A 72089-nucleotide genomic window follows, 5' to 3' on the forward strand; every position below is an offset into this window, starting at 1 on the left:
GTCTAGATAAAGAGATAGAAGCAAAGGAGTGGGGGCATACAGCTTACATCAGGTAAAATCACTTAGCCAGGGGACAATAAATGAACAATCAACTGTCTCACCCCCCCCAGTTGGTGGGAGAAACCTCCCTTCTCCTCCCCATCCCATATACTTTCTATCCAGCCCTCAGCCATCCAGCTGTACTTGCCCTTCATTCCCAGTCATGCAGGAACTCTCACTTTACTGGGTTTTCTAAGCCAACTGGCTGACTCAACCTTGCAATGATATTTTCTCACAGTGCTCCTATAGTAGGCTGAGCTCTCTGCTGAATAGGTTGGCCTCCCAAAGATCTGGGAAGTATTAGCAGGCACTGAGGATACCATCTGTTGAACTATCCCTGGAGTCTTTAATGTGCTGTGGATGGAGCCTTTTTGGGTGCCTTATAAACAAGAAGTAAAAATAACCAACTTTCTTCTCTTTAAAAATGATCGACTTTATTATCTAGACCAGAATCTCAGTGAAAGTGCTAGTGGGGATGCGTATCCAGTGCTTTTTAAAGAGAATCCTTAATCCTGCCTCAGTGCAGGGGACTGAACTAGATGACCTATCAAGGTCCCTTCCAGTCCTACATTTCTATGTTTCAGTGATTCTTCACTTAGAAAAAAGGACAGAGATGTGCATATATGCACCCTTAGCATTCACAATCACAGTATGTGGATTAATATAAAAGAGATAAATATATACATAGCCCTCCCCTGCCTTTACAATCTCAGCACTTTCAGTGTTGTCACCGGTGGTGGTTTCTCCCAGACCATAGTGTCATAAAAGGCAGCTAAGACCTTTCAACCACTCCCTGAAAGCCACCATATACGCATGCTCACACTGAAGAGTGTGCTCACCATTCAAAAAGCTCTAGAGTCATTGGTTTCATGCACCAGTTCACGTTCATGCAAGGAGTCACCTAGACACTTCCGCATTAAGGAGCAAATTCTGTGCATTCAGCTCCCATTGACTTCAACTTAACTCAACAGGAGCTCCCCACATCTAAAGACAGAGCACAGCCCTAAATGAGGGTGCCACAGTTTGTGTCCTAGGGAGAAGAGTTCACCTCAATTCCTCAGTAGCTCTCTCTTGGTGTCTGCCTCCAACTGCACAGAAAACATATTCAGAATGTTCCATGAACCCTCTGGAGTGATGCAAGAAAATTTTTCCCAGCGTCTCCAGTGATCTCTCCCCTCCCCTTGCACTTTTTATCTTACATCTACAGCACAATGGGGATCTATATGTGGTTTCATTCTGTTTAGTAGGACAAAAATATAGCCCAAGAATGATCAAAGAATAATTTCATCAGTCTTTGATTCCTTCTAGTGCATTGCACGAGGTTCCTGAGATAGTTATCTCCGCAATCTCATTTGCTAGGTTGACAAAATGTATAGGTTAAGGGAATTCATGATAGATTCTAGAGGTACTTTTAAAGAAAATAAATAGAGGGGTTGCACTATAGGGTCTGCATTTGGGTGCAGATGTAACCCACACACCTCCTGGGTGTGGTGTTCTGTCCCATCTAGTGGCACCCAGACCACTTAAAGAGAGAGATAAAATGAGTTTGCTCTACAGCCTTAGCTAACAGCCAGTTGGTAGAGGCTCATGCACTAAGCTCCAGAGGCCCTAGCTTCGATCCCATCCGCTGACGACCGGGGTCTGTCAGCATTACACAGACTCAGTTCCACACACCTTGCAAACCTGTATTCCAGTCCCTGCCACTTATTTTACAATCCAGTTGCGAAGGACATCTGTAAACAATGGTTCTCAGAGCATAGGGCTCAATGCCCTTTCTGATAGTCCCTCTAATAGAATGAAAATTGACCCATGAGAGGGTCTCTCTCTTACAAAGTGGTCTGCAGAATGAAAAGTAGAGAATCAGTTTTAGAATAACAGTGCTGTCAGATACTGTAAGGTAATCTTCCCTTAGAAAATACATTTTGTCTATACAGCATATAGCCTCTGGTGCCTGAGAACTCTGACCAGCTACACATGTCTCTGAAATGAGACAACCATGCCCCCCACCCGCACTGTGATCCCGAACTACAAATACCCAGTCACCTGGAGCCCAGTGTCACCACCATGCAAAACTTTGCCTATTGGTCAACACAATGGCAGATGAGTGAACCCCTGTTCAGCAAAGCTAAGCCACGCTGCACCTAACCATGCATCAGCGCTCTCTCTCCTCTCCCCTTCCCCTTCAGCCCAAGTGTCAATTCCATCCCGTGTTCACATTAGAGAGATAGGACTGGGAAGAAATTTATTTAAAAAAAAACAGTGATGCCCTAACAAAACCCTCCCTCCTAATGAGAGAAACCTCATAATGACTACAGAACAGAGGCTATACATCCAGCAGCTCCCCCGGCACAGCATCCCTCAAAACAGAGCTTGAAAGCTGTGTCCTACCTAATGCACGGATGTGCAATACCTTTTGAGATCCAGGCAGCTTTTTCCTATTTGCTGTGTGTAGCTTTAGACTCCAGTCCATCCTGTTTACTCAATGTTGAATCAAATTTTTAATCCAAACTTTTGGGGATAGCAAACCCAGGGACCACCCTAAACATAGAGATTGGAGCCTATTGTACATTTATTTATGCATAACTTGATGGTTGTGTGACACAGTTGAGGTCTGTGCATAATCTTTTCTTAAGCTATGCAACAAAAATATGGAAAATACAACAGCAAATAAGTGTCTTATATACTGCTTCAAGACTGGACTCTCATCCTGTGCACAACATGTTTCCACTGTCTTATCTGTTTTCACAGTAGGGTCCACGTCTCCATATTTGTTTGTACAGCACTGAACACACAATTACCAATCAATAAATAAAAGCAGTCCATGGACAATAAATAAAAATAACTTCAGTATCAGCTGCTGCATGAGGCCAGAACAGAGGCTATTTTTAAGTGTTGTATGCGGTGTGCTACACTGCACACAAATCCCTTTACTTTTACCTCTCCCTGTCATGCACAGTCATGCAATGCATGAAACATGTGGTCTCACATAACAGACAGGTCTTGCGTTCCCCTCCCTTGTTAGCAATTGGCATGATGGAGCATCACATGTTGCCTCCCAACACTACAAAGCTCTTCTGGGGCAAGAAGCATCTTTTTGTTATGGTTTTGGTACAGAGCCTAGCACAATGGGGCCCTGCTCCATGCCTGAGGCTCCTATCAAATAATAATTGTAATTTGTACTAGAATCATTTCTAGTAAGGACTTTTGGTTTGGCCTCCTGGAGAGGAAACTTTGGCTCCTTGACAATGCATGTGAAAATAACATTCTGTTTCCCTCCCCTAAAGAAAAGGGCTTTAGGATTGGGGGGCATCATCAGATAGGAAGGGGGTGCAGCAAGGTCATGGCTGACATCACAATGTGAGCAACAAAAATGGAAGAAAGAGCTGACTCAGTTGATCAGTTCTACCTTGGGAGACAGCTCAAGGCCCGTAGCTTTAGGAACCCCATGGTCTCTAGCTTGGAGTCCCAGCCACCCACAGCCCCACATGAGTGACAGCAGTGCTTTGGATTGTGCTCAGTTACACTAGTTTCATGACTGCCCTTAGTGTCCCCTCCAACTATGTGGGATAGGTGAGGGTGGGGAAGAGGAAGTTCATATTGGCATTATTTACCAACTAACCAGTATAGTAAGTTTTGGGAAACCTGCCTTCTTGATAGATGACCCAGTGCACCACATAGAACATATTTCTGATCCTGAATAGGCCAGAAACTGATAGGTGCTACCACTAACCAAACACACACAGAGACTCTCCAAAGAGTCTTAGTACTGCGTTTGGGTCACACTCTGAAATGGGCTCCCCCTTTCTCTCTCCTGTTCCTCTTTTACCCCTGCTTTTTTAACACCAATGAAGTTTCACATTTGGAAATGGTTTTGGCTGCCATGGGAAGCTTATGGTTTCTGAGGGTCCCATCTCTGCTCTAGCTGAGCCTCCTCTGGGTTTGGGTCAGCAGGTCTGTGTAAATTTTGGATCTCAGGAACCTGGGGTAAGAGTCTTTCTCCATGAGGCTGTGCACTTTCCCCTGGGCCTGGTCAAAGCAAGATAGTGAGGGCTCCTGCACATTATTTCTTGTCACCTCCCGTGTCTGGAAGTCTATGTTCACCTAGGGAAAGAGACAACAAGGAGGATTATATAGAGTAACTCTGGTTTATATAGCTAACAACACAACAACATAACCTTTTGGGGTGGGAGAGGGAGGGATTCATAATAAGTCATTGCCCATATTTTCTAACTTAGATAGCTTAAGTTAAGCACTTCAATCCATATTAATTTCAATATTAGCTGTGTGTGCTTAGCACCTCTGAAAACCAGACCATTTTTATTTAGGTGCCTAGGTATGAATTTAGGCGCTTAACTTTAGGTATCTACTGCAAGTCTGAAAATGTTGACTCAGAGTCTTTGTCACCCCAGCTATCCCAGCCCTCATCAAGACGCCTATGAATTTTTACAAATTTGGCTCTCTATACATTTAGTGTGTTGGCTAATGAATTGTTAGTAATTTTAAACTATTACTAAAATCTTATCAAATAGCTTTAAGTTATTTTTGTTTTACAATAAACTGTTTGACTTTTCTCATGATTTCCCATGACGACTACTTACTAAAATATATTGTGCTTGGACTTTTCCATTTTAAGCCCCCCTAAACTTATGTCTTTAGCATTTTTGCTGTGAAAAATTCCTGAATTCTCCCAGATTTTTGCCCTGACAATCAACCAGTCTTAACTGTGGTTGTCATGAGAAAGATGGCACAAAGCCATTCCTGTGTGAAAGAGTTTGCTATTATTAATCTTTTGAATAGGGAGGCTTCCGTGGTACCCAAATATAATGCAGTCAAAAAGGGGAACCTTTATCTGTGCCTCCCCTAAAATGGTTACAGCATTAGTTGGCTGTGCATTGTGCTGGTGGGTCATTTCAAATTTTGATACACCAAAGGTCATGACTGTGGGATCAGATTTTAGATATCACCCTTTAGATATCATAGGGATCAACACCTCCTAAACTAACCTAAACCCAAGTGTCTAATCCCAGCTGGAATGCATTCAGTGCCACAAGATGCTGGATCTCCTCCCACTCCAGCTGACATAATCAGAAAGACTACCATTTATTTCAGTGGGAGTTCAATTTGGCCCTGTAATCGGCCAACCCTCAGCTTGGGCTTGAGCCAAAGTACCTTTGAGTCTCTTGCCTCTGGGTCCCTGTCAGGATCCTCCACTCCTGGGCAATCTTACTGTTCCCAGCAGGAGTTCAGCTCACTCCCAGGGTCTTTTCAGCACCCAATTTATAGTCTACTTGTCTCCAGCCCCTGGGAGCACTTCCCAGGACCTACCACAGGTCACTGGCTGGAATCAGCTCTACAGGGCTTTTGCTTATACCAAGATTGTAGTGTCTATCTCCCTCAAATGGGGTGGGGTTTGAAGAAAATATTAGCAGCTGCCTCAGGCTCAATTTCCCTTGTTGCTGGAGCTTACTAGCATGCCCTAGAAGCTTCCTTGTTCCTGGAAAAACTCCCCTCATGGCTAGGATCACCCTTTTAAGACCCACTTCTCCAGGTGTAGCATGTTCTGCAGGTGCACCTAATTGACACTGCCTGATTGCAGGAATACTCTTTAGCCTTTCCACCAGAGGGATGGGGGTGTGCCACATCAGAGGCCCTAAATTACCAATATTATTAGTTCACAAGTTGTGGTTAAAGTCTGAGTTTTCCCCACTGGAAGCCCTGTTGGAAATTGGGTACACATTCACTAGAGGAATCTGTGAGCAGACTCTCGCTGAATAAGCAATATGACATCACAACGTGGCATCACAATGCAGGATATAACATCATAAACTGTGATTATGTTAAAGGAGAATTCACAAGTCCAGGCTCTAAATTGTGGCTACACTTTCTATTCAGCACAGTGTGCTATTGCTTGTAACTTTCAGAAATTCTAACAATGCTGAATTCTACAGATTCAGAGGGCTGTGGGGCCTAGATTGACACATACACTCTAACTCTTGGAGATTCAACAGGTTAGAGCAGTTGCTGGGAGTGTTGTTGAAGGCCGTTTTGGGGACCTGTAAATAATCAGTTTTGATACTTGTGAAAGAATGAAGGAGTGATGTCTCTATCAAGCCACTGATTCGCAGAAGTTCCCCACTGGAGGCTTTGGGATGCAGGCTGCAGTAACTCAGGTATCCAGACACACTGGCCAACAGTAGCTAGTGAAATCACTGATCAGCTCATTACCTCTTCAGTGATCCTCTGAAGAGTACAAAATCCCAGCATTGGGGATGTGAGTCACTGGTAGTGGAGAGAGATGTGGCAAACAACCCTCCTTTCCTTTCCCTTGCCAAGTGAGTTTCCTTGCAATACCTGTTGCTCAGATTAATCCCACCAGAGTGTGTATGCCTACCAACCTCTCGAGGAGCTTGTACATCAATGAATTCTTCAAAGATCCTGTGGGCCTTGGATGCCAGTTTGGTTGTTGACCGGGTCTTTTTGAACTCCTCACAGGCCAGCCAGAACTCCAGATTCTCCTCGCTGAACTCTGTCTTCAGGAAGGCGCGGAATGCAGCCACCCCATCTACAAGGGGGAAACATTGGACTTATGGAAGAAAGGAAGCAACTTCAGACCAGATAAGGCATTTTTACAGTATATGCCACTGTTCACTCATCCCCAACAAATACGACCCCTATCCGTTTCAAAATCTCTGCCATTGGCACAAAAAGACTTAACTGCTGATCATGTGGTTTTTCTACAGCAGGCTCAAGTACTGTTCTCCACAGTTACAGTTACATGAGGCTCCCCGTCCCAGGTAGTTAAAGGAACCCTCTCCTGGGTTGTATTTTAATCAGTGTTTTGCTAGGAGTGTAGGCAGAATTTCAAAGGGATTTCAGAGCCTGACTCCTATAGGGTCCTTTGAAATTCCCAGGCTCAAGTTATACATTCTGTTTGCTATATAGTGGTTAATGCCTCACTATGTAAAATACAGTTGTCACTAGGTAAAACTGTTTATAAAATACATCATTTGTGAACTTGTCTCCTTTTACATCTGGGCTTTTCATTACTTTGGTTTATTATCTTAACACATTTTTAACTCTTATTTGTAGATAGGAAGTAGCTTAGAATTTCTAACCATAACATCTACACTAAAAAGGAAAAGGAAGGAACACAGAGTGGTCAAAGTGCTCTTCTCTTTTAGTGCTTAGCAATTGTGAGACTGCAATAATGTTTCTGGCTAACTCAGGTTACAAGTTATGATTATGGTAGATTTGGAAATTGGAGCGTTCTGATTTCTGTGTGTAGGCATATTTATAAAAAGAGGCACATGTGGACACAGCCACTGTATTTACTTTCTCTGCATGTATGGGAGCCAACTAATTCAGCTCTGGAATAAGCAGATTTGAAATCAATGAGGGCTCCACCCACTTATGGCAGAGCTGAATTTTGCCCTTTCAGACCTTTCCTATAAGGTAGGGCCATTTAAGAGTTTATGACAGGAAGCCTACTTGGCCAGCATTACCCCATTCCAAGTTTGTCTCTAAAAACATTTATGGGCCAGGGAATGCAGTCAGTGAGGGGAAAGAAGTGATCTTGGGGAAATTCACTGAAGGTCCCTCCTACTCCTACTCTGTCTGCCCTGAGTTTGGGAGCTAAGCTCCCCTGCCTCTTCCTGGGCTGGTGAAATAAGGACTTCCCAAGCACAATAATCTAAAGTGGGAGCAGCAGGAGGGGCTGGTGCCTGGCTGGGAGTTGATGGGGCTCTAATCTTTCCTTCACTAGTACCAGACGGGAGCTCCCTCTCTGACTCTTTTCTTTCCCAGAAAGATCCACCCCTTGCCACTTCCTCCCCACTTCCAGTGGGCAGAGATGGAAAGTGACAGAGTCTGCTGCCTCCAGCTCTCCCCTCCGCCCCGCAGGGAAAAGAGAAACCCTGCTCCCAGCCTTCCCTCCCCTAGCCAGAATCCAGGAGATACTAGGGTTGCCATCTCTGAGATGCAGAACCTCACTCAGCCCTTAAGGGAGCCCTCCTGCTGTCCCCTACCAAGAGCCCCTACCTCAACCACTCCACTCCTGGCGAGACTCGGGTGTTTTTGTGACAACTTGCATTTGGCACTGGCAGAAGACAGCATACTGGGCTAGATGGACCAATAGTTTGACCAGTATGGCTGTTCTTATGTTCTGTCCCCCTTCCCAGTCCCCGATGCTGGGAGGAGCCACTGCGGTTTCAGCAGGTTGAGGGCCTGGCACACACTCAGATGTCAGCTGCTCTCCCAGCCACTTGGCATGTGTGGTAGTTAAAAAATCACTGTGTGGACACATGTGTGCACAGCTTACAGGGAAGGTTGGTCTCAAGTGAAATAAACAAACCCCACACATTAAAACTTTTCACCGGCAAGGCAGTACAAAAACTGGCCAGGCCGGTTAAAAACCAGCCAGCTGGCAACCATAGCCACCTCCGGGACACAGAATGGTTCTGTCAGCTCCCTCTTCCCTCTTGAATGTCTCATCTAAGTGCCTTACGTCTTCCTGTAACCTCACATCTGCTCCCCGCAAGCAACTGGGAATGGTTTTATGAGAGCTGGGGTGAAAGCGCCTCTTCCTGATTGCTTTTAAATAGCTAATGTGAGATTATGGACAGAAAGGGGACACAGAGATGAGATGCTCAGCCACGGCTGTATCACATCAACTCTTTGGAGTGTCGTTTTTTAGTCTCCTTACTGGCCAAAGAGAGGGAGAAACGTGGTCTCAGCAAGGTTCTGTGCCAGCAGCAAAACGAGGGCTTTTGTTGTGCGTACAGCAATGTTGCTGAAAATGAATATTGTGATTTGGATACAATGGAGTGTACAGCTACAGCCCCAGGTGCCTGAAGGAGACATTAGCCCCTCTCCAAGCCAGTGGTGCAGGGACATGCCAGAAATACGGCTGGGGCCGGAGGTGTAGCAGGAACGCACTGCACTCGGGCTATTATGAGCTGCTCTGTGACTTCATAACGTGATGTTGTAGCCACCTTGAGATAGAGATGCTGCTGAGGCTGCTCTAGCTTACACCAGGGCCTGCTCCGCTCCCCAGCTGACCCCAAAAGGCAGGAGGCAAGAAGATAACACACAGCTTGTGCCCTCTCCAGAATCTAGTACCCAGTGTCTTTCCTGGGGACGTGGAGTCTCAGTGGGAAGGTGAAAACTCAGGAGCAGACTGGGGAGTCTATGCTGCAGGGATCTGTCAGTATGGGATAGCAGAGAGTTTGGAGGGAACAGAAGTTTGAAGGGAAAAGAACAGCAGATCCTGGTGCCATAAGGCTCTTTGTATATAGCTGGTTCCTGTAGTGTTTGCCCTTAAACATTCCATACCTGTAGGGCTACCATATTTGAACTTTCAAAAAAGAGGACACACCGGGAGGGGGTAGCCCCGCCCCCTAGCCACTCCCTCCCACTTCCTGCCCCCTGACTGCCCCCCCGAACCCTCAATCCATCTAACCCTCCCTGTCTCTTGACTGCACCAATCCCTCTCCACCCCCCTGCCCCCTGACAGGTGGCCCCCCCCCCCCATCCCTGCCCCGTTCAACCCCCCTGCTCCCTGTTCCTTGACTCGCCGCGCTCCCTGCCCCACCCCATCCCACCCTACCCCACCCCAGCTCACCTCTGCTCCAGCTCTGCCTGTGCCTACTCCCCTGAGCGCGCAGTTGCCCCGCTTCTCCGCTCCCCTCACAGGCTTGCCTCGAATCAGCTGTTCGCACGGCAAGCCTGGGACGGAGGGGGTGAGAAGTGGAGCGGTGTGGCTGCGCGCTCAAGGCAGCAGGCAGAGGTGGAGCGGAAGTGAGCTGGGGCGGGGAGCGGGTCCTCTGCGCCCCCCCGCCCCCGGTTAACTGCTGCAGACAGTCCTCCCTGCCCCAGCTCACCTGAGCGCTCTGCTTCTCCCTCCGCCTCCCAGGCTTGCCGCACAAAAGTCTGGGAGGGAGGGGAGTAGACGGGAAAAGCGGCGTGCCCGGGGGAGGAGGCGGGGCCTGGGATTTGGGGAAGGGGTTGGAATGGGGTGGGGAAGCGGCAGAGCAGGGGGAGTGCGAACACCCACCGGCGCTGGCTAAAAAAGTCGGTGCCTATGCCCCACACAGTGCTGCCGGCGTGCAGAAGCTGCAGGGGAGGGGCTTTTGTTACCAGAGAGGCCGCAAGTGAGCGGCTCAATCCGGTGCGGCTGCCCTGTCAGCCGCTTTTGGGTCTTTAAATAGCCATCCAGGGGGAAATCCCGGACATTTTTAGCTTTTTACAAATTCCCCCCGGACGGCTATTTAAAGACTCAAAAGCCGGACATGTCCGGGGAAACCCAGACGGATGGTAACCCTACATACCTGGTTAGGGGATACCCTGCTGAAGCTTTTTACAAGGACAATAAAGAGCTTTGCGATATGCTTCTAGACACCCTGCCTCTCTTTCTCGGTTTTGATTCTCCCTCTGCTTTTTGAAAAAAGAACAGGAGTACTTGTGGCACCTTAAAGACTAACAAAGTTATCTCACAGATTGTCTGGCTATGTAGACTCCCTCCTCAGGCCCTACGCTACCAGCACTCCTAGCTATCTTCGAGACACCACTGACTTCCTGAGGAAACTACAATCCATTAGTGATCTTCCTGAAAACACCATCCTAGCCTCTATGGATGTAGAAGCCCTCTACACCAACATTCCACACAAAGATGGACTACAAGCCGTCAGGAACAGTATCCCCGATACTGTCACGGCAAACCTGGTGGCTGAACTTTGTAACTTTGTCCTCACCCATAACTACTTCACATTTGGGGACAATGTGTACCTTCAAATCAGCGGCACTGCTATGGGTACCTGCATGGCCCCACAGTATGCCAACATTTTTATGGCTGAGTTAGAACAACGCTTCCTCAGCTCTCGTCCCCTAACGCCACTATTCTGCTTGCGTTACATTGATGACATCTTCATCATCTGGACCCATAGAAAAGAAGCCCTTGAGGAATTCCATCATGATTTCAACAATTTCCACCCCACCATCAACCTCAGCCTGGACCAGTCCAGACAAGAGATCCAGTTCCTGGACACTACAGTACTAATAAACGATGGCCACATAAACACCACCCTATACCGGAAACCTACTGACCACTATACTTATCTACATGCCTCCAGCTTTCATCCAGACCACATCACAGGATCCATTGTCTACAGCCAAGCTCTACGATACAATCGCATTTGCTCCAACCCCTCAGACAGAGACAAACACCTACAAGATCTCTATCAAGTGTTCTTACAAATACAATACCCACCTGCTGAAGTGAAAAAACAGATTGACAGAGCCAGATGAGTACCCAGAAGTCACCTACTACAGGACAGGCCCAACAAAGAAAGTAACAATGCCACTAGCCATCACCTTCAGCCCCCAACTAAAACCTCTCCAGTGCATCATCAAGGATCTACAACCTATCCTGAAGGACGATCCATCACTCTCACAGATCTTGGGAGACAGGCCAGTCCTTGCTTACAGACAGCCTCCAAACCTGAAGCAAATACTCACCAGCAACTACACACCACACAACAAAAACACTAACCCAGGAACCTATCCTTGCAACAAAGCCCGTTGCCAACTCTGTCCACATATCTATTCAGGAGACACCATCATAGGACCTAATCACATTAGCCACACTATCAGAGGCTCGTTCACCTGTACATCTACCAAAGTGATATATGCCATCATGTGCCAGCAATGCCCCTCTGCCATGTACATTTGCCAAACCGGACAGTCTCTACGTAAAAGAATAAATGGACACAAATCAGACATCAAGAATTATGACATTCAAAAATCAGTTGGAGAACGCTTCAATCTCTCTGGCCACTCGATTACAGACCTAAAAGTCGCAATATTACAACAAAAAAACTTCAAAAACAGTCTCCAACGAGAGACTGCTGAATTGGAATTAATTTGCAAATTGGACACCATTAAATTAGGCTTGAACAAAGACTGGGAGTGGATGGGTCATTACACAAAGTAAAACTATTTCCCCATGCTTATCCCCACTCCCCCCTCCCATATCTCCTTGTCAACTGCTGGAAATGGGCCATTTTCATTACCACTACAAACAGTTTTTTTTTCTCTCCTGCTGATAATAGCTCACCTTAACTGATCACTCTCCTTATAGCGTGTATAGTAACACCCATTGTTTCATGTTCTCTGTATGTATATATATCTTCTTACTGTATGTTCCATTCTGTGTATCTGATGAAGTGGGCTGTAGCCCACGAAAGCTTATGCTCAAATACATTTGTTAGTCTCTAAGGTGCCACAAGTACTCCTGTTCTTTTTGCGGATACAGACTAACACGGCTGCTACTCTGAAACCTCTGCTTTTTGTCATCCTTAGCACTGACACAGGGGTCACTCTCCAAAAACAGAAGCCTTGCCAGGGGACGTGATGAACAGAGCATAATGTCTGATAAAAGGAAAGGCTTTCTCATGATTGATGTAGCAAGAAAGACCTTTGCTTCAACTCTGCCCCAGAGAGCAGCCTGGAGCAGCCAGGGAGCTGGGGCAGCAGCTGGAACCAGAAAGTCTCTGCACAGTTCTCTCTCCTTGCTCCTGCTCTGACTTTAGTCAGTGGCTTTTAATTTCTAAATAAATACAGAAAGGGGTTGGATACTAGTCATGGACATTTTTCTCTTCCTGTTTGTACTCTGTCTCCTTCCCTTCTACTTACTCTTTCCCCTTTTCTCTCCTCTCCATAAACTTTCTCACTTCCCTTCCTTTTTCTCACCCTCCCACTCCTTCAAGGCTCTTGCTTAACCCCTTTTCTTCATTCTGTCCCACACTCTTCACTTTCCTTCTTTTCACCTCACTCCAGTGGCGTAGCCAGGATCTAAGAGCAGGGGGAACAAACATAAAAAAGGCGCCCCCCCCTTGGCTCCTTTTCTGGCCACGCCCCCCTTGGCTCCTCCTCCAGGCGCTCTGCGCCCCCCCCCCCCCGGCTGGCTCCTCCGGCTGTGCCACCCCTCCCCCCGCACTGGCTGCCAGTCGCCATGCTGCGCCCCCCCTTGCTCCTCCGGCCATGGCTGCCGGCCGCACTGCGCCCCGCCTTGCTGCGTCCCCACCCCGCTCTGCCTCCTCCGGCCGCGCCCGCTACCCCGGGCCATTGGCTGCGGGCCACCCTGCTGCGCCCCCCCCTCGCTCCTCCAGCTGCGGTGGCCGGCCACAGCTGCGGGCCGCCCTGCTGCGCCCCCGCTCGCTCCCCCAGCCATGGCTGCCGGCCGCGCTGTGCGGGCCGCCATGCTGCACCCCCACCCTCGCTCTGCCTCCTCCGGCCGCGCCCACCCCCCCCCATTGGCTGCTGGCCGTGCTGCGGGCCACCCTGCTGCGCCCCCCCTCGCTCCTCCGATCGTGCCGCCCCCTCCCCATGGCTCCTCTGGCCGTGTTGCCCCCCCTTGCCTGCAGGAGGTCAGCGCTGGCCAGCAGGCGCACCGCTTTTTGAAAACATGCTGAGGGGAAGCGGCTGCTTCCCCTGCAACCCACTAGCCATGCTACTGCCCCTCTCCCCTCCTTTCCTTCTCCTCTCCTCCCCACACTCTCTCTCTCTCTCTTCTATCTATTCCTTCTTCTCTCTTTGTTGCCACGCCCCTCCCCTCTTTCTCTCATGGCCTTATGCAGGAGAGACTTCAAACCAAGGGGCCCCCTGGCTGTATGGAGTGCCACTGCTAACTTGCACTCACTCATAAGAGGCCGATCCCCTCCTGATTTCCCACATGCTTCTGTCTCCTCCATGCATGAGCTCTCTGTATGTGGAGAAAGCCCTTCTTTAGACCATTCTGAGTTGTTTGGGAGGCTGGAGGTGATGGAGGAGGGAGCATCAGAGGACTTTCTTGGGAGGGACTTCAAAACCCAGGGCTGCCCTGCTCCATCTCCCTTTTTCCTTCACCCTCTGGCTGATTTCCACCACTTATGTTCTCTCAGTGTGTGGCCGATATAAGGTGTGCCTCTGTCATTCTCCCCACGGGTACTCACAGTTGTGAGGCACCTCACCACCACCTGCCCTTAGCGTGAAGCCATTTTGCCTGATGCCTGCTGTAGCTCAGCTCCTTGAAACCAACAGCCTCTGGCCATAGAGGAGCACCAATTTCTAGGTCTCCACAGATCTGGCCCTCTCTATGCAGGCTAGCGATAGACACACACCAGCTCCTAAGTCCTTCGGCCAGCATCCCCCTCTGCTTCTAGCTCCTGTCACTGGACACTCTCAGAAATTGCCAGGTGAGCTGTCCCTGGAGGGACAGCTCACACACAGCTTGACTAGAACCACTCAGGATCAAATTCTTTAGGACAGCTCAGCCCCGTAGTCTATTGATAGCGAAAACACATACCTTTATTTACAAAGATTAAGATTGAAGAGAGAGTGAGCAAGGATAATAAAAACAGGTTACTGTGATAGACCCAGGCCAGTTGGGTACAGCAGAATAGCAGAAGGCAGATATGCTGGCCACTGGATTAACAGTTTTCTGTTCCCTGACTGACCAGAGCAGGGGCTGCTCCAGGCTGATGAGAACATCTGACTCCAATTAACCTGCAAAGAGTCAGATGAGGCCATTAAGCTAATGTGACCACCTGACTCTAATTAAGGCCCCACTGATACTATAAAAAGGGTTCACTCCAGTCAGGCAGAGGAGAGCCAGGGAGCCAGAGGAGAGGAAGTGAGGCTGCAGGGCTGGTTAATGAAGACACCCTCAAGTTATTGATAAGGGAGCCCTAAGGTAAGGGTGAAGAAGGGAGAAGCAGGAGAGCTGTGGGGAAGTGGCCCAGGGAAATGTAGCAACTCTGGCAGTGAAAGGTTGGCTGCCAACAGCTGCTACCATTAGGATCCCTGGGCCGGAACCCAGAGTAGAGGGCGGGCCTGGATTCCCCCCAACCCACCACTACAGGAACACCTCCTGGGAGGGGAAGTCAGGCCCCTGTCAGGACAGGAGGCTAAACTGTTCTAAAACAAGCCCTAGGGACAACAGAGACTGTGGGAGTTCTCTCACCAACCTCCTTGCTGGCTTATGATGAAAAGGGCTAAATAGACTGTAATCCTGGCCCTAGAGAGAGAAGGGCTACGTGCAGGGTCACAGAGAGCCACTGAGGCTACCATATACCGCCTAGAAGCGCAGGACCCAGGGGACAAGGTCAGAGCTCTGCCACATTACATATAAAACATGCTTCTTAGAGTCTAAACTTAACTCTAACAGGCTAAAATCCTTGTCTAAGCAATTTCTCACCTAAGGCCTCCCAGCATCATTAGCCCAACATGGCCAGGATCCAAATTTTATGAATACAAAAAGTGCTGTCCTTTTTGCTTCCTCAGTGAAGGATAAGAAAGGCATCCTTTCCCCCTCCTCTTTTAGTCCAGTCAACCTTTGAAGTGCACTCCCATATAAGACTCTTCTCCCCTGTTGCTGGTGTGCTCCGCCTGTTTGTTTCATATCTCTTCCATCAACCTTTCTTTCCTGTTGATTTCACGTGCAAATAGGATTTCCATTGCGTTGGCTTAATTTACATGTGACAGAGAGATACACATCTTCTCTCCTCTCTGGAAAATAACTATTTGTCAGCTCTTCCTGGTTACGTAGCTTAAAACATATTTTAGAAGGTACACAAACTCCTTGCACAGCCACCGTACATACATCTCTCAGTGCTTATGATGACCACTATGATATAAGTTTTAATTGGATACCTCACACAACAGTCTTCATCGATAAATACTGTGGCAGCAATTTTGTTACATGTAGTGAGTGTGTCAGGTCTGATAGGAGTTGCTGTTACAGACATTGAACCCTTTGCCAGTTGGCATTGAGGGCACAGCCTGTGAGAGTGAACAACAGATTACTGTGCACTGTAAGATAGCTTCCACACTGTAATGCTGCCCTGCAGCTTAGGATAGGAAGGGAAGAAGGGAATTGGAGAAGAGTACCGGATCGAACTGAAGTGCAAGGGTGGATTTAGGTCTATAGAATGTTGTTCCCTGAGTTGTAATTTGGCCTGGATGCTGAGTTTAAGACCTGCACACTCATGAAGAGAATCAGGGAAGCGTTACTTACCACGGGAGGTCAATATCTTTGTTTCAAAGCACTTCTCACCCAAATGAAGGGACTCTGGCAGCACAATACCCCCAGGACTATGTCAAGTTCAGTATTGACTTGAACAGAAAACCATCATCTACTGAGTTTCAAATAAAGAAGCACAGAATAGCTAGGAAGTGTGATCTATAAACTAAATATCATAGATAAAGTGCAGAAAAAAGAGCAGCACTGGGAGTCTTCAGATGGCACAGCACGGTGCATCCTTAGAATATACAGACCACAGTCTCCAAGGTTATGGCACTTTAAGAAGGTATAGGTGTACTTATTTAGGGGCGTGATCCTTTAAAATAGTTCTAGTATATTTATTCAGGCATCTGTCCTCAAAAGAGGAGCTTTGGGTGTAGGGATCACCTGAAACCAAACGGGGAAGCAATTACTGTTGGAGCAGACCTAATGAAGACACTACAAAGAATTCCTCTCATGGGGGAGAGTATCAAAGCCCATAAGAGGAGCAGATCTGGAAGGAATTTGCAAATCTGTGAGAGCAGAACAGGGCCGTCCTTAGGCATACGCATCTGCGGCTGCGTAGGGCACCCAAAAATTTGGGGCACCACCGGGACCATAGGCACCGACTTCTCATCCTGTGGGGGGGTGCTCGACACCACCCTTCTGTTCCAGGCCCCGCCACCACTTCACCCCTTCCCCCCCAAGCCTCCACCCTGCCCCGCCTCTTCCCGCCCCTACTCCACCCCTGCCCCACCTCCTCCCCCAAGTGCGCCCTGTCCCCGCTCTGCCCCCCTCCCTCCCGGAGCTTGAACGCCGCGAATCAGCTATTCGCGGCACTCTGGAAGCACTAAGAGGGCGGGAGGAGTTGGTAAGCATGGGGCTGCTGGCACGTGAGAGGCACACAGGGAGAGGGGAAGGGTGGGAGCTTGGCACAGGTGGGTGTTCTGCACCCACTAAATTTTCCCCATGGGTGCTCCAGCCCCAGAGCACCCACCCACGGAGTCCACACCTATGACCGGGACAGCAGGTAAGAGCGGGTCGGCTCCCGCACACCCAGAGTGCACTGCAGTCTCCTTACTAGGCAGAAGGCAGGGGCCATATTCACAGAGCGGAATGCGCCAGCATAGGGGCACCAGTTGTGCCGGCATAGGGGCAGTATAGGAGCACCAGTATTCACAGAGCCAAATGCCCTGGAGTAGGGGCACCAGTTTAATAATACTGTGCAGGGCCCCATAAATCCTAAGAACAGCCCTGGAGCAGAGCAACAAAAGGCTAGTCCATTCTTCTTTCACTCTTACCCCATGAACACAAGCCAGGTCCCAAAGTCATTACTTGGGTTTTACTCACTTCTAGTTCGGCCATGATTCCCATTGACTTCAGAGGGAGTTTAGCCTCAGCCTCACTAAGGACTTCAGTTTATGTCCCTGTGTACCTGCTCCACCTTCATGCTGATCCCTAGAGCAGTAAGGTGCACTGGGGATCTTGGGGAGGGATTGTGCTACATACACTTATTTCCCAGACAATTATCTTTTTCCGAGATCCTCCCGGAGTACTAAGGCTCCCCCTGTGCTCCCAACACAGGGATGTTCCTAAAAGTATAATCTAGCCCTGTATGCTTTAAGTAATTGTCATATTTGGCACTTATGTGCCACTGATTTACAGTGCTGTACAAACATTAATGCATCCCCACAATTCATCTGTGAACTAGGTAAGTATTATTACTTTCCTTGTATAGATGGGGGCCGTAAACCAGGCTGGTTCATGGATTTTCCCAAGGTCAGTAACAGAGCTGTAGTTAGAACTCAAAGAGTTCCTCACAACCAATGTTGTGTTCTTTCCCTTAGAACATGGAGAGTAGATTGACTAGAGCAATAAGGGTTGAAAAGAAGGAGCTCTGCACGCTAGTAAATGATGAGTGGCAACTAAGGAAGGCCTCAACATCTTGAGAAGATCCAAAACTAAAGGCTTAAATCATTCAGGCAGACAGTTTAATCCCCAGGAATCTAGCCAATGCTGGAATGCAAAGGTTAATGATTATTGATGTAGTGTTTGTATTTCATGCCATAGATGTGATTGGCACTTACCCTAGGAAACAAAGACATAGGCTGAGATTTTTAAAGATATATAGGTGTTACTGCACTTAGCATTGCAATGCCTATGTTTCATTTTCAAAAGGAATTTAGACACTTAGGGGTCTAAATACTGCCCAGCTGATGCTGAATGAGGCGGGGGTACAGGAACATTTCTAATCCTAGTATCATTTTGATGAATTTTAGACTCATGTCAGTAGCACAATGCTGGTACAGTGCTGTCCTGGCTCAAAAAGAGCCAGAAGGAAATGGGAATCTGTGGGAAGAAGGACAAAGAGTGATCAAGAAAAGGCAGAAGAAGGATAATATATGTCAGAAGAGCACAGAGATCACACAATACGGAGGAGGGAAAAATAACCATCACAAAACTAAAAAGGAAACATACATGAAGGTTTTTCCATGTCTCTTTGTTGAAAACAGATTGAGGGTTTAAGGACAGTTTGTCCTGCTGGATATTGGACCCGTGAGAGATGCAGAACAAGATGCGCCATTGCTTGCATCTCCGCCGGCAGACTGTCAAAAGGAATCTCCGTCTGGCTGGCCAGCCCATGTCTCCTGGGCATGAGATACAGACAGAGGCTACTCTTCTGTCACTTACTGCACACACACTCTCCAGGCCAGACCAAGCTCCCGTCTCGTGGGAGTCATCATTAACCTTAATGGCATAAACTGGGAAAAGATGTTCAAAAACAACACATTAAAGTCACTTCCTGGTAAATGTACTAAAAGCATGTCGCATAGATTACAGAATCCTCTTCTCATGCTACCACACTTCCCTGAGGTTTTTCCCTCACTACTTGCTTTTAGAAAATGAAAATTTGACATTATTGTACACTGTGCAGAGCTCTCTATCCTGTCCCTGGCAAACAAGGAGTTAATAGCAACTCAGGTGCTCCAGGGAGGGGCCTTGGAGCAGTTGCTCCTGGCTTGAGAAGGTTGAGGCTGCCTGGGAGAAGGTTGTTGCCTGGGCCAGTGCAGCCCCAAACCAAGGGAATATTTGTGCATTATGTTTTGAAGTTTTTCTGTGATGGGGAGAGAAAGCTCTTGCTGCAAAAGGGCAGCTGACGGCCTGATCCTGTGCTTCTGAACTGCACTGCGTCTCCAGCAGGTAGATACGCGGCATTAAGTTGTTTACCTGAAAGTATCAACAAAATTAAGACTTCAGCCACTCTTAACCGGTTGGCAATAGTTCCTTTAAAGCAGTGTTAGAATGACAGAGGGGGAGTCGCACACTTTATCCCCAGGTGCCTGCTGCAGAGCTGTGTGTGATTGGAAGCACATGAGTTGTGCTGCCTCCCTTATTCCTGATCACTTACCAGTGTCGATGCTGATGTATTTTTATATGATCTGCAGACTAGACAGTTGGAATCATTCCATTTCCTTTATCCAGTAGGGCATTGCCCATCCTGGGAGTCCCTAGAGACATGGGACTAATTCATTGGTGACCTATGACCCCTTTGTAACAGCATAGCTGGCCTAAAAGGGCGTCCGAGCAGCCAGAAGCTCTCTTCCCTGCCAGGAATACACCTGGTGCAACTGAACTCCCCAGCATGTGCAGAGATGACACCACTGGTTCTACAATCCCATGAGAGCCCCTGGTGCAGGAAAACAGGGCGGGAGGGGGTATGTCTCAGTGTTTCAATGCCGTGGGTTTTCCTAAGATGCTGCAAGTCCCATAGGGGCCACGGCAGCCAGGACACTAGTAAGATACCCTTTAGGGCTGCCCTAACCTGCACTGGGGGGCTGCAAGGCAGCAACCCCAGGATAGGAAAAGCACAAGCCAGCTTCCCCTCAGTCCCTGTGGTAGCTTCTATGCTGGTGCAGAGATGAATCATGTCCAGAATGAGAATGCTGCATATTATTTAAGAAAATAACATGATTCCTGGTCAAGATTGCAATCAGAGAGACCCCCCCAAAGAGAGGGGTTCTGAGTAGAGATTGTGGGGGAGGGTAGGAGAGAGTGAGAGCAATGGATCTCCTTAAGTTCTGGTATCATTCTGGAACCAGATTTTATTGGAAACATAACACCTTTTATCTAAGGTCCTCCTAGACTCCACTCAAGAGACCCTCTCCTGAAAGTATTATGTCGAGATTAAACGTTACTATAAAGTTCACTAAAGCGATGCAGGCAGCAGCCTCTCATACTTCAGTGGATATTTTACCAAGGTAAATGACCTGATATTACACATAGAGACTGCATGATGCTCTGTTAGAGGCCTTTTTGGAATGCCTCCACCTGCAGCCTCTTTGTAGTCTCATTGTATGTAGCAACAAGAGGTTCAGAAGTTCCAAAAAAGAATACTGACTCTCTATGTACAGTGTCAACCTCCTTACCTTAGCAATACCCACTGAATTGTTATGAGGGTCTCAAGATTGTATCACTTTAGTAACATTTAATTCCGTCCTTTGATCTGAAAAATACCTCCCTGCTTCCTTCCGTTCCCACCAGTATATCCCTGGAGGGACAGCTTTGAATTGGCTCCCCTCTTTCATTCAATTCCTGAGCACTGTCTATGCCATAACACACCATTACATCATGGAATTGTTTGGTCTGAAGAGGCCCAAAACCTCATTCCAGGTTTATCTTTGACTGTGGCAAGTGAAAATTGTGAGCCAACAATGTTATTCCAAGTGAATTAGCAAACCATAACTAATTCTTAACCCCTCTGAAATTTATATAGGAGTTTCCATTCCAGAACAGACCAGTGGTCTATCTAGTGAAGCAATGCCAGATGCTTCAGAGAAAATGTGATACCTGCATAACACTATAAAGCAAAGGGAAAATTTCTTTCTGAGCCCAGCTGGTGATCAGCTTATGCCCCAGAGCATGAGCTGATATTACGCTAGCAAACACTGTTCACACAGGCAGTCATAAGGAAATTTGACTGATCTAGTTCTCTCCTTTTTTGCCACTAGCTGTAGGCGCTTAGCTGAAAATGTTCACTGGGGATAGTCACACAGAAATGCTAGAGTAGATACAGGACTTCTTTATCTGTCTGACATTAGCACAATGTTTGTTCAAGTGTGCTACTTAATGGGGGGGAAAATGCAGATAACTGAAGCTTTGTTCTGCTTCCACAATGAATCTTAGGCAATTCCATTGCCTTTTTAATGCAGTTATGAAAATACCTACAATGACTACCACAAGATAATCCCTTTCACTCAAAGGTCTGTGGGCCAAGCACAGCTCTCATTTACATGGGTGTAACTCTAGAGTAACACAGTTGCCTTCAATGGAGTTTCTTCAGATTTGCATCAGTTTTACTGAGAGCAGGTTTTGACCCTCACACTAGCAATTCCAGAGGCTTCAGGTACAAAACAGAATGTAGAGTATTCCCTGGAAAGGAGGGTTATTAAATTACTGATATTTCACTATTCACTGGGTAACTCTACAGGGGCCATTATTAGAAACTCAGCTTTTTTCATCACACACCATAGAGTTACCACAATGACTTCCTATTCTAGATATGGGAGAAAGCTGGTGTCTCAGCTACATGTGTGGTAGCTGCTAATAAATGCTGACATTTTTATGGTGACCACTGTATGATGTTCTAAGGCTGGAGTCACATCAACCAGCTAAAAAGGAAACTATTTCTATAATTTCACCACATATAACCTTATCTACTTAGCTTTTGTAACAGAAGCTTACTCTTGTATGCTCCATGCCTTACCTTTCTTAATATCCTAACTTATGCTCAGGGTAACATGGGACTCTGACAAAATTAGAGATGGGCAAAAAAAATTGAATATTGACAAAAGTTTTCCATGATATTTTGTGTTTTGACCAAAGAAGAGTTTTTTAAAAGTTGAATATTTTCCCCCTCGCTGCAGAAGCAATATTCTCAGTGACTTATTGTTGGTGACATAATACAGCAGCTTTTCATCCATGGATCTCAAAGTAGTTTAGTCACCAATTCATTCCCAACCGAAAACACTGGGGTTTCAATGGGGCTCAGGAAAAAAAAAAGTCAGGGTAAACCCCTTAAGGAGCCCAGCCCATTCCCTCATGAAATATAAGCCTTCACCACACACTCTCACCCCTCTTGGTTTACACTGCTCACACAATCTCAGTTTGCCCCCTTGTTTCATTCTGAAATGGAAATATGCTATTGGCTATACACTGCTTATTTTAATATGTTGTTTGTTACAGGTGTAGAAAAGATTTTGAAAGGATGCAGTCCCAGGTTACATTCCACGATATCAGAATTCCATAGCTTCCCAGTAGGATGCGTTGGTGGAGCAGAATAATATTTTTATAAAGAGAATTGGAATGATTGATCTGTTTAGTGGTATGAAGTGTGATGATTACATGGTTTTGTATAGTTTGTGTTTGTAGAACATTCAGACATGTATGTTTAACTATAGGTTATATCCTGTAATAACTAAAATATGTCATTTTTGTAGTGAGCAAAGCTATATGCTCGAATGTTCAAAGTCACATAGGGGATTTGAATGCCCATTGGATTCCCATTAACATTAATGGGAATTGGGCAGCCAGATCCCCCAGGCGGGTTTGAAAATTTCAGCCACAGTGTATCTTAGTGTTATAGTACACACTCCCTCCCAGCATGTTCTTGTGATAGTGCCCTAATTATGGATGGTTAAGATAGACAGTTATGTGGAGATCCACTGAGGGTCCTTGTGCCATCTAATACGATTCTTCACATTTGAACTACAGTAAATATTTGTGAAAGAGGATGGAGGTAGAATGTGATTTCTACTCACATTTATGGGACAAGAGACTGTCAAAAGAATCTGCCCATCTTGTGGCTTCTTCCGTTGATAATCTTCTAAAAGAAAGGAAGTGACAATCACACATAGTCTATTACAGACAGCCTTCTGGTGCAACTTGCCTGGGAAGGGCTGGACAAGACACCAGATCTTTTAAACCAGGACTTTTTATCAACCAAAGTAAAGACAATCACTGACGAATTAATCCCAATTTTTACACAAGTCCTAGTGCATACTGATACAGGACACTTTGCGGTGTGGGGGTTTAGTTGTTTTAGCTAGACCTTAACGCACGCTGGATACATTCAATAAAGCTGTTCTTGACTTTAATAATGAGACTTAGCATATCAGTTAAATGCTTCCAGTATTGTAGAGCATAATAGTGCTATGGATTGAAGAAGCTGATCACCTGTTATGCAGAGATGACTGCTTATATTTAGACTTGTAATAACAATGGGCCAAATTCTGTCCTCAGATAAATGCACCCAACTCCCATTTGTATCAGGGAGGTGGTATGCATGTTCTATCTGAGAATTTGCCCCAATGTATCCATGATGCAAGTATTTTCTAACAGAGTTGGTGCTGTTTCAAGTTCCTTGGGTTTCTGTCTTCTTTTCGGGACAAACAGATCTCCAAAGATTTGGGGATTTTTCATTGCTTGCTCTCAAAAGATTAAATTAATTATTTTTCAGGGATGTTCAGCGCTAAAACCAATTCCAGTTGCAGGGATTGGGGTTCAAAGCTTACAAAGTACAATGAAAGGAAGGAAATACAACTAGAAAGGGAAGGAGAATGGTGCATCTATACTCACTTCAAAGCCCGGTTGGGCTTATCCGGAAGAATGGCTGTGAAATCATTATATGAGTCTGATTTGTGAGACAGGCATCCAAGGCGAGTTCTCATCCCTCTGTTCCTGTAATCAATAGGGGATAGGGGTGCAGGTAGGGGAGAACCAGAGAAGGTGACAATTACAAGGCTAGCCAGAGTTGTACAATGCAAGATCTCAGTGACTTTGTATCTAATGAGGCCCCCATGCAGGGGTTCTGAGGGTTTAGCCAAACATCTTCAATGAAGGCTGAGAGATATCTAGGATGGTTTTTTGTTTGGGCAGATAGGACTAAAACATCAGAGCAGAGTCTCCAGTAATTAAAGCCCTTGCTTTGTAGCTCACAAGTCAGTAGGAGGTCAGAATGGTGAATCGGTGTGAAAGGCCACAGGCTTGGAATGGTTTCTTGTGGCGCTCTTCTCTGGATGATAGAAGGGAGAACTCGGCAGCTGTGCCAAAAATCAGTCACCACTTTTCACCAGTGCAAATGGCACAAATACCACGAGTACTTGCAATTAGGGGGGCATAAAGGATCAGAGGGAGCAGGTGGGCTCTGCAAATGACCCTCTAATACAGAATCATAAAGGCCTGGCAGGATTCTGGATGGAATCTGTAAATTCAGAGTGACCAGGACTAATGGACTAGAGATAAATTTCATCCACTACAGATTTATCTGTGCCAGGATTCACTCTATCATTTACTCTCTAAAACATGTTCCACAGATTTCACACCTTCCCACCTCGTATCCATTCCCAGCCATCCAGTGGGGTAAGAGACACGTGCACAACATACAATTATTACATAACAATCTGACTGGGAAAACTTGGGTGCAGAGGCATCAAACAGGAAGGTGAGAGCATTTGCCACTGTACAGGAACAGTACTATTTTGGTACTGTCCCCTCTCAAACAAATAAATATTGGTTAATAGTTTTACAACAGGGTTTGAAAGAGCAAGAAATGCATAATCCATTACTCCCCTCTCCAACCTGAAAAGCATCTTGGCTAATGGATTCTCCCAGCACTAAATAAGAGCACCTTCTCCTGGGGATGAGAATTAGAGAATTCAATAATTCAGCCCACAATCTTCCACTACTGGACCCAACCCTGACCTGGAAAGACCCTCTTCTTTTAACTCTTCTGCAAAACAGACTGATAAAGCTTTCCGTGACTGCAGAGGGAAGCACAACATTCTTCCATTCCATATATAATATTTTTTCTGAATACATTGGTGCTAGTCCCTGAGCCAATTTGCATCGTGCCTACCTTTTTTCTTTCTTTATCACACTCAGATAGTTCCTATTATGCATGTTTAATATAGTTTTAGAGCAAATTAAATATTAATTGAATGCAATGCTTATCTCCCTGGCACAATATGGACAGCTGGTAGCATTAGCTATTGCAAAATATTGAGATCCTTAGTTACAGGCATAGTTGGATGACATCAAAACATGGACATGTGACCAAAGATCTCAGGACAAAATTCCACAAGGACTCTAAACGTTGATGCAGAAACATTCCCTGTAAAATGCCATCACTCAACTATGTTGAGGACTCCGATGCTATTTCATTCAGACCCTCTTGTTGAGTCTAATCTATAAGCTTTTTTCTCCAGATACCCACAACCTTCATCCTTCCTGCAATGCCTGTTCCAGCAGACTCTATGAAAGGCTCATGAATTGCTCAGCAGAGGTGCGACACGCATTACCGCAATGCTGGTTAAATTTCTCTGATGTCTGAGATCAAGGGACTGCAGCAGGGAATAACAGTACATGAAAGACAGAGATGCTGCTGCAAAAGGAGGATCTCATTTTTGATGGAATATTGAGCCTAAGGTTTTGACTTCCAAGGAAGGACACAGGAGGGGAAGCAAGGAAATGGAATCCATGGGAAATGGAGAGGCAAAGGAAGGGCAGGAAGGGAAGAGGTACATTGGAATGAGCTTAAAGGCTTATCAGACAAGGGAGAGGGTAACTGGGTGGGAAGGGGTGATCATTGAATGGATCATTTCTTTTCAGTTACCTCCATGGAATCAGTAAGGCATCCATGCAGGCATCCGGTTACAGTTAACCCTTTAATTGGCTGGCTTGTAGGGCGGTCAGTGCTGTTTGCAGGAGATAAGACTGCAGGGAGGAGGGATTTACTGTTTCGCGTCCTGTCCCTTAAAATCAAAAAATCCTGTGTAAAAGGAGGGACAGCTGTTCTCAACCCATTTAATTCTCTTGCCTCCTAGAAGGGAATGTTGGATTTTCAGTGAAAACCATTCAGAGTTGAGGGTTGGTCATAGCAGGAATTTCCACCTCTCCTTTAATCCCCAGAACTAAGGTTCAAGTCCAGCTTCAAATCTAAGTGAAGTGAGTTTAGTGGTCTCAGCTCCCCACTGAATGGCAGGAGTTGACATAACAGTACATGTCATTGTCATTCAACACAATTGGTAGTCTTTGCTCAATGGGCTCAGCACAGGACTCAAGTGGCTAAGACCAAACTACTTCTTGCCCCTGTCATCCCTCCAGGTCATGGTTGATGTTACTGACCAGGCATCATGGAAAAGCTGGCACTGCAACTAACCTGTAAATAAAATAACACGAGGACTTCACGCTTCTATAGGGGCTGGTCCTTTAACCACCACAGGCTCAAACATTCACACACAATATAAAAGCATAATTCCTGATGCATCTAATCATTTGGGCTCTTGGAGCCTGTGCAGCCTGTGAATGGCTGAGGAGAAGGAGAAAAGAACCAAGGAAATGGACCTTTGGCACAGGGCCAGCTTTTCCTCTGCCTTGTGACTGAATCTCATTCCAGGGAGGAAGGCCAGGTTCCACCAGGCAGCAAGCTGACGGGACACAGAATAGGTAGATACGGTCTCCCTGGTGCACACCGTATAATTGCTTCCTAGTGATCATGGGAGAGGAGAAGCACCTGGTAACCTCCCTATCCTCTTACCCAAAGAAGGCACCCAAGCAGAAGAGAAAGGAGCAGAAGAGAGAGGAGATTGTCTGGGGAGGAGGGGGGTGCCCACTTTCTTTGGGCCTGAGTAATTCCCAAGGCTACTGCTGCCAAATGCAGCATCCATTTTAAGACCTGATTACGTTAAAAATGCACAAAGCCTCTTCCCTACTAAACTAATAGAGCAGGGATTGCATTACATGCCAGTGAGTGCATTTCCTTAATCCCCACCCTAACAGTCTGCCTTCCACTGTGTTTTAGCTGAAACCAATCCCTATAATTCCCTAAGCCCCTTTAAATTTCCTTATTAACACAACCTCACTCGCATGTGAAACCAAAGCACGTGATCTCCTGGATTCCAGTAGCCAGGATTTTTCTTCCCTGTTGCCATGCTGGCATTGGTCATTGAGGGCAGAGCTGGGCAGCTGCTGGTGCTCCTCTCCCACACAACCCCACATGTTGAGTTCTACCACGAAAATGCTCTGCACTCTTCTGGGCTCCTGATTTACGACAGTTTCACCCCATCCCCACTGTCCCTCGCCATCGTCCACAATGTTCCCTTCCCTCTATCACAGCACCCTTCCTGTTGATGCCACAGCTGACCACTGGTGAACTTCTCTCTGACCAACATATTTCTCTCTTCATTGCTGCAATGACCCAGGATTGCTAATGAGGGCAAACTTGAGGCTCTGGTGATCTCTCTCTTCCCCAGTCTTTTAAACCCACCAGTAATTCTATCTGCTGCAGGTACAGCCAATTGGTTACACCTTGATAAATCCAACCTGTGACTCTGTGACACTGGTCCCAGTAGGAATCCATCCATGGATCTTTCCCCCACACTCTCACCACACACCCCATCTCTTTTCGCGCCCTATAATAGAACTCCAGTGCGGAGAGGAATTGCCAGCATCTTCCGGTGCATGTTTTGAGGGTGCTATTTGGGGGCAGAAGAGGGGGAGTTTGTTTTGATCGTGGCACCCAACTTCAGCAAGATGACATTGTAGAGTCACCCCAGGACAAGAACAATGAAGCCATCCCAGGGGAGAAAACTAATAATACTGAGGTTTAAAAAGGAAGAGCAGAGATTTCCAAAGAGACTGCAAGAGATTAAGAACATCCATCAATATACGTAGAAAGCCAGATGAACTGAACATGGATAAGGCATTCCAGACAGACAGATAGAGACAGAGAAAAGATACTCACTGCCTTTGACCTGTCCTCACGGCCTGTGGATCTTTGCCAATTGTGTGATCGGAGAGGCTCTACGGAGAGAATAGAGCAGTCTCTTAAGAGGCAGAAAGTCACACTCAGACACACCTCCCTCTCCCCACTTTCTCCGAGGAGCAGCACAGCTGACAGCAGCTCTCCTATCTGTGTCACATCCAGTAAACACTAAAGCAGCCTAATCCAGGAGACTGAGGCTTGGCTACACTAACACTGCAGAGCCGTCTCACACATCTCATTGGTGGGATTTCAGAATTGCCCACCTGATCAGAACACTTTATTGCATCCTTCATCCTCCTCCTCCTTGTTAACCTGATCACAGAGCCCTTAGCTTCTATTACAGTAAAATAATCCACCGCGTGGCATTTCTGTATATGAGAAATGTTCGCAGGGAGAATTCAGATGGGATTCCCCTGCAAACATTCTCTGTTGTTGTTACCCTGATTAAGTTGGAATAAAGCATCAACCTGCATTGTTGTAAAAAAATACTCCTCTGAGGTTGGGATAGGTTATTGCTTTCAGATCATAGGTCACAGAGCTCTTTCCACAGACAGCTGCTGACAGAAAAGGTACTGGAGAGTATAATTAAAGAGTCCTGTTGTCATCAGAACCAAATCAAATCTATTAAGAGGCAAGGAAGGCTCCTTATTGGATGTAATGTGATAAATGCAGAGCCAGTAAAAAATCCTCCCTGGCAGGTTACAGATGTGAATTTCCTCTCCATCCTATGAAGACCTGCTGTTATCTCACATTCTCTCATACCACTTCTCACCTGACTTTTACTAACAACCCAAATTCCCTGCCCTCCCACACAGAGCCACCAGTGTCTCACTTTCTGTCTTCTCTCACCTCTTCCCTTTGTTACAGATCCAAATTCCCCTCTCTCTTCATATACAGACCTATGGGCTCTTCCAGCCTTGTGCCCTCAGGCCTGGACTGGCAGAGGGGATAGACAAGGGGAGGCATTTTCAAAAGCAACTAAGTGACTTGAAAGTCAGTGGCACATGTCCTCCTAAGTCACTTTTTTAAATCCTACGTTAGATGACTTAACAGGTCTTTTTGCCTCTAACTTTTGTGAAGCTATGATGACCGGTTCTTATCCCACTTCCTTCTATACCACATGCCAACCCTTTAATACAGATCCTAACTAATATTCTCAGAAAAGATGCAAAATGTCTCCCTTGGCCACACAAACATACAGTTACCACTGTTTTACTATTCCCTTCTGCCATTGTCTGGAACTGGTATTCTAACTAAAGCCTCACCAGCCCCTCTTTCTTAGTAAAGACTTTTGGCTTTTTTGTAGCCCCAGCTTGAAGCATATCCTGAGACCACATATGGTTTTATGGGCAGTATCTACTGAGAAAAGATTTATGACTGATACAAAAATTATTTAAGCAAATATAAGAGCAGTACTAACTTTTCTATTCCTTTATAACCTGGAGTTGTCAGGGAAGTGATTTATCTATTCTCAGCTAGTACACAATACTCCAAGCTGATTGATCAGGCCTCAGTTTATCAGGAGCCAGAAACTAAATGAACGGGGGTGGGGGTGGGGCTGACATAAGACTTTTGTCATCCAGTGTGAGAGGCTGAGGCTCATGGTGTGCGAATGGTGTTGATAAGGTGAGTGAATTTGTTCAGACTAAATAACAACTAGCATGAGCCTTTGCCCAAATCCAAGCCAAATTCAAAACAATGTTGCAAAGAGCTCAGTGAACGTTTAGCATGTCATTTTCACTGTTCTGTGCTTCTTCCTACTTCTGTCTGAGCTATTACAATATCATGAGATGTGTTATTTTTTCAATAACAAAAAAGCCAGATCTTGAGGGCTCTTCAACACAACTTCTTGACCAACAAAAAGACCCATTTTGGAAAGTTCAGCTCCAGCATCCAGACTTTTTGACTTTGCTTTCATCTGAATCAAACCAAATCTCTGAGCCACCAATCCTGGATGTATAATGAATCTGGAGATTGTGGTGTTAGTCTTCCCTTTATTACATCAGGTTTTACATAATGTGAACTCCATTGACATCACTAGTGTAACAGAGTGGAGAATCAAGCCTGTAATTTGCCTTATTGATTCTCCAGGTTAGGGTTGTTAATGCATCCATTTCTTGGGGCAAAGTGGGTTATTGGGCAGCCCCAGAATAACCGTGGAGACTGATATTTCTCTCCATTACTTTCCTGGGCAGGGTTGAGTTAATCAGGAACAAACTAAGTGCACTGGGTTGATAGCTGCGCCATGGCAAATGTAATTAAATTGAAGATAAAGAGAATTATATTTTGCAGTGTAATATTTTAGAAAGCCTCTGTGAGGTAGGAGAAGGGTTTATAGCAAATTCCTTCTACAATGGCCCTTGTGTTTTTGTTTTAGCAGACGTACTATGCTGGCTTCTATTTAAAAGCTTTTAATAAAACAGCCATTTAAATATTAAATTTGAATACCATCCAGCATTTTAAATCTCTTTAAGAAATCTTTTACAGCAATTTCCTCATGACCTAACAGCAAATACACAAAACATAAATGTGTAGTATTGAGCTGAGGTTATCGGGGAGACTCTATGGACACAAAGATCATTGGCCAGGACAGAAGGTAATTTACTGGATCAATAATCTCATCTCTACCATCAAGCTCTTTCCTTCAGGTCCCTCTGCACCTTCTGTAAACTCAAATGTCTCCATGCTTCCTTTATGTCACTAATGTTTTGCCCATGGCAAGCTGACAACATCCCCCAAATTTATTATAATGAACAAACAACTGGTTGTCACCCCCTCGGCATGCCTTTGGCTTGTCCTGCTATGTGAAAACTCTTCTAGAACAACTATGTCCATTGCTTCTCCCATTATCCCAGACTGTGGCTTGAGCCACTGAGCTGCCAAGTGAAAGTGAATAGCCACAGTTGTGAAGAAACATGCTTCCTACAGAACAGCAGCCTTTGTTTCTGAAACTGCTAGCTGGCCAAGGATTGCAGCTTTGATGGTCTTGTAGTCAGTGGCAGCATCCTCACTCAGGGCCTGATATGTAACTTTTGCCTGTCCTACATTCCTCCTCCCACTGAGTGAGGACAGAGTAGTACTCAGCTCAGAGGTATCACAGAAGGCCTCAAGGATATCATCTGGTCCAATCACAGACAGGGACGGGGTGGCATTCACTGGCATTTTGGACGGTTTCCTGGGTTAATGAACTTCTTCACTTGGGCTACAGGTCCATACCTGTTTGACTCAAATAATCTCTTGCACCTAGTCATTTAAACATGCTTTTTTCCCCCTTCCGGTTTGGAAGTATGTGTGCATACCTTTGGTTATCTCTGTTACGGTATGGTTAACTAGCCTCCCTGTTGATTCTAAAGATTTTAAATTCCTCACCTCCATTACAAACATTGAATCTATCTCCCCTTGTAAGTATTCGCACACTTGCTTCTTATCAAACTGTCTGTACTGAGCTATCTTGATTATCACTTCAAAAGTTTTTTTCTCTTACTTAATTGGCCTCTCAGAGTTGGTAAGACAACTCCCATCTGTTCATGCTCTCTGTATGTGTGTATATATATCTCCTCAATATATGTTTCATTCTATATGCATCCGAAGAAGTGGGCTGTAGCCCACGAAAGCTTATGCTCTAATAAATTTGTTAGTCTCTAAGGTGCCACAAGTACTCCTGTTCTTTTTGCGGATACAGACTAACACGGCTGCTACCCTGAAACCTTCTAATTTTAAGGTCTTCTCAGTTAGCTTGCTTATGTTATTGAAATCTCCCTTTCTAAAGTGTAGTGTCACCATGCTACATTTTTGTACAATCCCTCCCCTGAGGATGTTAAATGTAATTAGACTGTAGGCATTATTATCTAGAGACTAATTACTCCTCTGTCCCCTACATTGTTTAGGAATAAGTGGCAAGTAGCTTTTCCTATTGTGTGCTCTACAACTAGCTGTTCCAAGAAGCACTTTTTCAAGATGCCAAGAAATTGCTTCCATAAACCTTGTTCCATGGTGACATTTGACCAACTTATATCCAGGGAGCTGAAGTCCCCCATGATTAAATTTTAATTAGTCTTTGTTGCCTCTTTGATCTCTGTGGGAAGAGCTCCCAAGAGCCTGAGGGCTTGCACTGGAGGAATCGCAGCATTGCCCTGCTGCCCCACACTGGGGCTAGCTGCACACTATTCAGCCTAACTAGGTGAGGCTGCAGCCATGGGCCCTAATCTGACTTCTGCCATGAGTAATATACAACTGAGAGCTTTGTGCTTGGACGGAGGGCAGGTTAAAAGGAACAAATAGTTTTGACCTGGAGCTAAAACTCTGGAACAGACATACCCTGAGGAAGTGTAATTTTGTTGTTGAATCGCCAGAAGTGATAAGTTACAGCAGTTTAGACTCTCTTAGAAACTTTTATTTTGACTCACCTCTGAATCTTGGCGACTGTTTGGATGTTTGCTTTGACTTTTTTTCCTTTTCTCTGCCTCTCCTATTTATTTTGCTTTCCCTTCTTCGTCTCTCTTTCCTGCTGTCTCAACCTTTTCTTCCTCCTTTTCTCTCTCTTCCCATCATTCCTTCCCTATTATACCTCCCTGCCACTCTCTTCTCACTCAGTGCCTTGCCATTTTCAGCTTTGTATCACTGTCCTAAAACCATCTGAATTGGCCACAGGGGGATTCTCCCACTGTAGTGGGAACCTTGGGTGGTGCAGAGATGCCATAATGGCTCCTCTGGCACCCCATCTCCCACATGAGGCTGTTCAAACATACCCAGGAACCAAATTGGCACCTGGGCGGGCCCAGGCTCAAGGGACTGCAAACGTAGTTTAGTGCACTCTTTAATCCCTCTTCTGGAGAGGTGCTGAGTTCTTCTCAGCCACAGTTCAGAATTAGGGCCCAAGGAACATCTCTAGTGTTAAACATTACAATCTCTCTCAGTATCTGATGTCTAATATGAGAAGTCCTCCTAGAGATCTCCGTTCAGACAGTGCCATGTTGTTTTGGGGTTAGAGTGAAGCACATTGGGATTGCAGCAAAGGTCATGCTCTTGCAGCCTGAAATTAACCCTCCTGTTGCCAGAACACTAAATAAAAAGGTGATTTATAATATGTGAGAAGGGTCTTGTGAGAAATCCACCTGGTGGGATCTATATTGGTACTATTTTTGACTGGTGTGCATAGCCAAAGTTTGGGGCCCCGAAGCCTGTTTTCACTAGAAGGAGAAACTGATGATAGCGCCACGTATTTTCTTTGGTGCAATTTTGTTTATTTACAAAGATTATACATAAAGTCCTGTTTATTATTATACTATTATATATTATTATTATATTATTAAGATTATACATAAAGTCCCTGAACACAGCAGGAATCAAACAGTAGGAGAGTTTCTTTGCTTGCTGTTCCAAACCTGCCTTTTCCAGCCAGCACTTTGCACCCCAAAAAAGCCTTGTCTCTTAGATTTCTCATTTGGCCACATTACCAGTGCTTCTGTTACTGTCTGCTTAGCTTTCTGGCCACTTCTGTCTCTCCCTGCTCCTGCTCTCACACATGCAGACAAAAACCATTGTGTCAGTCCAAGCCCTAGCCCCTGCATTTAAAAAACCTTAGGGCCGTGTAATAATAATGTGGTTCTGCTTCTCCTTAAGCTTTCCCATGTGCCTGTATTCTGGGTGCTACTTCTGTTTTTTCAGACACTTCTTTACTTTTATTCTGACTGAAAGGCAGCACTTTCATCCAATCCATAACGACAAGGTTTAACCCAGCTCACAGCAATACTAACAGGGTCAGAAAACATTTGAGGCTCTAGTTTAAAGCTTTGTAATGCTTCTACTGCCTTTAGACCTAGAAGAGAGCATGAAGCTCAGGTATTGGGCTGGGGAAGACAGGACAGACATGGGGACCGCATACTGGGTAGGTGTAGGTAGGAAAGCACTGGGGCTCATCCTGTGCTGGGAAGGGAGGTAAGAGAGCACAGGGCTACAGAGTTCCTTGAAAATTAAAGATCATGTTAAAAATACAAATATGAGATACTTCAAATATGATCCATAGATTTGTCTTTCTGTATTCAGCATGAGAGTGCCAGCTATTTAAATTCTTCCCCTGTGTCAATGACAAAAGCAGCTCCTGGACTGTCTCTGGCATCATGCTGTGATTGATGCAGCAGAACAAATCCCTCTAACTGCTAGATGGCTTCTGACCACAGCCTGTGTGCTCAGGATTCAGTCTCACTGATTCCTCCAGGCAGGCAGAATGAAAAATCAACAGTAAGGAAACAAGCAAGGCTCCCTGAGTGGTAACTGCATTTGCATTGGAATGGAGCTGCTGAGATTCCCCTTAAATGTGATGTCTGTACACACACACGTGTGTGTGAATGTGCGTGTGCATTTTGGAGATGGTGCTGGTATGTGTGGAGCAGAGATGCTGAAAATATTTATCCTGACATAGGTCTGTTCAGTGTCATCTTGGAGTCCTCCCAGCTTTCAGCCTCACTGATGCTGCTGATGTCAGTATGGCAGTATCTAAACTGCAACTGGCATGAACCCCTGTAAAATGGGGTTTACTGTGGAAACTCTGACAGACCCTTGCTGGAAATGTACAAGTTATAAGTACAAATTATATGTGGTAGAGCCTACTAGATGAGGGAGCAGAAGCAAAAAATTCTGCACATTTTTACATGTGCTGGGACATCAGAGAGTGGGGTTTGCTGGACACTGCAGTTAACTTGGTACTTACAGTCTCCCTGAATTGTCTGTCACTGACCTGGAGTTTCCAAGAGAAGGGTATAATTACACTGAACACCTTATAAACTAGCAGGTTCACCAAATACCCATGTTCAGGCTGACACCTGGAGGTTGCAGTTGAATCCCATTACAGGCCCAAGTGATGTGCAATTAGAAATCCATTTAATAGGGATGGCAGCTATGTCCACATGCTCTTATCAGACCAGTCACCCACAGGACACACAAGCCCCACCTATAGCGTGGTTAGGGCTGTTGACCACTCCTCAGAGGTACGAGGTGGCACAGCAGACTAGCTCCCAATCCCGCAAAGGATTTAAGCACATGCTTAACTTTAATGGGCGACTCCCATTATTCAATTTAAGCACATACTTAAGTGCTTTGCTGGATCGGGGTCTTAATGTGCCATCTTTCATCTGGGGAGATCGCTGTTCAAACCTGGAATAGGACATAAATGAAATGCGCTAGATGGGCTCATCGTGTTCTCCAGGAGAGCTTTTTCCTCATAAAAAAATACCACACCATTCAGCTCAATTCTCTGCTCAGGAGGCTGGACTGGAATAGCAGGAGTATCACAGCTCTGGACTGAGGTATACTGGCAGAGTTGTGATTTGCAGGATTCGCATGCATTATTCCAGCCCTAATGATTAAGCACCCACAGCGTTGTGTAGAAAGCTTTCAAAGTAACTGCCCAGGCTATTCCCACTGATTATAAGCCAACATTATCCGTTTCTGTGTAGGAGAGGCCTTGTGGTGGAAAAAGAAGCATGCTGCAGAGCGGTGGCATGGTGCAGTGAGGGAGGGGCATAGGGTTTCAGTACCAGAACAGCAGGGTTCATATTGGTCAGAACTGAGGTGCATTAGTAGAGCTGTGTGGGCGCCTGGCACTAGAATAACAAGATTAATATGGGTCAGGAGTGAGGTGAATTGATGGGAAGCCATATTGAGAAGCTTGTGTAGACTTCAGTGCTACTGGCCCCTCTTATTTCATGACCATTCTAATTTACCAGATTTCACCCCAAGCACCAAACATAAAACAAAAATATGGAAATGGTTACAACAGAATGCACCATGAGTAGTAGTTATCCAACAGCCAGCATGGAGGGTAAAGACAGCCCTCCTGGACTGGCTCTCGCCTGCTCCCCGCCCCCAACTCTCTTGCCATCTGCACATTTACACTACATCAAGCGCTTGGCATAGTTCTGTCACCTCCGACACATTCTCCTTTCACTCAAATTAGTTTTATTTTTAATTAACTGAGCAGTGGTGTTAATCACTGGTGTTAGTCACAATGGCATGAATAACTTGGATGCCGAGTATTTAAAAGAAAATATGATCCATCCTTGTAAAAAAAAAATATGAATGAAACTAAAAATATAGTGAAGACCTCGTAACTATAGCTACCAGGATAAATTATTGTTATTCTAGCAGTGTAAAAAGACCACAGCTACTCCACTTGAAACAGATATCACCTCTAGAACCAGAGTCCCAGCTTCTAGTATGGGACCTGACAAGGTTTGGTGAGGCGTAGGGAGGGGGGGGGCTAATCAGAGGGAATACACAGCTCTTGCTGCAATTGCTAATTGGAAACAGTGTCTAGACTTTTTAGGCCATTCATAAGAGGCCACAGAAAGATTAACTACCAACAGAAGCAGTACAGTGACATTAATTGGGGTGACAGTCAAAGCGGATCTTTCCCCCACCCCTTTGCAGGCCCATTGTTCACCACACGAATTGTTGCTAGAATAAAGAAAAAGTCAACACCAAGGAGATTACATCTGAGCTGAGAACCAAGAGGCCTGTAGCCCTGTCACACAGAGGCCTTTCCCGGAAGCTTTCCTACATAATAATGAACTCCTAGGTCTTACCTGTCTTGTAGCTGTCAGCATGGTGGTGGCTACGTGGTTTTGGCAGGTGCTTGATGGGCATGGCTCGTCGAGGCCCTGAATGACAGGGTCTGCCGCCTCCTGGTACATCGGGGAGTGTGAAGGGCAGCCAGCCTGACCACAGTTATCTCTAGAATAACTGCAGCACCGGGCTACTCTCCTAGCTTCCTAGCTCTGCATCTCATGAAAAGAACAAGAGCTGGTGGAAGGAGGAGGGGGTTATGAAGGAGAGAGAAGGGGGAGAAGAGAGAGAGAGAGGACGCTCTCGCAGATGCATACACACACAGTGGATAGAGACACACAGAGACTTGTGCAGGATGGCACAGCCTGTCTAGCTCTCATTATTCCAGTGCACTGGCTGCTGCCTAAGGCTCACTCCCCAGAATTCACTTGTTTCTGCATACGGTGGTGGGAAAGGGGAGGGGAGAATGATTCCCAGGAGATCGCTGGAGGACGGGAAGAAAGGAGGGCTAGAACTTACCTGTTTTTTGGTTTATTAACCTGGGAAGGAAAGGGCTGTGCTAGAGGTGAGAAATAGAGACTGTTATTATAGGAAACAGTGGGTGGTTGTGCTCATACTTCTAGATTCAAGTTCTCCTGGAGACAAAGCAAACAGAAAGCCTGTGCACAGCTGAAGAATGGGGGATCGGTTAGGGCTACCCTGGCCCCAGAGCCACCAAAGATATGGGCGCCCTGAGACAACCAGGAGGGTGTGCTGTGCACACCTGCTGAACCAGGGTCATATAGCTCTCAGCAGCTGCCTATGGTCCCTTTCGCCTGGGCCGTGCCATAATGGGACCAAAGGGATTGAGTGGGGCAGCATGGAGTAGGATGTATTTCCTCCTCTTCGGCTGCTGCAACAGATAACACCAATCAGCTGTGTGTGTTGCCATCTGTCTGGTCATGGGCTCGATGCTCCTCCAACAATGGTCCGCAAATCCCAGGGATCCTGCCATAATCCTCCCCAGGGAAAGGCACAGATTGCCACCTCTCTGAGTGTTTAGGGTGGGATTTTCAAAGTCCCATTGCAAGTAAGTGGGTCTTGTGCTCCTAGCTCATTTAGGCACTTTTGAAAATCCCACCCTTATTCCTCTTTATTCAGATCTAATGGTGCACTGCCTGGATGGGCTGGATCTGGCTTTGGACACTTGGTTTACTCATGAGGATAAAAAGAAATGGGTGAGATGGTTAGGTGTATCACATACTCTCCCAGCAGGGTCCCCCCTCATCTTGTTAGCCACCTGTGCCAAGCTGCCAGGTTGCGCCCTAAATTTTCATAGAGGCGCGTGGGGGTTTAGTTTTCTGGCAACCATTAATAAAAATCAGTGGTGTGGTGCAATGAAAAACTCAGTGCAAGCTTTGAAAGGTCTCCCGGGTGTCAGTCAATGCACAATCCACCTGTTACACTGGGAGCACACATCACTTCCAGTGCCATTTATATACATATTCATTCGTATGTCTTTGTGATTTGACTAAGGTCACACAGTAATCTATATCAGAGCAAAAAATAGGTCTCTCAGCCTTCCTGGGTCACAGTCAAATGCCTTAACCACAAGGCTATCATTGTGCTTCATGGCCTAGATATTCAGCCACAGGAACATGGCTTCATTATGGGTCACTCTCTATGGGAGACATCAGTCTGTATTTCAGTCACAGCAGGCAAACAACACTGGAACAATAATTAATGTTTTAAAACAAAACTGGACAGCTCCTGACCCCTGATCCGCAGCTGGGGAGGGCCCTACCTGCAGCAAAAGCAATGTGGATCTGTTGCCCATAGGTGAAGATTTTGGGAGTCCATCCAGGGCTCCACAGTGGGCTCCTTCCTAATTTCCAGGCAGCAGAATTTGGGGACAAGAGTGGGGCAGGTGAGAAGCAGGACCAGAGACTGTGGATTCAATATATGGGACATTCCTCCTGCATAGTGGGAGCACAGCAGCATCAGAGCTACTGCAGCCATGGGGCTGCCGTAGCAGCTACGGAGTGGCTTCCCTGCCTCTTGGTGATTGGGGGAGGTGGTGGAGATATCTCCTTTCCAGCCCCATGGAGCTTCCTGCACAAGCCCAGCTACTCAGGTGTGGTTTTGGGGGAAGGATTTGGCCCACTGGAAATAAAGGTGAACTAGTGGCAAGATGTGCATTAATGAATGGCAGTGAGAGGTTCAGTACAGCCCTATCCCAGGATGGCAGAGAGAGACTTGGGTAGGACTAGAGAAATGAGGGGGCAGCCACAGAATATGAAAGACGAAACTATGGGTTAGAGTTATGGAGTCAGACCCCGTCCTGCAAGAGACAGAGGGAGCTCTGTGGGAAGGGTTGCCACCTGAAGTACAAAAACTTGTGATTTAAGAGGAGGAGCCAGAGTTGGTGGCGTGGTGCACTGTACAGTTGTGGGGAGCAGGGGTGGGACGGTGAATCAAGGCCTAGTTGGTAAATACGGAGCTGGTCTCTGCTCTCTCAGTAAGGCAGGCTCCTTCACCCCATATAGACCTGCCCAAGCCTGTTCTCGAGTTGAAGGTGCTGTGGTTGCACTATGGGGGTGGGCAGAGCAAGGGCAGTTGGGCACAGAGGAGCAGGGTGGTGGGGCCAGGTGAGCTGAGGAAAGGCAGCTGTACTGCATGGCTGGGCACAATGTGAGCCTTCTCCTTTCGGGCTGAGCTCCTTACCACTCCTCTCCTTCATGCAGAGTTTTGATCAAATTTGTGTTGAGTGGTGTATGGCTACACAAGTGACAAAAACCAGGACTTTAAATGTCCTTGGGAGTCTTACAGATTTCCTGGAACAGCTACCTCCAAAAAGGGATGATCCTGGGAAAACCTGGGCAGATGGCTATCCTATAAGAACAGCCATACTGGATCAGACCAATGGTCCAGCTAGCCCAGTATCCTGTCTTTCGACAATGGCCAGTGCCAGGTGCTTCAGAGGGAATGAACAGAACAGGACAATTTTCAGTGATCCATCCCCTGTCATACAGATCAAGCCCCTTGCAGCCTAACTGGGAGAGGTGAGAAGAAATATGAAGACAGCCCCCTTGGTAAGAACCAACACTCTAGGGGAGGTATGGAGCTGAGTCCAGCCTGAACAAGACAGAAGGGGCTCAGAATGGACTAGAGATACTGTGTAGCTCCTCCCAGAAGGGGTATGGGGATAAATATTAGGACTGTGCAAAAGGTTTGCCCAAAACTGACTCAAAATCAGGGTTTGGTTCCTAATTTGATCTCGGTTCCTCAGCCATAAATATTACTAGACCGGGGGAAAGGTCACACAAATATCCCCAAGTTGCAGAAGCTGAACCACCATGTAAACCCGAATGGGTCACTCATTGCCCACCCCTGTGACTAGACCTCACATGAAACTGGAAACCAGGTGTCAGGTACCATAGTGATGAGGGGTGAACAAAAATCATACACTTAGGCCAGAGATGGAAAGAATTTCTGGGATTTTAGATTATAAGCAATTTGAGGTAGAGACTGCCTTTTTCTTTGTTTTAAAAAGTCTAGCTAATTAGGGTCCCAATCCCAGTTGGGGCCTGTAGGGACAAATAATCCATAATAGTGCTGTCTGAGATTTCTCCCCCAGAGCTCTAAGGTTTTAAGCAACAGTCACTATCCACATTTTCTCCGGGTATTTCAGCACTTTCTCCCATTGCACTTTACACTGAGTTTCTTTTGAAAGAGACCACTCACAGTCGTCTCCTTTCTGGAGTGCATGACCATCTGCTCGGTCCATGCTCCCAAGCCATGTAACCATCCACCCACTCCGTGGAGCATATAACCATAGGACCATCTGCCTCCTCTCAGAGCATGGTTACAAGATCAGTTTTTGGCTCTCAGTAGAACAGAGGAGATGGGGGTGGATGGTTCCTCTCTGAAGAGGTTCACACCATGGTGCACAGAATTTTACAGGCTGGAATGGTATTGGGGGCACTCACAGGACAGACTTAGCCCCATCTGTCAGTCACTAACTGTGAATGCTTTATATTTGCAGGAACAGAACAGTTCCTCCCCTGTGAGCCAAGGTTCCAGCTGTGTGTGAGAAATCAGACAGTTTGTTTTATGTGTGTGTGAAAGCCTAAACTTAGAGAGCAAGATGTTAATTCAGGGGAAAAAATAGGCCATATTTATGTAACTGTGAAAAGTCACAGCAAAGGATACAGCTCTGATGAGAGAGAAATATGTGCTCTGGGCTAATGGCAGAAGCACTTTTATTCACTCTGCTTTGTTAAAAGATCCAATAACTGCACATTCATCACCCTGTGCCATGCAGAACTGGCTCTGAGGTGCTTTCAGCTGAGGATAGAGGCCTTCTGTGTTAGTGTCTCCAGGGCCTTTATTTTCTCTGGGATTATAGCAACTGAAATGTGGAAGCCTGGCTGAATGAGTATTACCAGTGGCAGAGTCTTTGTATTTAGGAGTAGAGCTTTAAACTCCGCAGGAGTATATACTGCTGGAATAAAGGGTGAATACATTCAAGGCCATGCAGAATGGCTTTGCTGTTGTGGCCTTTGTCTGTTGACAAAGACATCTTCAGCAGTAGATGTTGCGTACGTAAAACACGTAAATCCCTTGTGTGTAAACAAAAGCAAAGTCTTCATTCAAAGTAAGACACCTGGGCAGTGCCCTTACAGGGATTAGCAGCTTCCCTGACTTCATAGTTCTCTATTTTGGATTCTCACCTCTGAAAGGTCTCACAATTGCCTTGCTCCCTGAAAGGAGACTCAGATGCACTAATCTCCACCTAAACATTATAATGATTCCCTCCCACTTGAATTGGGTCACTGATCTGTCAATATGCAGACTTGGAGTGTAAACCGCAGAGTCAGTGACTCAGGATAGGTCTATACATACAGTGCTAGCAGTGTAGCTGTACCGCTACAATTGCAACGCTGCAGTGCATCTGGCGAAGACACTCTATGCCAGTGGTGGGCAGCCCGTGAGCCGCACATGGCCCATCAGGGTAATCCACTGACAGGCCATGAGACAGTTTGTTTACATTTGCATGGCAGCCCGCAGCTCCCAGTGGCCACGGTTCGCCATTCAGCCACTGAGAGCTGCGGGTGGCTGTGCAAATGTAAACAAACTGTCTCGTGGCCCGCCAGTGGATTGCCCTGTTGGCCGCAGGTTGTCTGCCACTGCTCTATGCTGACAGGAGAGAGTTCTTCCGTCAGTATGAAAAAACCACCTCTGCAAGAGGCAGAAACTATGTCAGTGGGAGAAGCTCTTCTGCCAGCGTAGCACGGTACACACAAGCACTTACGTCGGTGTAACTTATGTCACTCAGGGGCTGGAATATTCACATCCCTGAGCGACATATATCTTGCAGATATAGTCTTTGATATATGTCTGAACAATGCTAACTAGTCGTATCAGTTGTAAATACTACTGAAAATTGGTAACAGGAAACTGGGGTCATACGGCAGGCCTGTCACACATGCAGGTTGGAAATGGTGCTGCACCTGGTAATTTGCCTGAACTGTAATTTGTGAAGCTGGGATACGTACAAAGCTTAGAACCATGTTGCAGCACTGAGGTTCCAGGTCTCGGCAGTTCCCTCACATGGAAAATCTCAGATAAACAAAACTGAATTTTGGACTCTTTGTGTGGTCTCTTGGTCCACCACTACCTCTTTACTTCATCACCAGTGATTGATTTTAGGTGCCTGTCTTGAGACAGGTTGCGCTGGTTTTCAGAAATACCAAGTACCCTGACTCCAATTGGTGTCAATGGGAGTTGCAGGCCAGCTACAGCACTGAACCAGGGCTACAGTTGTAACCACCAGAGCAACAAGGGCTGTATACATGAGGGACAAGCATCCACACTTTCAGAAGTGGCTACTGATTTTCAGTGCCCAGCCTGAGACATCTTGGGTCTGATTTTCAGAGGTGCTGAGCAACCACAGACCCAGCTGAAGCAGATGTGGGTGCTGAGCTCCTCTGAAAATCAGGTCCAAGGTATTTCAAGAGGGACACCCAATGGGCAGGCCCCTGATTGCTGGTCACTTTTGTAAATGTTTGCACAAGTGTTGTATTTCTTGCCAGACCAGTCCAGAAAGGCATTGCCAGGTCTTCACTCACATGGTAACTTTTTGTGGTTGACAGTCCAAAAAGGAGTTTGGGTGAGTCGAGTGGGAGGTGGGGAGCAGTGCTGAGGCATGGGGCAAATCAGACAGTCCTGGGGCTACACCATTCTGCAATTAAGTGCTTATTTCATGCAAGAGATGTCATAAATCATACAAAAGTAAATACACCTTTGAAACTCACTGAAAATCTTATACCATAAAATAAATAATTCTCCTCAGGAAAAATAGCCTTTGGGGAAGGCCTCTCTTGCCAAAACCCCTTCTAACTAAGGCTATGGCTACACTTACAGATGTAGAGCGCTGGGAGCTAAACCAGCCCTCGGAGACAGCAGCAGGGAAAGTGCTGCCATGTGTTCACACTATCAGCTGCAAGCACAGTGGGGTGGCCACATTTGTGGCACTTGCAGCGGTATTTGGAGCAGTGCATTATGGGCAGCTATCCCACAGAACACCTCTTCCCATTCTGGGGCTGAGGCCTGTGGGAAGCGGGGAGGCGAGGGGCATCCTGGGTCCTGTCCCAATGCCCCATGATGCATTGCTTCGCATCTCAGCAATCCCTGTGCTTCTGTTCACGGTTGGTGCCATCTTTCAATGGTTTTTGTATTGCGCGCTCTGTCTTGCCTTTCAGTCTGCGTGAATGGATCCTGAACTGCTGAGGAACATGCTGATGGGTCTCGCCAGCACGTCATGAATTGCAGTCGAGTTACTCCTTAAGCTACAAAGTGACAGTGAGGAGTCCGACGATAATGTCGACATGCATAACGCATACGACACAAGATTGCTTGTGGCATTCACAGACATGCTCACCACCGTGGAACACCGCGTTTGGGCTTGGGAAACAAGCACTGAGTGGTGGGATCACATTGTCATGCAAGTCTGGGATGACAAGCAGTGGCTGCAGAACTTTTGGATGAGGAAAGCCACTTTTATGGGACTGTGTGCTGAGCTCACTCCCACCCTGCAGCGCAAGGACACGAGATTGAGAACTGCCCTGCCAGTGGAGAAATGTGTGGCGATTGCAATCTGGAAGCTGGCTACTCCAGACAGCTACCAATCGGTTGCTAACCAGTTCGGAGTGGGCAAGTCTACTGTTGGAATCGTGTTGATGCAAGTGTGCAGGGCCATTAATCGCATCCTGCTCAGAAGAACTGTGACTCTGAGTAATGTGCGTGACATTGTGGATGGCTTTGCACAAATGAGTTTCCCTAACTGCGGAGGGGTGATAGATGGCACACATATTCCAATTCTGTCACCAGCCCACCTAGCCACCGAGTACATAAATTGGAAGGGGTATTTCTCAATGGTTCTCCAGGCACTTGTGGATCGCAGTGGGCTTTTCACAGACATTAACGCAGACTGGTCTGGAAAGGTGCATGATGCACGCATCTTTTGGAACACAGGCCTGTTCAGGAAGCGGCTAGCCGGGACTTTCTTCCTGGACCAGAAGATCACCATAGGGGAAGTCGAAATGCCCATTGTGATCCTTGGAGACCCCACTTACCCTTTAATGCCGTGGCTCATCAAACTGTACACAGGGAGCCTTGACAGCAGCAAGGAGTGGTTCAACAACAGGCTGCGTCGGTGCAGAATGACCGTTGAGTGTGCTTTTGGCCGTTTAAAGGGCCATTGGTGCTGGCTGAATGGGAAGCTGGATCTGGCTGATGACAACATCCCTACGGTTATAACCACGTGCTGTACCCTCCATAACATTTGGGAAGGGAAGGGTGAAAGCTTCACTCAGGCATGGGCCTTTGAGGTTGAATGTCTGGAGGCTGAATTTGAACAGCCAGAGACCAGGGCTATTAGAGGGGTCCAGCATGGGGCCATAAGGATTAGGGATGCCTTGAGGGAGCAATTCGATGATGAGAGCCACCAGTAATGTTTGGTGCCCTGCACGGGAGTGAAATGCAGTGGTTCCAATGCTAGTAGGCATCTGTGTTTGCTACGTATGATGCACAGACTTGCAGTGCCTGTTGCTTTCCTGAGCTATGCTGTCTTTTACTTAATGCAATAAAGAATGTTTCCAAAACCAAAAAAATCATTTATTGAAAAGAAACACAACTGCTGAAGAAACACACATGGCATGACACATCTGTGCTGTGTGAGAGGAGGGAAGGAGGCGGGGTGGGGAACGGAACAATCACAGATTTGCATATGTCCTGTTATCATACTCAGCCTTCCTGTCTGGAGTGCTGTGCAATGAGTGCTGCACTTCAGGCTGGCTAAAATGCATGGTGATGGGGGTTGAGTGCAGTGGGTAAGTGTCATAGTTTGCAGGGCTGGGCGGTGAAGCTAAAGGTGTTGGAGGCAGCTGGTGGCAACAAGAAACCAGATGTTGGGGAAAGTGGGTTGGTGGTGACATGGGGGCGCAAGGGAAAGAATTTTGGGACAAGGGCTGTGGGGTGGGGTGGGCACAGATCTGCTCCGTCTGGAGTGCTATGAGCGCCTGCATTGAGTTCACTTGGTGCTCCATAATGGTTAAGAGCCGCCCCATGGTTTCTTGCTGGCAATCCGCATTCTCCTGGCGGACCCTCCTTTCGGTCTCCCGCCACTCCTGTACTTTTTTATTTTCAGTAAGGGACTGCTGCATGACTTCATGCAGAAGGTCCTCCTTGCTTCTTCGCGGATGCTTCCTGATTCTTTGCAGCCTTTTGGCCATTGATAACAAGGAAGGCTGGGATCTCAAGGTTGCATCTGTAAAGCCAAAATGCAACATTTAACAGAGGCAGCGTTGTTAACACTAGACAGAGCAATGATTTGGCCGAACTTATAGACAAGCACAGTGCACACAATAGCATAAACTGCCTGTCCCAAGTCGAGCGCACATACCCCACAAGAGCCCTGAAATGGTGAGTAACCACAGGGACAGTGGGGACTAATTGTTCCAGGGCCATACTGTCCTCTGGGGTTCTGTGCCTTGGGGAGAGCCAACAGCTGCAGAGGGCCCCTATACTCAACACTGTCCCCACATTTTCCACAGGATGGATCCTGGAAGATATCTTGCTACTGAGGGTGACCTGGGAAGCAAGGGAGGGTCTTCTGCAACAATGCGACTTCCGACCTAGCCCTTATGCGGCTTGCCTGTGTGCAGCAATGGTCCCCCCTGCCCCTCACGGCACAGTGGCATGGATATGTTAGCCTTACTGGAACAAGGAGCACAGTAGCTCTGCCAAGGAACCTGCACAAGCGGGTTGCCCAGCTTCTGCATGAGATCTTCGATGAGATCACTGAGGCCAATTACCGCGATGTGAGAGAGCAAATCAACGCCCTATTCCACATCTAGGCATGCACGCAGCCCTAACCCTTCTTTCTTCAACCCTCCTCACCCCAAGAGCTCGCACTGAACAACTACCTACCCAAAATAAAAGCCGCTTACCAGGCACCTCTGCTGCTGTTTGTTCTTCCCCAAGCACCGTCTGCTGCAACTGGCTACCTTCCTCCTGGCTTGAAAACAGCTCCTGGCTGAATGCATATAGGGATGCCGTGCCATCCTCTGGCTCTGGGTCCCCCTCCTCCTCAGCATCCTCGCTCCTGTTTTCCTCCTCCTGCCTTGTTGCACTCCGGGTTGCCACGGCCTCTGAAGTGTCCATGGTGGTCTTCAGAGTGGAGGTGGGGTCACCCCCAAGTATCGTGTCCAGCTCTTTGTAGAAATGGCAGGTTGTGGGGGCAGCACCGGAGCAGTGGTTTGCCTCCCGCACTTTGTGGTAGGCGTTCCGCAGCTCCTTCACTTTAACCCTGCACTGCAGTGCATCCTGGTCATGGCCCTTTTCCATCATGTCCCTTGATATCTTCTGTAGGTATCGTAATTCCTACGGCTGGAGCGCAGCTGGGACTGGACAGCTTCCTCCCCCCAAACACTGATGAGGTCCAGCACCTCACCATTGCTCCATACTGGGGATCACCTGGCACGTGGAGGCATAGTCACCTGGAAAGATTCGGTGAGAGCAGTACACGCCTTGCTGAGCAAACAGGAAGGGGACTTTCAGAATTCCCAGAGAATTTAAAGGGCGGGTCTGACAGTTGGTCACCTGAGGGCAGGGCAGTAGACTTCAAGGTGATGACCAAAGTGGCTTGAACAGGCATTGTGGGACACTTCCTGGAGGCCGATCAGAGCGCATTAATAGACCAGGGCGTCCACACTGGCACTGCAGCGCTCCAGCCGGGGCACAGCAAGCTTTATGCTTCTCGTGGAGGTGGATTACCAGGGGTGCTCCAGCCGCAGAGTCCGGGCACTCTAGGGCCTTGCCAGTGTGGACACCTCAGGAGTTAGGGCAGATTTAATGCGCTCTAAATTGCAAGTGTAGCCAAGCCCTAAAATACCTTTAGGTAAAATGCCCAGGGGGAAACACTTCTGGGGAATACAACTCTTGAGAAAACGACTGTCGACTTTACCTTTCCTGAGTTCAGCTAGTGAGGCTTTTATCATGACAAGCAGAGCCCACAGGTGAACTACAGCCACCTATTACTCCACCTTAATTAGGACTAATAAGATCCTTATAAATCTGAATCTTGCTGCACTATTATTTCTTTTAGCTGGTTGCTCTTCCCTAGCCATTCTCCCTGCTCCTTCTGCTATGATTCAAAAATCTATTTTGGAGATCTTTTTTTTTAAGAGCTGGCTTTGCAACATATGGTTCTGAACATGGGACAGCCCTCTCTGTTGTTGTTTTCCGTACTTAGGCCTTGTGTTACTGAATAGCATCTGGCAGAATGTCTGATGCTCTGTAATAAAAGCGTACAGCACACAACACTGGCACTTGTGTGTCTCTGCTGCATTTAGAAGACAGTGTGAGTTGGGAACTGTTCAAGCACTAAATAAGAGACTCACTAGGCCAAGCAGTTTGGTCCCAATATCCAAGCTACTGTATTTAGAAGCAGAATGAATATCCTTTATAATATTGGCTGAGACAACCTCCTACTCTCCCATAGATATAAGCTCCTGAGAATTGGCTTGTACTTAGCATGCTTAGAAAACCATGTTCCAGGTTTGACTGAGAGATCTCGGCCTTGTTGCACTCTGCTTCTGTCAACAGAAGCCAGCAAAATCCAGAGAGTGGGCCCATGCTGGTAGAAAATCCACCCAATGGGGACACAAGGTACAAGCAAGGTGTGGTGTACTAGAGGGACACAGAATAGGTCAGTGCAGCCTCCAAAATGGTCAGCAAGAGCTGTGGAGGGAGCGGCCAGGACCCTTGAGAGTGTCACTAACTCATTCTCCCTGCTCTTGCTCATCCCAACTAAGCCCATCACTCACCTCTCACTGAATCTCTTATTTAGTATTTTAGCATTCACAGATACTGCCTTCCCCAACTGGCTGATTTCACCAGTGCAGCTCAGCTGCCTTTCTTCATACAGCCAGAGACAGGAATCAAAACTGGGAAATCTGGCTCACATCCAGGGCCCCTACTCTAATCATCAAACGACACTTCCTCAGTGGAGAAAGAGGGTGCAAAGTGTGTGGGGGGGATCTCTCATCTCCCATTACAATGATCAATTGTGACTTAACCTCCTGTCTCTCCCCACTGTGAGAACATCCCAGTGACCTCATGCTCTGGGGTCTAAATTGTCTGTTACCACTCAAGAAAGAGATCTTGGAGTCATTGTGGATAGTTCTCTGAAAACATCCACTCAATGTGCAGTAGCAGTCAAAAAAGCAAACAGAATGTTGGGCATCATTTAGAAAGGGATAGATAATAAGACAGAAAATATCATGTTGTCTCTATATAAATCCATGGTACGCCCACACCTTGAATACTGCGTGCAGATGTGGTCTCCCCATCTCAAAAAAATATATTGGAATTTGAAAAGGTCCAGAAAAGGACAAAAAAGAATGATTAGGGGTATGGAGCAGTTGCCATATGAGGAGAGATTACCGGTAATAAGACTGGGACTTTTCAGCTTGGAAAATAAACGAATGAGGGGGGATATGATGGAGGTCTATAAAATCATGACAGGTGTAGAGAAAGTAAATAAGGTCTATAAAATCATGACTGGTGTAGAGAAAGTAAATAAGGAAATGTTATTTACTCCTTCTCATAATAGAAGAATGAAATTAATTAAATGAAATTAATAGGCAGCAGGTTTAAAACAAACAAAATGAAGTATTTTTTCACACAACACACAGTCAACCTGTGGAACTCCTTGCCAGAGGATGTTGTGAAGGCCAAGTCTATAACAGGGTTCAAAAAAGAACTAGATAAGTTCATGGAAGATAGGGCCATCAATGGCTATTAATCAGAATGGACAGGGATGGTGTCCCTAGCCTCTGTTTGCCAGAAGCTGGAAATGGGCAACAGGGGATGGATCACTTGATGATTACTGGGCTAGATGGACCTTTGGTCTGACCCAGTATGGCCATTCTTATGTTCTGCCCATGTTCTTTTCAGGAGGCTTCCCTGTCTCCTCGCTGCTAAACACCTGGGAGAGATGTCCTTGTCTCCCCTCACTCCTGACAGCATACAGAAGGACATAAAGCAGGAGGAGGGGGTTATAAAGGTGTGAGACGTAATAGCTGTGAGTACGCACTGCTTTCAGCAAAACAGCCCCTGTCCATCCCCTGCTGTTAGATAATGGCTTACATTCAAAGCTGAAACAGTCACTGGAGTCTGAGAATAAAACCCCAAGGCCTTTGTTTGTCTTGCTGTACTCATGAAATAAGGCCAGGTTAATTTTATCCAGTCATTCCATGCAGACATTTGGAACTGCTGCTGAGCTGACTCACGCCAAGTGTGTATTTTTCACTAGGGATGCACCCAACGGAAATCCCATTACTGGTAGCTGTTGAAGGACATAGTTCTGCATGAAGCAACTCAAGGACAATTCTCCAAAGAGGCTCATCTCAATGGGGATGTGTGTTGTGCCACAGCTGAGCTGGAGAAAGCTGGCAGTGGGAAGAAAAGGGCTATCGCATAGATGTAACCAACCTTGTGTATGTGTGTATGAGAGGTTAGCTAGCACCTGCATGCAAAAGGGAGATTGCCACTCCATTCACTGCATGGAAACTCCCTGGGTGTATTTTTGAGGGGAAAATGCTATCCTGGGACTGTAGAAGTCAATTCAGGATTTGAGCAGAGAGTGATTGGCTAGTTAGCAGAGTGGATTTAAGAGGACAAGACAGTCTGTTTCTACTTTCCATTGTATATAAACCTTTCAGGCCACTACCATTGTCTGGTTAGTAAAATACATGTCCCTGCTCCCAGGGAAAATCCTCCTCACCTTTTCCCCTCTTTCCTCCCAACTTAAAGACCCCATGTCCTACGTGACTGTCCTTCCAACAAAGGGCTCCAGCTCCCTCTGGTGGTGATGGTGGTGGTTCTCCTCCTCCTGAATGGGCTGGAAATATTTCTAGAGTTCGCTTTCAACCCCTACTGACTGAGGAACAAAGTATTCCCTACCAGGCAGTCAAACTCTGATCTCACCCCCCATAATCCCTCCCAGTTTGTAAGGTGACTTGTGGGTTCTGCCTGTTCCCTGCTGAGTCCTGGATCCGTCCACCTTCAGTTTGTGTAGGCTATGTAGGTTGATGGGGAAAACCAACGGTGGTTTTGATTTTTGCAAACTCTTGGCTAAGTTTTCTTTTTACAAAATCTACAGAATGTGGTTCAGATCCTGGCCCAAAGTTGGGATGGAGGGAGAAAGGCAAGATAAATTTTCTATTAACCCTATGGCAGCAACTTGGGTTGCCACAAGATCATCAAGCTTTACTTCTATTGTTGCAACCAATGCCAGGGTGAAAGCAGGAAACAAGGGATGCAGAACATCCATGCTCAGCCTGTTCTCTGATGCAGAAATGAGCTGTAAACTCTCTTCCCTTTAAAAGGAAATGATCCCTCTCTGCATTTTGCTCAGATGATGCTTAATTATTACACATCCGCCTGCGGTACATAATGTAAGTAACGACACAAGAACACTAAGCAACTAGGAACAGGAAAAACAAATACTTCTTCAGAGGACATGATGAAAGATTGTGTGGGTGGCACAATATAAGGAATTTTTAAAAAAAACAACCCAGAACCTGAAAGGCCCGGTACTGAGCTCTTTGCAGTGATTCCTAGGGTCCCTGATTGAAAGATGAGCAAGAACACAAACTAGTTTGCGTTCAAGGAAGCACCTTTGTCTGCCAATGCTGTAATCATTCAGAAAGGCAACTTGGAACTGTCCCATAGAAAGGGCCTAAATCAACCATTACTGCTGTTTAACAGGAAACAAGTAACAATAAGGGGCACAAGGAACCACTCAGCGTTGTACCTGTAGCGTGCACCAGAAAATTGTTGGGGAATCTGCACTGTGCATCAGGAGGCTGTCAGCATTGCACCCATTCTACATGCCAAGAACTGCTGGCACCTGTGGTGTGTCAGGAACCTATCAGCATTTCACCGGCATTCTGTGCCAGGAGCCTTCTGGCCCTGCCCATGCACTCTGGGCAGGGCCAGAAGTACGAAGCTGCATAGGGCACCAGGAAATTTGGGGCACCAAATTTCCTAGTGCCCTGCACAGCTGCATGCTGCTTCAGCCCCTGCCCCACCTCTTCCCCAGGGCCCCCGCCCCTGCTCCGCCCCGCCTCTTCCTGCCCCTGCTCCTCCCCAGCCCTGCCCCCACTCCACCCCTTTCCCAAAGCCTCCGCCCTGCTCTGCCCCCACCCCTTCCCATCCCTGCTCCGCCCCTTCCTGCCCCTGAGGACTGCAGCAGGGCCGGGCCTGCACTCACCGGCAGCGGGAAGTGCAGTGGCCCAGCCCCAGCCGTGCTGCCGGTGAGTTCTGGGGAGGGGTTCCCCCCCTGCCCCCCAAGCCAACCCCCAGCCCCCGTGGAGGCCTGTCCCCCCCCCAGGGGGCTGCATAGGGCCCCAGAATAGCTAGGGATGGCCCTGACTCTGGGCCAGGAATGTGTTGGCATAGTACCAATCTATCTAATTTCTTTTCCTGTACCAATTGCCATGGCATCAAATACTAGAAACAATAAGCTGTAGTGACATCTTGGTACAGGTATATATCTTTTGTTCTGGGGGTATTTAAGAGGGAGAGAGGGTTCACCAGACCAGAATGTCGCTGGCTGCGTTGAGGAAAGACTTGCATAAACAGGTGTATTTTACATTGTACTCTATAAGAGGGAAATCATGAGATCACCTGATCTCCTATGGCAGAATATTCCATAGCTGCTTCATTAAGAGCACTTGGGCCAGATTCTGACCCCAGTTCCAGTGACTGTGAAGGGCTTGGGGACCTGGCTTAAATAGCCTGCTCGAGATTCTTCTAGGAGTGAGGAGGAAACCTTAAATGACATAGGACTGGCATGCTGGTCATATAAAGGGGTGGGAGGAGATATAAACCGCCTTGCGTGCTGGTCATCACCAGTTGCATAATTTAGGCTTTGATATAGGTTGTCATCGTTTCAATTTTAATTTTAAATAGGTTTATATTTAAAATGAAAAATTTATTTAATTTAAATTTAAAAAATCCAATTTACATTTTTTTAAATTGATTAAATTAAAAAACTGATTTTCTTTTTCTTTTTTAAATCTTGATTTTTATACACTCTGATAACAGCACTTTGCCCTTTCTCCTTGCGGCCTTCACTAGGTGCAGCTTGGTCAGGCCAGAGGACTGAACCAGTTGTGTCTAGTAGCTATGTTGTCTCTGTCGATCACAATATACTTGGAGAGGTGAGGAAGGAGGAAGAGGGCCTTTAGGCAGTTAATTGAGCCCTAGCCCATTAATGGCTTTGAAGATGAGAGCCAGGATCTCTAATTGGATCTGATGGTGTAGAGTGTACAGCATATGTGGTGTTTTCTCATCTACCAGTTCAGCTTAGGAGACAGGCCATTGTGATTTTACCTATGCTGTGCGGCAGGAAATAACCTGTTTGTGCTGCCCCTGTGTTTTGGTAACCAAGGTGAGAGGAACTGAATGTCCGTGAGCACTGGATCCTATAAAGACAATCAAAGGTCTAAGGAAACAACATCTTTCAGTTCAGTCTGTCTCAAAGATCATCATGCCCTGTTTCAGCACAGTACTCCAAGTGCACTCATTAGCACTTTTTATTGTGCATCTATTTATATCTTAAGAGCCCAGACTTTAGCACAATAGAATAACTGACTGTGATGCTGACAGACCAGCTCAGGCCAGGGCCATAGACCAATTCACTTGTATGTTAATATCAAAGAAGTGTTAAGTGTATTGGTGTGCATTTAGACTATTTATTTGTATGCTAATAGGAACCAAAGAAGCGTCAAAAGGTAATTTAGTGTAATCAGGCCAATTCACTTGTGTTAGTATAGTTCAAAGGAAATGTTAATGGTATTGTTTTCATTTATCTATAACCCGTTGGTTGGTATCCCATTACATTATGTATATCCCTGTAATTAGATAACCCTACATCAAAGTAAAAAGTAACAGAGGGTCCTGTGGCACCTTTAAGATTAACAGAAGACTTCTGTCTTAAAGGTGCCACAGGACCCCCTGTTGCTTTTTACAGATTCAGACTAACACGGCTACCCTTCTGATACCCTACATCAAAGTGTGTGTTAGTGTTACGATGAGAAGATGTTTGATGTGTGGTCTTCATGAAAACTAATGAAAGATTGTTGTTTGCTATTACATTACATTTACATTATATATCCCTGTAACTAAGGCCTTGTCTACACGACACATTTTTGTCAACAAAAGTCAGCTTTCGGCGACAAAACAGTGGAGGTATACACACTGCAATGCTCCTCCCACTGATTTAACTCTCCTGCTACGCATAATAAAACCACTTGGAGGAGGGGCATAGAACTTTTCATGACGAAGTTAGAGTGACACAGTGTCAGTGTAGATACTGTGTTGCTTATGTCACCCTAATTGGCCTCCACAATGCCCATTGTGACTACTCTGATCGCCACTTTGAACTCTGTTGTCTTGCAGTCAGATCCACAGGCATGTGCCCCTCCCCCTTTAAAGCCCCGGGAATTCTTCCTGTTTGCTCAGCATGGACAAAACTCACATAGGATATTCCCAGGTGACCATGGCGGCTCCCCACAGCAAACGCACTCCCGGCTGGAGTATACCAGAGTTGTTGGATATGCTGAGTCTGTGGGGACATGAGACTGTGCAGTTGCAGCTCCGCTCCAGCTGTAGGAACTTTGATGCTATGGGCAGATTGCTCAGGGCATGGAGCTGAAGGGGTAAGAGCGGGACATGCAGCAGTGCCATGCCAAAATCAAGGAGCTGAGGCAAGCGTACCAAAAGATAAGGGAGGCCAATTGTCAGTCTGGTGCATTGCCAAAGACATGCCGCTTCTACAAGGAGCAGCACGCCATCCTGGCGGTGACCCCACCTCCACCGCCAAGAGCCTGGTGGATACTTCAGGGGAGCTGGAGTCAGCAGCCAGCAGAGTGAACCCAGAGGACAAATTGGTGGACAAGGAAGTGGAGCTGGAGGAGGATGGGGGACAGGTGGCAGTATATATATGGCAACATCTTACAGGCAAAACCTAGGAACAGAGTTTGGGATGAAAATCCCAAATGAATAAGCTGATGAGGCAGAGACTTACCACATACCAAATGCCCCTCTTCAGAGATGGATCTGGTGGCTGTTTGTATTAATAAAAAAATCTAGACCACCATCGTGGGGGAGCTGTTCATATTAAAAACAGGCAGTGCTATAATTAATGAGGGTGAAAACAAATGCTTTACTTGTAGGGGAAAAGTTAGGGAAACCCACTTTGACTTTCCCCTGGGATTCTTTAAAGCTTGAGGACAATATAACTTTCCCCCACCTCTCGTCTCTTGCTATTTTTTCTGTGATGAATACTAACACTATGTTACAACATATTTGCCTCAGTCCAGACCTTCAAGACTGGCTTCCCCTTCACACACTAGGAATGTCACAAGTTAAGTGAGTGGCAACAATTGCAGCTACTAATGTATGTGGGAACCCAGAGCTACCAGGGAAGGATGGTCTACAGTACAGGGTTAGGACTCATGAGTCTTGCATTTGGTTCTTGGTTTTGCTGCTGATTTCCTATCCAATTTTGGGGCATGTTACTATGGCCAAAATTTTCAGCTGTGGCCTCTGATTTTGGGTGCCCAACTTCAGATGCATGAAGCCTGATTTTCCAAAGGTCCTGAGCACTTGCTCCCATTTGCTTCAGCATTGATTTCATTGGAAGTTGTGGAAGCTCCATATCTATGAAAATGGGGTGGAGGAAAATTGAGGTACCCAGAATCTTATGGCCATGTTTGAATATATGTGCCTTAACCTTTATGTGCCTCCATCTCTTTGTCTCTATCTCCAGGGTTGTTATAAGGTTATTTTTATTAATATTTGTAAAGGACTTTGAGAACATCAAATGCTAGGTCCTATAGAGTGCAAAGTATTCTTTTATTAGACAAGTATAGATTTCTAAGAGAGACAGCATTACAGCAGAGACAGTCTTATAAACAATTTCTAGTTTTACAGCATGAACAGTAAAACCCCATGGAAATAAACACTTGAGAATAGTTTTCTATAAAATGTACATCCAGAGGCCTCAGTCCTGCAAACTGCTCAATATTGGGTGGACCCCTGCACTCATGCTGACTTCCATACAGATGCAGGTGCCTGCCTGCATAGACCAGTTTTCAGAATCAAGCCCCAAAGACCCCAAACTTACAATTTTTGCAGTGCTAAAAATGTCTGTTGTTATCCCTGAAGATCATCCACGATGGCTGGGAGCTCATTCCCAAGATCATGTGGCTTTTTGTGGGGGGAGGAGGAGAAGAGAGGAGACGCAGTTGCTTATATAATTCAGGGAAAACCTTATCTGAAATATGGATTAAAAACAAGTATCAGAGGGGTAGCCGTGTGAGTCTGAATCTGTAAAAAGCAACAGAGGGTCCTGTGGCACCTTTGAGACTAACAGAAGTACTGGGAGCATAAGCTTTCGTGGGTAAGAACCTCACTTCTTCAGATGCAAGTGATGGATTAAAAACAATTATTCCTCTTAAAAAAGAGCCATAGTTTGCCTCCAGTAAACAATGAGCATCAGAAAAAAATAACCATCCCCAACTGAAGACTGTAGTTATTCATAGAATCCGGTGAACCATTGAAAACATTAGGAACATGTCTCTTGTTATTGGCTTTACATTGAATTCGGTGCCCCCTGTTTATTTTTATGGATGCATTTCCTTTCATTGTGGCCTGGCCTATTATGCTTCCTTTTTACCTGTCCATGAGTCACTGATCAAAGCAGCACAGGGAGCCATTTCCATGAGCTGGCTTTCAACTCAGTGCTATATGCTGCTGGAAGTACGGTTACCTGGCAACCGCAGCAATTGCTTTACTACAAATAAAACCCCATCCAAGCCCATAAGGCCTATTAATAGACGATCCAGGAGAGACTATCTGAAGGAAAATAGATGATAGATTCTTGTGGCCTTTCCTGGACCCCTCTAGAAATGATTTTACTCTTTTTCAAGTCAACACAGCTGTGTCTGTTGAGGAGCTTGAAAAACGTCCCATTTTACAAGCAGTGCTTGTGGCATTGGAGTGCACTTAGAGGAGCATAGAGAGCTGATCTCTATCGCCGGACAATACAAAGCACACTGGAAGTGCCCGTAAGGGTGATAATGCTCACGAAGCACAAACAATTAGTATTGTGGAAAGCTAAGGTTTAAGGCTAGGACACCTTTAAACTTCTCTGTTTGGGTCCTTTAGCATCAGCTTTTATTTGTCCCAAGCACCTTATGTGAAATGGGTCTGACTGGTCACCTTTATCTTCTTCTATCTGGCCTTCTGCAGTGACACATCATGACGTAGGGTGGATGTGGTGTGTGATTCATATGGGGATAAAGTGTGAGCTACACAGCAAGCTGTAAAAACAGGATCTTTTCAGAGTATAGCAGGAGGAATTTGGGGCAAAGGGAGGGTCTTCCCACTTAATTCAAGGGTACAGAAGTCAGATACAGTCTCAGGATTGAAAACGCTGTTGTGTGTCTGCCAAGGACAGTAGTAAAGCCCCACTGTGCTGGGCAAAGCACCATAGAATATATTCTAGGGCACAGCCCAGCACTGCCAGTGCTGGGACAAAATGACTAATAGGTCTTTTCCATGAATAATTTCTACCCTATGATTTAACCGGTAGCTGGACACAATTAGGTATATTTCTAGTTACAAATCCCAATTCCATGCTATATTTAGAACAATGGATGCAGTACAGAGTAAAGGAGGTAATTTCATGATATAAGCACTGTGTCTGGCACGTCAAGATTCTGCTGTATACATCCTTGTTGCTATTGCACCAACTTAACTCACCCAGTGGTGACTTGTGCTGCTCTGAAAAGGGGAATAACTTTTCTTCATAAACTGAGGAATATTTTGGTGGGAGGGAGGCGTAGGTGTGGATGCGCCCATGTCTCCACCAACTAAAGGTGAATGCTGATGTTGCAACTCTTGTGTCAATCATCGATTCAAATACAGTAAAGGCAACTCAACTTTTCTTCCCTGTGCAATAGATAAATTGAGGTCGGTACTGTTTGTTGTGTGTAGGTCTTTCAGATGAGGTCTTAAGAATGGAAGTCCTTTCTACTCTCAATGAACAGGAGACTTTCTATTGACTTGAATGGGCTTTAGATCATGGCCTATAGGAGTAGATATTTGCCCCCCTCCTCCCTGTCCTTGGTCAGCATTTCCACAAACATACCCCTCCTTCACCACACACACTGCTGTTGTGCATTTGGCTGACACTCTTCACCCCCACATGTGACTGTTTCTGTGATGCTGCATATATTTATTGTTGTTTATTATTTTAAGTGCTGTCAGCAGGCTGGACGCTATATAGACTACAAGGGAAGGTGAAGTCTCTGCCCCATGCTGCTTACTAACGAAATATGTCTCTATGTGTAGTTTGTGCAGTGCTTCAGGGTTAGACACAATACACAAATGGAGAATATTGTTATTACAGGACAGATGAGAAAGTTTAGAGTTAGAGAGACTTCTCTTCGGAACTCCAAACTGGTATGTTTGCATATTCTTTATCTCATCAGCCTTCAGGACTGAAGACATCCACCCACTGATCTTTCTTTCAGTGAATACAAGCATCGTCCCTCTTGCCCAGCTTGTCCCTTTCAGCAGCTCTTCTCATTAATGAATTCATAAACAGTCATTGCTCATCTAGCTCCGGGCAGGTGTAGCTCCCGTATTTCTAATCCCCTGTACCCATTCACAGCAGCCAGATGGTGCAATGCCTGTGAAAACACCTCCTCAGCAGTGACATGCTCATCTTGTAGTTCAGTTGTGTTTTTCTCCAGGACTAAAGGCTGAATTGTTAAGACTCCAAAGAAAGTAACAATGGAAGGAAGCACTGCCCGCTTCCATATTTTTCATTATTCTGAAACTGTGTAGTCCTCCTGTAAAGCAGCAAAAGCATACAAGTGTGTCTCTGGAAATCCCACAACTGCAGCTGACTGTGGCACATGATGAGGCTGGCCAGGACTTCTTTTCAGTGGGCCTGACACTGTGGGACCCATTCTTGGTTTAAAGCTATAAAGTAGAGTCACCCAAATTTTCCCCATCTGAGGTCCACATTAAGAGTGAGCCCTGTGTTCCCATTTCCCGTCTCTTCCAATGGCAGGGATGAGTTTGGAGAGTTTCAGTCTAGAGAGCCACTGAAAAGATCAGAGACAAACAAGTTGGAGACGTCTCTAAAAAAGGGTTATCTTCAGCAGAGTTTGAAATATGAGTTGTACGTACGGAGTGGGTTCACTTAAAGCATCTTTCTTGTTTTAGAGATGCTGAGCCAGACCCTCAACTGGTGCGAGTCAGTGTAGCTTCAGAGACGTCACTGGAGCTGTAGTGATTTATCCTAGCTGTGGATCTGTCCCACTATCAATTCCAATAATATTCCTTATATCTACAGGCTCTTTTCCCTAACTCATTGAAATCAATGGAAAGGCTCCCACTGACTTCATTGGCCTTTGCATCAGGTCCAAATGGGGAACACCACTAGAATCAGTGATATCTTAAGAACTGGAATGAACTATTCAAGTGCACCACTGTACCACTCTTTCCCTTGGAAAGAGCTAATACTCCCTTATTTCAAAGTGGCCTGAAAAAGAGGCCTCAGAGAAGGAAGGATCTACTTACTGCCTCCTGTAGCTGATCACATCTGAGCTTTGCACTGAAAACTTATCAGTGATTCAGAGCCAAAACAATTGTCTGACCCTCACTTTAGATTCAGCAAACCTGAATGTAACATCCCACAACATGGTCCAGCCTTCCCACATACAGCTCCCTCACTGAGACCCTAATTCAGCAATGCACTGTAGCACGTTTAACTTTATTAAGCACATGATATAGTCCTTTTTTGGCACCTATGTGCTTTGCTGAATAGGGGCCTCAATGGAATACTTTGCTTGTGGAAACAAGACAGAAGGTACCTTTGACTCAGATTTGCTGTTGGGACTGAGGCCAGCTTTTCGTTTGAACAATCGCAGATTTTCCTCTTCCTGTCAGCATTCCTGTGGAGTTTACAAGTTTATGATCAGTTCCATCAATTCTGCTTATAGTGGGATTCCTGCTGATTACAACTCATATCCCATCTCTGAACAGTCAGAATTTCCACTTCCTTTGTAAATATGTCTGCTCTAATCCCTGTTCTCTGTCTGTTCTGAAGTTCTCTGTCAGGGATGGACAAAGTCCTCTGTTCATGCCAAAAGAGATACAGAATCCAGGAAAGATAACCCTTCCCCTGTTGACTGACCACCTCAGTCCCTTTGCAAGCTTTAGCTCCAGATTCAAATGTTATCCAAAATCTCTGCTCACCAGAACATTCTTCTGAGTGTTCATATGTGGAGATTTTTTTATAACCTTTCCCATTCATTGTTATATAACAAATCTCCGGGAGTTTTTTTTAATCACAAAATGTTTCCATTACTGGTTTTTTTCTCCGCCATTAAACTATGCAGCTCAAACAAACAAACAAAAATCATAGCACTTCACTAGTGACTGGAGGATCCAGTGCAAGTTACCAGATTTTATGAAACTGATGAAACTACAAAACAATTTTAAAAAGTCGAGGACTTTGTTTTATTTATTTGTGTAGCCCTTAGGCTGCTCTGACTTATGCCAAGGAACCAGCTCTTCATACAGCAAGGTGAAGATTAGGGAAGTGCAAAGGTGAGCTATAAACCATCCCCTTCCCAACTTGCACTGTCTATTGTTTGTTCAGATCCCAGGATGAGGCCCACAATCTTTAAGTCACTTCAGCGCTATGCCTCAGTTTCCCCATCTGTAAAATCACCTGCCAGATAAAGTGCTTTGAGATCAGCTGATGAAAATTGCTATATAAGAGCTGGGTATTATTATTAATTACATAATTATATATTAGTTCTCAAAGAATGCAATATTATATCGGACCACTTTTCTAACTTTAGCTACACAAGTGTAGTCATTTCATTCGTGTATATTTACACTATCTTAATTGCCACCTGCCACACACCCGGCACTCTGGGGCTGGGGTGAGGGGTGAGGTGTTGGCAGATGTGGGGAGGGGGAGCAGCTCTGGGCTCCAGCGAGGGATGGGGGGCAGGAGGGGCGTGGCCTTGGGCAGGAGGAACAGGCCTGGCCGGGGGTTAGCCTCCCCGAGCCGGTATAGGTGAGGCAATGAAAGTTAATTCAGTTCATTATATGGACATCACAATGCCATACAGAATCTCGAACAAATGTGTAGAGCTGAAATTAAATTTGAGATTAAAAATCATCAGCAATGTAAGCATAAAAAAGTACAGAAAGGTTGTAGCTACCAAATAGCCAGGCAACTCAGGAAAAGAGAGAGAGGTTTATCTTGTGGTTAAAGCATTGGACTGGTGATGAGAAGAGCAGGATTCAGTTCCTGGCTCTGCCCTGTATGACCTTTGTCAAGCCACTCAACCAATATGTGCCTCAGTTCCCCATCTGTGAAATGGGGATAATACTACTTCCTTTTTTGTACCCTTTTGGCATGTTTACCCTACAGCTGCTACAGCAGCACAGCTATGGTGCTGCAGAGGTTTTTCCATTTATGTAGTTAATCCATCTCTCCGAGAGGTGGTAGCTAGGTCGATGGAAGAATTCTTCAGTCAATCTAGCCATGTGTACACTGGAAGTTAGATTGACCTAAGTGTGGTGCTCAGGGCACAAAACTTTTCACAGCCCTGAGCAATGTTGTTAGTCGATCTAATTTTTGAGTACAGACCAGGCCTTTGTCTGTCTTTGGGGCAGAACTCTCATTTTATACGGTGCCTAATGCAAATGCTCCAATCTCAGTTGAGGCCTCCAGGAGCTACTATAATACAAGTACTTATAATAATTAAAAATAAATGAAAAAGAAATTAAAACACTAAGGAATATAGAAATGCACAGTTAGATCAACCTCACAATGTTAACTCAACTAGCAACCCCAGCATCCATCATGACTTTCGGGTTGGGAGGACTGCCATGTCCCCATTGTTGTTTGTTTAAAAATATAACTGCCAGTTGTTTTCAATATATTGTAAATAACACACCATTCAAATGAAAACAGTAGCATGTCAGAGTGACAGCCACAGACTGATAAGACAACGGTGTCTGGGGGAAGAGGGAGGGTCCGACATGATTTCTGAATGAACATCTCTACAGGCGGATTTAATTAGCTCCATCTGTGTATTCATTATTTTGGAAACCAGGGCAGCGTCTGCCCGGGGCGCACAGGCTTTATCAGCAGACAATTTGAGCACAAGGCAGTCTAGAGAAAGAGTAAAACAGCAAGTGGAGGGCAGGAAAAAGGATCAGTCAAAACAAACACGGAGGGTTGATCTTGCTTCCATTGAAGCCAATGGCAAAACTCCTATTAGCTTCAATGGGAGCAGGATTGGGCCCAGAATCCCCACTTCACAGATAGGGATGCAGTCAACATGGGTTCATTACTTCCTGAGATGAGCAATGCCACTGTCACATAACTTCTGTTGTCTGAGGCCCTTAAAATGTCCAGGAAGAAGCCAAGAAGTCCCACCAGCCTTCAACACAAGCCATGCAAGCGACTGCTCAGCCCACCATCCTTCACACAGAGCCCAGGTCCCCAAAGGAGATAATGGGAGAAGGCAATTCATGAGCCAATGCCAACATCTGGCAACTACAAATAGTAAGTTGGCAGTTCTGGGGGGCAAGTGAATGGTGCTGTCCAGATTTATTTCCTTTTAAACTATCTACTCTGTGTATCCTTTCCCCCCATTCCCTGTCTTTAAGTTCTGCCCTTCCTTGTGTCCTTGGGTTCATCAACACCAGCTCTGAATGGTTTGCTTTCCCCTCTGCATTGCCTCATCCTCCTGTATGGCAGAAGGAAGGCAAGTGGCATGGGATGTGTCGTGGAGACAGCCGTAGCACTGAGGGCTATATTAATAACTTCACTCTTCCCCTGCCCCAGTTCCCAGCTGGGATTCTCTTTCCCCATTTGACAACATATTTGCTTTGTGTAAGAGCAAAAAACCAGTAGGTTTCACTAGCAGGATTAAATTGTGTCAGCGGAACCATTTTCAAAGCCAGTCCAGCTGCTTGAGGATAGTGCTTAAGCCACATCCCAAGATATCGTATGCAGTAATAATAACACAGTATAACACAAAATAGCTGTTTTGTAGAGCATCTTTTTTAGAACTACAGACTTGCGAAGTTCCATATCCCAAAACTACATTGCTCAAAAGGCTTTGGAGACTTAAGTAACAGAGAGAGACAGCTAATTAACAAATAATAGCAGAAGGCGGGAGAAATAAAAGGATATTAATGGAGAGGAGAGATGTTTTCAGCTGAGGTTTGAAATTATATGTAAAGTCAATAAGGCAGAAAGATTCATGACTGCTTTTCTAGAGTTGGAATTGGCAAGGGAAGAGGGGATCAAAAGAGCAAAGGTGGGATCCAGGTGGTAATGTACACAGGCAGTTTTGCAGAAATAATTATAGACATATATATAGAAGGGGCTGAAGGACAGTGCCATAACAAGGGCGAGACGAGTGAGGCACTTGCCTCGGGCATACAAAGGGGAGAGGTGCAATCACCTCCTCTCTGCCTCCGCCTCCTCCCCTGAACACTCCACCCCTGCTTCTCCGAGCCCCCACTTCCCGTGAATCAGCTGTTCACACGGGAAGCCTGGGAGCACAGAGAAACAACTGGCGGCGCACTCAGGCCCAGGGAGGTGGAGCAGAGGTCAGCTGGGGCGGGGAGTGCAGGGCCGGGTCTAACTTTTTTGCCGCTGCCCCAAGCAAAAAAAAAAAACAGCAGCGGGGGAGGCGCTGCTGTGGTGCGGTCGGAGGAGCGAGGCGCGAGGGGGGGGCGGGGCGGCCGGAGGAGTAGGGGGGGCATGACACGGCCAGAGGAGCCCAGGGGGGAGCGGCGCGGCCAGAGCAGTAAGGGGGGGGGCGCAGCATGGCCGCAGCGCAGCATGGCCGCAGTGCGGCCAGAGGAGCCAAGCGGGGGTGGAGGGGGCACAATTTTATATTCTTGCCTCGGGCGCAAAAATAGCTAGTTACGGCTCTGCTGAAGGAGAATGCATGGTCATGATCAAGGATGATGACAAGGTACAGAGTGAAGTCAAATGGGAAGTCTGAGTCGAGGACAGAGACTAAAAAGACTGACTTATGTTCGAGGAAGTCCCTCTTGCACAAGAGAAGCTATCTGCTTATGAGATGCTCAGCTGGAGAAAGCTGAGGTGAAGACACTTGTTTAGTCAGTCAAGAGACAGAGAAGGGAAATCATTAAGGGGTCAAAATATGTTGATTTGAGAATCATCAGCCTTAAAGTAGATAAGATAAGAAGAAAACACTGGGGGACTCCACAGAGGAGGGGTCAGCAGTCATCATTGCCAGAGATGGAGAAAGAACAGTTTATTGGCAGAAGCAGAACCAGGGCCAGCTCTATTGTTTTTGCCGCCCCAAGCAGCGCGCCGAATTGCCGCCGCAGACGGCAGGGGCAGTCCGTGTGCCGTTAGGACGGCATGCGCGTTTCCGCTGCAGCGGCAATTTGGCGGCAGCTCCTGTCTTCAGCCGGGAGACAGAAGCCGCTGAATTGCCACTGCGGGCAGCTGAACATAGAAGCTGCCGCTGAATTGCCGCCGCCATGGAAACGCACGTGCTGCCCTAACGGCACAAGGACTGCCCCCGCCGTCCATGGCAGCAATTCGGCATGCTGCTTGGGGCAGCAAAAACACATGGACTGCCGCCCCTTGCAGATTGCCGCCCCAAGCACCTGCTTGGAATGCTGGTGCCTGGAGCTGGCCCTGAGCAGAACTATGATGGGAGGGAAAGAGACAGCTACCTTGGGGCAGCCCATGGGGTTGAAAGCTGCACGGATGTCAATGAGAATGGCAGGAAACCTCAACAAGCAAACATGGTGTCTGTCCCTGTTTAGGAGGGAAATTTTATTTATTGGAGAGGGCCAGATCATTTATTATTATCTTTGTCTGCCTCAAAAAAACAAAATGTGTCCAGTGTATTTCAATATTATTTAAAAGCGTGCCTCTCTTTTTCTTCCTAGATGCCCTTTCCAATGTTAGAGAGACAAGGTGGGTGAGGTAATAGCTTTTATTGAACCAACTTCTGTGTTGAGAGAGACAAGCTTTTGAGCCACACAGAGCTCTTCTTCAGGTCTGGGAAAGGTCAGGTCTCTGAACATCATAGCTAAATGCAAGGTGGAACAGATTGTTTAGCATAAGTAGCTTGCACATATTGTAAGGGACCATTCAAGGTAGAGTGGCCAGTTAACACCTCTGCAGTCTTAGAACAAAAAAGGGAAGTTAGTGGGTTCAGATTGTTGTAATAAACCACTGCATTTATGGTTTATTCACCTTTCCCAGTCCTGAAGAAGAGTTCTGTGTGGCTCGAAAACTTGTCTCTCTCACCACCAGAAGTTGGTCCAATAAAGGATAGTACCTCACCCAGCATGTCTCTCTAATATCCCGAGACCAACTACAACTACACTGCTTTCCAGTGTTGTCAGGTGCGCAGCAGAGAGAGGAAGGTTGTTGACTCCATGAGTAGAATGGTTTATATTTGTAAGCTTCTGAATTTATTAATGTCTGAATCTCAAAGTAAGCATCTGAGGGCTTGTCTACACATGAAAGTTAATTGGGAATAAGGTAGGGTGTAAATTTAAAACTAATTAACTATTCCTGAATACCTCATAGATTCATAGACTTTAAGGCCAGAAGGAACGATCATGATCATCTAGTCTGACCTCCTGCACATTGCAGGCCTCAGGACCTAAGCCACCCACTCTTGTAATGGGATAAGAGTGCTTTATTCTGAAATAGCTCAATCCACTGGAATAGGAGTGTCCACACATAGAGTTAATGAGGAATAACCCTCTGAAACTATTCTGTAATAACTCCCCCTGTAAACAATCCCTAAAAAGCTTAATGCTAAATGCCACCAGCTGAAGCTAGCTAGGAGGAACACAGTTCAATAATAAAGCAGGGCCATTAAATAAGTCTTTTGGATATTCGGTTGGTTCGTTGGTCAGGTCACTTCCTGAAATAGCCAAAAGTCTAAATTTTGCACAATTTCCCACTGAGAGATGTCGGGGTATTTCTATTGCCATTTTTTTAAAGAGACAAAAGTTGAACTTACCAACACTTCTTTGCATGAGAACAACATCTTGTCAGAGACACTGAGCTGGTCTCTTGGGGATACTGCTGTTTGTTACGTGAACAGCTGCTGGAAATTAATACTGTACAATAAGACTTGCCCCGGGGCTGAGGAACTTTCCCACAGTGCTGTACTGGTTCAGAAACAGTGTGGCCTACAGTCCAGGTTGATTAGACACAGCACGTATTGTCTTTTCTTTTTCTGTTCCAGGAATGGCAGAATTTGGGCACTTGCTATTTTGATTTTTCCCCTTCTTTCTATACTATTGGAATTGCAGTATTCTGCAGTAGGTCTCATGTGATGACAGGTAAAACTGCAACCAGGCTGCCTTTTGCTGTGACCTCACATGCTTAGCAGAGTCAGCTGAGTCAGGATTTGGCTAGGAAACTTCTAAGGAAAATCCAGATGCTACAGGAAGGGGGATTGGTGGACTGGTTGAACAGGGTTGGTTTGCCCCAGCATCCCCTTGGTCAAAGGGGGGGCCATAGGTGGATGAAGGCTACAGCAAATAGAGGATTTCCAATTGTCATGGTGTCCATGCCATTGGTTTCAAGTCCTCTATCTGTCAAGGATAGTGTGGTGACTGTTGTGCACCAGTCTCACCACTTTGAAAGAAGTCCCGCACAGGCATCTTCCAGTTTTTGGGAAATTAACATTTGCACAAGTCAAAAGTCCAGTGACAATTAGCGAGTGGCAATGGGAACAGGACAGTGAAATCCAGAAGTTCCTAGTCACAGACTGACACACGGATGGCAGGTGTGTGATACAGTCGTCTTGCTCGAGGATTGAGGCGGGTCAAGCATCTTGGCAGCTGCACCCATGACTGAGCAGTCCTTTTTAGGATCCACTCTGCTCACCCCACGTGGGGAGGGGGTTAGAAAAGGTACCCTAAAAATAGTCTTGCCTCTGTTTTTCCTGGCTGGATAGCCGCATCCAGCAAGATCACCACCTCAGCGATCAAAAATGTAAGAAACTTTTAAACTTTGGAACTTGGAATGTACGTACCCTGATGGACAACTCAAATAGTGACCGACCAGAGCGGCGTACAGCCATTATTGCTCGTGAATTGAGTCGGTTTAACATCAATATTGCTGCTTTGTCCGAAACTGATGAAGGACAGGTGAGGGAGGAGAAAGGAGGATACACCTATTTCTGCAAGGTAAACTATAGATGAACCCCGATTGCATGGAGTGGGCTTTGCTATAAAGAACAAGCTCGTAAGGTGCCTCTCTGAGGTACCAGTTGGCATCAATGTGTGGTCTATGACACTCCAACTGAGGCTCACCAAAAATCAACAGGCAACTACTGTGAGCGCTTATGTACCAACACTGGATGCCGATGAGAATGTAAAGGAAGATTTTTATTCTCAGTTGGAAACCATTTTATTGGACACCCCTACAGAAGACAAGATCATCCTTCTGGGGGATTTCAATGCACGTGTTGGAGAAGACTCAGACCCATGGAAAGGAACAATCAGGAAAGAAAAGAGTTGGCAAAAGCAATTCAAATGGAATTCTGCCCAGGATTGCTTAAAATGGAGTGAAGTCCTACGTGATGGTCCCCTGCATTTTGAACTTGCTCGCCAACAAGCCGAAGAGGACAAGAGGCACAGGAGGAAGGAGAGACTGGTCTCCAGTCATGGTCAACAGCCTGCTGAGCCTGAAAACATCTGCCCTCATTGTAATAGAACTTGTGGTTCAAGGATTGGCCTTACTAGGCACCTGAGGACCCATAACTCCCATGGAAGATGATCATACTCGGTAACAAGTGATCGCCCATCATCATCATCATCATCAGGGGCTGACTCTGTGGGTGCTCCAGGGTGGAAGCCCCTTCAAAAAAAAATTAGTGAGTGCTTAGCACCCACCGGCAGCCAGCTCCCCTCCTCCCCTCAGCACCTCCCACCCGCCGGCAGTCCCGCTGATCAACTCCTCTCCCTCCCTCCCAGCGCCTCCTGCGATCAGCTGTTCTGTGGTATGCAGGAGGCACTCTGGGTGGGGAGGAACAGAGATGGAGTGTGCTCGAGGGACGGAGCAGAATTGGGCAGAAAGAGGCGGTGCTGGGTGGGGGCTTCAGGGAAGGGGGTGCGTGGGGGCAGGGTCTGGGGCAGAGCAGGGAGTTGAACAGCCCCAGGGCCTGGAGGAAGCCAGCACCTGTGCCCTTGATCCCAGAACTTTGCAGGGAAGATCCCCCTCCCCAACCAACTTTGGGATCGCTAGGATCCAGGTGGTGCCTCCCCCTCCTCCATGTGACCTTGTGGGGGGAAACGGCAGAGAGGAGCCAGCCACAGACCCCAGACAGTAAGGACAGGATCAGCCAAAGCAGGGACATTCAGTTAACTTTCAGTTTTGACTGAACTTTCTCTGCCCTGCCTGTGCTGATGGGCTGTTTGCTCCAACCTTTCCTCTCCCCTTCCCTTAGTCTATTCACTTCAGCTTCGCTCCACACCTGCCCCTCTTACCCTCTTCTCCCCTGCCCTGCCCCCTCTGCCCCACTTCTCTTCCCTTTCATTTAGCTGACTCCTCCTAACTAAACCTGCCCCAGAAAAGTTGTGGAACTAATACATTGTTTGGTGCCATCACATGGTTCATTCTGCTTGTGTTAGACCTCTTCCCCCTCCCTGTGCCTGTCTTGTCTATTTAGATTGTTAACTCTTTAGGGCAGAGACTACTTACTACTTTGTTTGTACAGTGTCTGGCACAATGGGGTTTCATTTTTGGCTGGCCCTTAGGCACTACCATAACAGACATGATTAACAAAAGATGGCATTCTTCCCACTGAATCAGCATGGATACAGTGCCCCAGTTGTGCTGCTGGAGGTACCAGAGAAATGCAAGGTCCTGTGTGACCCTGGGGGCAAATCACTTCCTCTCACTGTGGTTCAATTCCTCATCTGTACAATGGGGATAATAGCATTGCCTTAACTAACGGGGCATTGAGAGGATACATACATTAAAGACTGTGAGGTGTTCAGATACAGCTGTGATGGGGACCATATAAGTACCTTAGGACATGTCTACACTCACCTCCAGAGCGATCGATCCAGCGAGAATTAATTTATCGTGTCTAGTGAAGACGCGATAAATCGTCCACCGAGCACTCTTCCGTTGACTCCGGTACTTCACCTAGGGTGACCAGATGTCCTGATTTTATAGGGACATTCCCGATTTTTGGGTCTTTTTCTTATATAGGCTCCAATTACCCCCCACTCCGTGTCCCGATTTTTCACACTTGCTGTCTGGTCACCCTAACTCCACCGGAGCGAGAAGCATAGAGGGAGTCGACGAGGGAGCGTCAGCAGTTGACCTACCGCAGTGAAGACACCGCGCGGTAAGTAGATCTAAGTACGTAGACTATGTTATTCGTGTAGCTGAAGTTGCTTAACTTAGATCGATTCCCCTCCCCGCCTCTCCCCAATGTAGACCAGGCCTTAGATTACAAGTGCTTTGGGATGAAGGGTGCTCTGTAAATCATTATTATTCTAGTCCTGGGAAACTACATTCCTGGGAAGGGTGATTGAAACTCACCCTGAGCCAAGATGGTACTTCTTTTGTGGGGCACTAAGGGGGTTTTCTTCTTAAAATGGAATCTTTTAGATTTTAAGAGAGTCCCTAATGATACAGGACTGTAGAGAAACAGGCACAACACTCTGCTCAAACTACCACAAATATAGAAACTCTAATGACACTCATAAATAATGAGCAGTGAACATGACAGTGTCAAAGCATTGGAAATGGGAATGTTGATGTCAGAGGAAGTGACAACTAAGTATTGCCGCAAAGCAAGGCTCTCAAACTTAGGTGTGACTTCAGAATTTCTTTATGTGACAACAGCTTTAATACACCAGAGTTTCATCCCAAAGGCATGTGGCCCCATTAATGAGCATAAGTGAATTGGCATAAGCAAGGTGAGGAATGTCTCCACTTTAAATTAAAGATCCCAAAAGTACATTTAATCTAGAGATTCTGGGATACGTTTTAAAAAATGAGCCATTAAAATTCACAAGTGAAATTTTCAGGGATCTATAGGAAAATTAGGCCCACAGTTTTAAAAATGTAACCAAACTAAACCACAATTATTGTAAGGTTACTTTATTGAAGACTAACAGCTTGGATGCAGAACGGTTAAATTCAAGCCTGGTTTAAGCAGATACAACTCATTGAAGTCAGCAAAGTTGCTCCCACTTACATGAGGGGTAAATTTGATCCTATAAGGTCTAGGTTATCAGGACTGAATTGCTCAGAGTTTGGGAATGGGTTAACCTTCACATTACCACTCCAAATCCAGTTTGCTGGATCCTGATTTTGCAAAGCTTGTAACCATGTGCTTATCTTTAAGTAGGTGCTTAAGTTCCATTGACACTGATAAGGCTTTTTCCCAGAGGGCATGGATAGTCTTGTGGATAAGACTCTGGACTAGAACTCAGGAGATCTACGTTCCATTTCCACCTCTGCCACTGACTCCATATATGACTTAGGGAAAGCCCTTAATCTCAGAGTGCCTCAGTCCTCCATCTGTAAAATGGGAGTGGTAGTCCTGCCTTTGTCACATCTTAAAGCTGTCTTGTCTATTTGGATTGTAAGTTCTTTGGGGCAAGGAAAGTCTCTTAGTGTGTGTTTGTACAGCATCTTGCACAACAGGGCCCTGATCTTCGTTGGCACCGGCGAGTACTTCTGCAATACAAATAATAACAAACCTTTGCAAGGTCATAAGTGAATGAAAGTTACCGTGTCACAATTGTTTGAAAGGCCTGTGGGAAATGCATTTGGTATTCTCTGTCTAGTTCCCAGTGTGAAAGTGTCCACAAGAAGAAAACAACACTTGACAGTCTAAACAGAGAGGCTAAAGACTAAACAGGCAACAGAGACTGAACTACACTTTTCCTTAGCGGTGGTTCCTCCAGGATAGCATACTGACAAAGCAGCTGGGGGAAGTTTTGACTGGCGGCTGCCTGTTCTGAGGATGCAGAGAGAACCTGAGTCTCTGTGCTGTCAGTGCAGCACTTGTCCCCAGCAATAAGTTCACCCACAAAAATATTAAGTTTTTAAAAAAAGAAGGACCAGATCTAGATAATGGGATCCTCATGGTAATACTCTTACACTTAGATTGTAATCTCCCTGTCTTTTTCTTCTGTGTTTCTACAGCACCTAGCACAATGGGGCCCTGCTCCAGGACTGGGGCTGATAGACACAGCGGTAATACAAATGTTAATAATCAAACCTGCAGAGTTAAGGTTGCCAACGCCATTCCACTCAACAGCTGTTTTCACACGCTTTATAACCTCTGTAAGAAAACTACTTTGGGTCTCAATCTCAGGCCAAAGGGGGATGTAATTTTTTAATTCTTCAGTAAAATTGGCCAAGTTACATGGCAGTGCAAATCTACTAGTTTTGGTGTAAGTCGTATGATGTGTTAATAATAATCATACATAGCCCTTATATACTAATTTTCCTCTGCAGGTTTCTAACACTTTACTGAGATGGGTATGTGTTGTTTAGTGATGCCACGTTTTCTTGCCCTCCTGTCCCTCAGAAACAGCTCATACTTGTCCTGTGGTGATTCTCTGTGACGAGAAGAGCATTTTCTGTTTGAAAAAAACATATTTGGAATATTAATTAAAAAACCATGGTATGGAACTGAAGAGGCCACTCAGGTTTAGTCCTCTCTGGTCATGGTGAACCTCTCGCCCAGGGCGCATTCTCCTTCTCTTTTCACTGGGTAGGTAATTTATCCCAGTAAGCTTCAGCCCTGAGTAAAAGGGCCACTACCCCCTGGGCATCTAAACAATAGTAGAGGTTGGTCATCCCAAGGAACCTCAAAAAGAAGAACAGGAGTACTTGTGGCACCTTAGAGATTAACAAATTTATTAGAGCATAAGCTTTCGTGGACTACAGCCCACTTCTTCGGATGCATATAGAATGGAACATATATTGAGGAGATATATATACACACATACAGAGAGCATAAACAGGTGGGAGTTGTCTTACCAACTCTGAGAGGCCAATTAATTAAGAGAAAAAAAAAAAAAAAAAAACTTTTGAAGTGATAATCAAGCTAGGCCAGTACAGACAGTTTGATAATAGGTGTGAGAGTACTTACAAGGGGAGATAGAGTCAATGTTTGTAATGGCTCAGCCATTCCCAGTCCTTATTCAAACCGGAGTTGATTGTATCTAGTTTATCACTTCAAAAGTTTTTTTTTTTTTTCTCTTAATTAATTGGCCTCTCAGAGTTGGTAAGACAACTCCCACCTGTTTATGCTCTCTGTATGTGTGTATATATATCTCCTCAATATATGTTCCATTCTATATGCATCCGAAGAAGTGGGCTGTAGTCCACGAAAGCTTATGCTCTAATAAATTTGTTAGTCTCTAAGGTGCCACAAGTACTCCTGTTCTTCTTTTTGCGGATACAGACTAACACGGCTGTTACTCTGAAACCAAGGAACCTCAGTTCTTCCCTCCAGTAATGGGAGTCACTTACTGCAGGAACTCATAGCCCTTCACATCACAGGTTGATCACCACCCTAAACATTCCCTCCAGCGGGTGGGGCGTAGCATACATCCCTAAAGCCCTCCCAGCTTTCAGTGATAAACATCAGCAAAACCATCTGCACTTTCCTTTGTTCCTGGGAATGCTCACTTTGAGCACTTGCTTGTGTACCCCCCAACCTATTCATGGGGGTCCTACTCACGCTGCACCATAGCACCCCTCTTCTATCATGGGGTCACTCCCCTGGATACCCCATGCCTCACTACACACCTCTCCTATAGAAAGAGAGTTGTTTGGTATGGGGTTTGTCTTTCCTGGAATAGGAGACACTACAGTGATGTATATACAGTATTCGATGAGTCACTGTCTAATCTCAGGAAGCCCTCAGAGCTAATCTCCTCTATTGATATATAACCAGAATCTAAAGC

The 72089-nt window shown here is 46.2% G+C and overlaps 1 protein-coding gene across 2 annotated transcripts; it reads right to left on the reverse strand.

Moving 5' to 3' along the window:
- Positions 1–3625: 3625 nt before the first annotated feature.
- Positions 3626–36731, reverse strand: RGS8 (regulator of G protein signaling 8). 2 transcript variants are annotated; one of them, XM_034779988.1, is made up of 6 exons: positions 36476–36731; positions 27873–27931; positions 23708–23809; positions 22891–22952; positions 6435–6601; positions 3626–4140 (listed from the first exon to the last, which is right to left on the reverse strand). In XM_034779988.1, exons 1-6 carry the CDS (start codon positions 36581–36583, stop codon positions 3958–3960), a joined length of 681 nt encoding a protein of 226 aa, XP_034635879.1. In that variant the 5' UTR covers positions 36584–36731; the 3' UTR covers positions 3626–3957. The 2 variants fall into 2 exon arrangements, with proteins under 2 accessions (XP_034635879.1, XP_034635878.1); XM_034779987.1 differs by having other exon boundaries at positions 22891–22955; positions 36476–36730.
- Positions 36732–72089: the final 35358 nt, after the last annotated feature.

Source organism: Trachemys scripta, chromosome 8 (assembly GCF_013100865.1).
Source record: "Trachemys scripta elegans isolate TJP31775 chromosome 8, CAS_Tse_1.0, whole genome shotgun sequence".
NCBI lineage: Eukaryota > Metazoa > Chordata > Testudines > Emydidae > Trachemys > Trachemys scripta.

Coding starts and splice junctions, on each gene's coding strand:
- RGS8 (XM_034779987.1), bottom strand. CDS start 36,583: ATGTACCAGGAGGCGGCAGACCCTGTCATTCAGGGCCTCGACGAGCCA. Junction 27,932..36,475: donor TGCTGACAGCTACAAGACAG/GTAAGACCTAGG, acceptor TTCTCTCCGTAG/AGCCTCTCCGATCACACAAT. Junction 23,810..27,872: donor GTGAGGACAGGTCAAAGGCA/GTGAGTATCTTT, acceptor TATTGATTACAG/GAACAGAGGGATGAGAACTC.